The 71502-nt window shown below is 44.7% G+C and overlaps 2 protein-coding genes across 2 annotated transcripts; one reads left to right on the top strand and one right to left on the bottom strand.

Annotated features, from left to right (window-relative positions):
* The first annotated feature begins 9084 nt into the window (after positions 1–9084).
* Positions 9085–19644, top strand: LOC143160315 (uncharacterized). Its single transcript, XM_076338041.1, has 4 exons — positions 9085–9418; positions 14470–14616; positions 17752–19223; positions 19633–19644. Exons 1-4 carry the CDS (start codon positions 9214–9216, stop codon positions 19642–19644), a joined length of 1836 nt encoding a protein of 611 aa, XP_076194156.1. The 5' UTR covers positions 9085–9213.
* A 6089-nt stretch (positions 19645–25733) lies between these two features.
* On the bottom strand, positions 25734–66906 carry LOC143161183 (serine/threonine-protein kinase TNNI3K-like). The gene is made up of 8 exons (XM_076339892.1): positions 66857–66906; positions 65399–65451; positions 64047–64179; positions 60430–60539; positions 45701–45760; positions 43896–44065; positions 36217–36296; positions 25734–26509 (listed from the first exon to the last, which is right to left on the bottom strand). The coding sequence occupies exons 2-8, from the start codon at positions 65414–65416 to the stop codon at positions 26433–26435; spliced, it is 648 nt and encodes a 215-aa protein (XP_076196007.1). The 5' UTR covers positions 65417–65451; positions 66857–66906; the 3' UTR covers positions 25734–26432.
* Positions 66907–71502: the final 4596 nt, after the last annotated feature.

Here is a 71502-nt window from a genome sequence, read left to right as displayed (position 1 = left end):
AAAAATGCAAGCACCAGGAGGGATGATGGGGAGGAAAGTCTTCCAGTGCCTTTGGAAAGCAATATGACAGAAGTGGAAGATAGCAATGAAGAGTCTCCTCAGAGCGATGAAGGAGGTGGTGAGTACAGTCCCTCTGCACAACTGTGAGTGACTAGTGCATGCAAGTGTTACTGTATTTGCCTTTATACTAAGTCGTGGTGCAGCATGGGGAATGCAGTTGCTGGACTGTTTTCAAGCTACTAGAATACTCTTGTACTGCTGTGAGCTAAATAGTCACCCAGAATGTAACCTTGGTTAATTGTTTCTTTTCCAGTGTTTCCGGTGTAAGGCTTTGGCTATTCTTTTTTACTCCAGTAGTTGGGTTTCACACATCATGCAATTATTATAAAATCCAAACATGATTTATTACCTATAGGAGAATCTGTATGCCAGATTAGGGGACTCTGTTTATAATGTCGAAATACTGGATTCAAAAAGAACACCAAAAATTACCATGTGAATCATGGTGCAGCAGATGAAGATCAGAACTACGTCAGTTGATCCATGGTTGTGTTGCTTCACTCTGTCATGGATTTGCTGGCAAAGAGCAAATCAGTTCGCTGTGTGACACCTTGTTTTTACTGTTGATAAAATGGGCATCTTGCAGTTTCAACCTTACCTTTATGGATAACGGGCAATTTATAAAAGGTTGGCCACGTGAGCAAGGCTTTGCATTATTATATCTGGGGAATGTGTTTGTGTTTCAGTATTCAGTACACTAATCCACTTGTAACCTATGAGTGCGGCTATAGCAGAACTAACATGCTGATAGCAATGGGATCTGGATTGTTATGAGTACATGCTGTGGACAGATTTTGTCTCATCTTAGTTCAGTATATCATTACACTTGTTCAAGAGTGTCTGAATTCATTAGGCCTCTTGGGTCAGTTCAGCCAGCATATAGAGTTTGAGAGTAATATCCAGATAACTGAGGTGCCAAAGGTGTTACTTTTGCATACAATATTATGAATCGGACATAAATAAAGAGCATGTAGGAGAGACCTTGGCATTCAAATCCTTGTGGACCATAACCCTGTGAATAAATTGGAGAGAATCACGGGCAATTCCCATAGTACAATATGTAAACTGCACATTTAAGTTGTTCTGTCTCTGAACTTGCTTGTTTATATTCTTATAAGTGTCTTTAGGAGTGATGATGTTTTCTGGGAGTCTAAACGTACCTACCGTTAGAACACAGGTGCAAGTCCAGTGAAGACTGGAAGGAACTGAGAGTCATTACCAGGTGGTGGCTGTCCAGTAATTTGTGCCTGAAATCCGTTGCAGTAGAGATCCTAGAGGGTGGACGCCCACCTCACATTTGGTACCACTCATTATCCTTGCTGCCAGTCTCTGTGAACGTGTCGGAGTTAGAATGAGCGTACGCCTGAATAACTTCCCCAGAGATGCAGGCAGCTTCCTCACACCACCGCTCAAGCATGCTGGGAGGTGGAGTTGCATTCTGTTCCTTTTCCTTGGCTACTTTTAAGGAAAATTGAGGAGTTTTCTTGAATTGATAGTCTGGCATCTATACAAGGCAGTCCATTAATTTAGAATTGCAGTTTCCATTCAAACACACTTTCTTTTGTTCTTGTTTTAAAATTAATGGGAGTAGTTGACGTATTTTAGGGAAGTTTTAGCTTCCATTTTTGAGGTTCTTTTAAAAGCAGTCCTGCAAAGTTTTTGTAATACATTGCAGATGAAAAGGATAATTTAGATATTACAAAAAGATTGCAATGAGCCTTCCTCGGATCCACAGAGGAAGAAGAGGCATAGAGGCTGCTGGAAGACTGTGGCTGCAGGAAGAAATAATGCGTCACAGATTGGCTCCCGTGGCTCTGAGATTAGCTGTTCAGGGACAGACTGTGGGTCCAAATTCTACCTCTGGCCTTTGGCCAGCAGCAAATGCCTAGGAAAAATAGAAGAAAAGGGCAAGAATACTGTGCTGCTTCCCCACCGTTTCTTCCCACAGCTGTAATTAGCTGGTGTCAAGGGTGGTCCCTTTTACTTATTAGGCCTAACTGGATTTTTTTTCCTTGAGTTTGACTAATCTCTTCTTGAACCCATATGAACTTTGGACACCAGCAATGCTGTGTAGCAGTAAGCTCTACTGTTCAGCTAAATGTTAGATGAAGGATTATTGCTTTTTTTTTTTCCCCCCTCAAATTTTCCATTTATGAATTTCATACCATGGTCCCTGTATGTTTTTTTAGAGAGGACAGTGAACTTCATCTCCAGTTCAACTTGAATAGCTTACACATGATTTTGGAGATCTTTATCATACTTACTGAGATAACAGGAGTGCACTAACGGACTGTTGCTATGGTTGAAATCTTTTATCAAATGGAGCTCAAGAAACTATTCTAAAACCTGTCTGAGTCATATGTAGAGGTGTTTTTGGAGGTGTATTTCTGTGTGATTGATGGAGCTAATCTGGTTAATTTCCATTTTCAGAAAAAAAAACGTTAAATGGCTTTGATTTTAACACTGATACCTCTGGGCAATGTTCTTCTATTACACTTACTGGAATTTTGTCATGACATCCTCAGATGGTGTAATTCAGAGATTGATATCAGATGAGCGTCTGTCCCTTTGTGCATAGCAAAGGGAACTCGTGGCCAATGAATGCAGACGTTTTAGTGACAAATACTAAAACAAAATTATGTTTGCTATTTCTAGGTAGGAGGCCTGCACACTCCCTCTCATCCGTCAGTACTCAGTGTAGCAGTGAAGATGACTCTCTTGCTGAAATGATGAAAGACAACGTTAAAGGCAAAGAGGAGTATAATATCAAAAGAGCATCTGATGATGCACCACATGCACAATATGGAAATGAGAACGGGGAGAACAAACTGCTCAGACTGGAGGAAGATCAGGAAACTTTTGCACTGGAAAAGGAAGGAATAGATGAAGCAGAAAAGGCAAAACGAGAAGATCTAACAGCAAGGGAAGATACTGGAATTTTTCATGACAATATAATGGCAATACAGCATCAAAGTCCTGAAGTTAATGGGGAACTCAAACAGGCTGGGTCAGTAGAAAGTAACATAGAGGAAGATGGGGAGAAAAATGCAAGCACCAGGAGGGATGATGGGGAGGAAAGTCTTCCAGTGCCTTTGGAAAGCAATATGACAGAAGTGGAAGATAGCAATGAAGAGTCTCCTCAGAGCGATGAAGGAGGTGGTGAGTACAGTCCCTCTGCACAACTGTGAGTGACTAGTGCATGCAAGTGTTACTGTATTTGCCTTTATACTAAGTCGTGGTGCAGCATGGGGAATGCAGTTGCTGGACTGTTTTCAAGCTACTAGAATACTCTTGTACTGCTGTGAGCTAAATAGTCACCCAGAATGTAACCTTGGTTAATTGTTTCTTTTCCAGTGTTTCCGGTGTAAGGCTTTGGCTATTCTTTTTTACTCCAGTAGTTGGGTTTCACACATCATGCAATTATTATAAAATCCAAACATGATTTATTACCTATAGGAGAATCTGTATGCCAGATTAGGGGACTCTGTTTATAATGTCGAAATACTGGATTCAAAAAGAACACCAAAAATTACCATGTGAATCATGGTGCAGCAGATGAAGATCAGAACTACGTCAGTTGATCCATGGTTGTGTTGCTTCACTCTGTCATGGATTTGCTGGCAAAGAGCAAATCAGTTCGCTGTGTGACACCTTGTTTTTACTGTTGATAAAATGGGCATCTTGCAGTTTCAACCTTACCTTTATGGATAACGGGCAATTTATAAAAGGTTGGCCACGTGAGCAAGGCTTTGCATTATTATATCTGGGGAATGTGTTTGTGTTTCAGTATTCAGTACACTAATCCACTTGTAACCTATGAGTGCGGCTATAGCAGAACTAACATGCTGATAGCAATGGGATCTGGATTGTTATGAGTACATGCTGTGGACAGATTTTGTCTCATCTTAGTTCAGTATATCATTACACTTGTTCAAGAGTGTCTGAATTCATTAGGCCTCTTGGGTCAGTTCAGCCAGCATATAGAGTTTTAGAGTAATATCCAGATAACTGAGGTGCCAAAGGTGTTACTTTTGCATACAATATTATGAATCGGACATAAATAAAGAGCATGTAAGAGAGACCTTGGCATTCAAATCCTTGTGGACCATAACCCTGTGAATAAATTGGAGAGAATCACGGGCAATTCCCATAGTACAATATGTAAACTGCACATTTAAGTTGTTCTGTCTCTGAACTTGCTTGTTTATATTCTTATAAGTGTCTTTAGGAGTGATGATGTTTTCTGGGAGTCTAAACGTACCTACCGTTAGAACACAGGTGCAAGTCCAGTGAAGACTGGAAGGAACTGAGAGTCATTACCAGGTGGTGGCTGTCCAGTAATTTGTGCCTGAAATCCGTTGCAGTAGAGATCCTAGAGGGTGGACGCCCACCTCACATTTGGTACCACTCATTATCCTTGCTGCCAGTCTCTGTGAACGTGTCGGAGTTAGAATGAGCGTACGCCTGAATAACTTCCCCAGAGATGCAGGCAGCTTCCTCACACCACCGCTCAAGCATGCTGGGAGGTGGAGTTGCATTCTGTTCCTTTTCCTTGGCTACTTTTAAGGAAAATTGAGGAGTTTTCTTGAATTGATAGTCTGGCATCTATACAAGGCAGTCCATTAATTTAGAATTGCAGTTTCCATTCAAACACACTTTCTTTTGTTCTTGTTTTAAAATTAATGGGAGTAGTTGACGTATTTTAGGGAAGTTTTAGCTTCCATTTTTGAGGTTCTTTTAAAAGCAGTCCTGCAAAGTTTTTGTAATACATTGCAGATGAAAAGGATAATTTAGATATTACAAAAAGATTGCAATGAGCCTTCCTCAGATCCACAGAGGAAGAAGAGGCATAGAGGCTGCTGGAAGACTGTGGCTGCAGGAAGAAATAATGCGTCACAGATTGGCTCCCGTGGCTCTGAGATTAGCTGTTCAGGGACAGACTGTGGGTCCAAATTCTACCTCTGGCCTTTGGCCAGCAGCAAATGCCTAGGAAAAATAGAAGAAAAGGGCAAGAATACTGTGCTGCTTCCCCACCGTTTCTTCCCACAGCTGTAATTAGCTGGTGTCAAGGGTGGTCCCTTTTACTTATTAGGCCTAACTGGATTTTTTTTCCTTGAGTTTGACTAATCTCTTCTTGAACCCATATGAACTTTGGACACCAGCAATGCTGTGTAGCAGTAAGCTCTACTGTTCAGCTAAATGTTAGATGAAGGATTATTGCTTTTTTTTTTTCCCCCTCAAATTTTCCATTTATGAATTTCATACCATGGTCCCTGTATGTTTTTTTAGAGAGGACAGTGAACTTCATCTCCAGTTCAACTTGAATAGCTTACACATGATTTTGGAGATCTTTATCATACTTACTGAGATAACAGGAGTGCACTAACGGACTGTTGCTATGGTTGAAATCTTTTATCAAATGGAGCTCAAGAAACTATTCTAAAACCTGTCTGAGTCATATGTAGAGGTGTTTTTGGAGGTGTATTTCTGTGTGATTGATGGAGCTAATCTGGTTAATTTCCATTTTCAGAAAAAAAAACGTTAAATGGCTTTGATTTTAACACTGATACCTCTGGGCAATGTTCTTCTATTACACTTACTGGAATTTTGTCATGACATCCTCAGATGGTGTAATTCAGAGATTGATATCAGATGAGCGTCTGTCCCTTTGTGCATAGCAAAGGGAACTCGTGGCCAATGAATGCAGACGTTTTAGTGACAAATACTAAAACAAAATTATGTTTGCTATTTCTAGGTAGGAGGCCTGCACACTCCCTCTCATCCGTCAGTACTCAGTGTAGCAGTGAAGATGACTCTCTTGCTGAAATGATGAAAGACAACGTTAAAGGCAAAGAGGAGTATAATATCAAAAGAGCATCTGATGATGCACCACATGCACAATATGGAAATGAGAACGGGGAGAACAAACTGCTCAGACTGGAGGAAGATCAGGAAACTTTTGCACTGGAAAAGGAAGGAATAGATGAAGCAGAAAAGGCAAAACGAGAAGATCTAACAGCAAGGGAAGATACTGGAATTTTTCATGACAATATAATGGCAATACAGCATCAAAGTCCTGAAGTTAATGGGGAACTCAAACAGGCTGGGTCAGTAGAAAGTAACATAGAGGAAGATGGGGAGAAAAATGCAAGCACCAGGAGGGATGATGGGGAGGAAAGTCTTCCAGTGCCTTTGGAAAGCAATATGACAGAAGTGGAAGATAGCAATGAAGAGTCTCCTCAGAGCGATGAAGGAGGTGGTGAGTACAGTCCCTCTGCACAACTGTGAGTGACTAGTGCATGCAAGTGTTACTGTATTTGCCTTTATACTAAGTCGTGGTGCAGCATGGGGAATGCAGTTGCTGGACTGTTTTCAAGCTACTAGAATACTCTTGTACTGCTGTGAGCTAAATAGTCACCCAGAATGTAACCTTGGTTAATTGTTTCTTTTCCAGTGTTTCCGGTGTAAGGCTTTGGCTATTCTTTTTTACTCCAGTAGTTGGGTTTCACACATCATGCAATTATTATAAAATCCAAACATGATTTATTACCTATAGGAGAATCTGTATGCCAGATTAGGGGACTCTGTTTATAATGTCGAAATACTGGATTCAAAAAGAACACCAAAAATTACCATGTGAATCATGGTGCAGCAGATGAAGATCAGAACTACGTCAGTTGATCCATGGTTGTGTTGCTTCACTCTGTCATGGATTTGCTGGCAAAGAGCAAATCAGTTCGCTGTGTGACACCTTGTTTTTACTGTTGATAAAATGGGCATCTTGCAGTTTCAACCTTACCTTTATGGATAACGGGCAATTTATAAAAGGTTGGCCACGTGAGCAAGGCTTTGCATTATTATATCTGGGGAATGTGTTTGTGTTTCAGTATTCAGTACACTAATCCACTTGTAACCTATGAGTGCGGCTATAGCAGAACTAACATGCTGATAGCAATGGGATCTGGATTGTTATGAGTACATGCTGTGGACAGATTTTGTCTCATCTTAGTTCAGTATATCATTACACTTGTTCAAGAGTGTCTGAATTCATTAGGCCTCTTGGGTCAGTTCAGCCAGCATATAGAGTTTTAGAGTAATATCCAGATAACTGAGGTGCCAAAGGTGTTACTTTTGCATACAATATTATGAATCGGACATAAATAAAGAGCATGTAAGAGAGACCTTGGCATTCAAATCCTTGTGGACCATAACCCTGTGAATAAATTGGAGAGAATCACGGGCAATTCCCATAGTACAATATGTAAACTGCACATTTAAGTTGTTCTGTCTCTGAACTTGCTTGTTTATATTCTTATAAGTGTCTTTAGGAGTGATGATGTTTTCTGGGAGTCTAAACGTACCTACCGTTAGAACACAGGTGCAAGTCCAGTGAAGACTGGAAGGAACTGAGAGTCATTACCAGGTGGTGGCTGTCCAGTAATTTGTGCCTGAAATCCGTTGCAGTAGAGATCCTAGAGGGTGGACGCCCACCTCACATTTGGTACCACTCATTATCCTTGCTGCCAGTCTCTGTGAACGTGTCGGAGTTAGAATGAGCGTACGCCTGAATAACTTCCCCAGAGATGCAGGCAGCTTCCTCACACCACCGCTCAAGCATGCTGGGAGGTGGAGTTGCATTCTGTTCCTTTTCCTTGGCTACTTTTAAGGAAAATTGAGGAGTTTTCTTGAATTGATAGTCTGGCATCTATACAAGGCAGTCCATTAATTTAGAATTGCAGTTTCCATTCAAACACACTTTCTTTGTTCTTGTTTTAAAATTAATGGGAGCAGTTGACGTATTTTAGGGAAGTTTTAGCTTCCATTTTTGAGGTTCTTTTAAAAGCAGTCCTGCAAAGTTTTTGTAATACATTGCAGATGAAAAGGATAATTTAGATATTACAAAAAGATTGCAATGAGCCTTCCTCAGATCCACAGAGGAAGAAGAGGCATAGAGGCTGCTGGAAGACTGTGGCTGCAGGAAGAAATAATGCGTCACAGATTGGCTCCCGTGGCTCTGAGATTAGCTGTTCAGGGACAGACTGTGGGTCCAAATTCTACCTCTGGCCTTTGGCCAGCAGCAAATGCCTAGGAAAAATAGAAGAAAAGGGCAAGAATACTGTGCTGCTTCCCCACCGTTTCTTCCCACAGCTGTAATTAGCTGGTGTCAAGGGTGGTCCCTTTTACTTATTAGGCCTAACTGGATTTTTTTTCCTTGAGTTTGACTAATCTCTTCTTGAACCCATATGAACTTTGGACACCAGCAATGCTGTGTAGCAGTAAGCTCTACTGTTCAGCTAAATGTTAGATGAAGGATTATTGCTTTTTTTTTTTCCCCCTCAAATTTTCCATTTATGAATTTCATACCATGGTCCCTGTATGTTTTTTTAGAGAGGACAGTGAACTTCATCTCCAGTTCAACTTGAATAGCTTACACATGATTTTGGAGATCTTTATCATACTTACTGAGATAACAGGAGTGCACTAACGGACTGTTGCTATGGTTGAAATCTTTTATCAAATGGAGCTCAAGAAACTATTCTAAAACCTGTCTGAGTCATATGTAGAGGTGTTTTTGGAGGTGTATTTCTGTGTGATTGATGGAGCTAATCTGGTTAATTTCCATTTTCAGAAAAAAAAACGTTAAATGGCTTTGATTTTAACACTGATACCTCTGGGCAATGTTCTTCTATTACACTTACTGGAATTTTGTCATGACATCCTCAGATGGTGTAATTCAGAGATTGATATCAGATGAGCGTCTGTCCCTTTGTGCATAGCAAAGGGAACTCGTGGCCAATGAATGCAGACGTTTTAGTGACAAATACTAAAACAAAATTATGTTTGCTATTTCTAGGTAGGAGGCCTGCACACTCCCTCTCATCCGTCAGTACTCAGTGTAGCAGTGAAGATGACTCTCTTGCTGAAATGATGAAAGACAACGTTAAAGGCAAAGAGGAGTATAATATCAAAAGAGCATCTGATGATGCACCACATGCACAATATGGAAATGAGAACGGGGAGAACAAACTGCTCAGACTGGAGGAAGATCAGGAAACTTTTGCACTGGAAAAGGAAGGAATAGATGAAGCAGAAAAGGCAAAACGAGAAGATCTAACAGCAAGGGAAGATACTGGAATTTTTCATGACAATATAATGGCAATACAGCATCAAAGTCCTGAAGTTAATGGGGAACTCAAACAGGCTGGGTCAGTAGAAAGTAACATAGAGGAAGATGGGGAGAAAAATGCAAGCACCAGGAGGGATGATGGGGAGGAAAGTCTTCCAGTGCCTTTGGAAAGCAATATGACAGAAGTGGAAGATAGCAATGAAGAGTCTCCTCAGAGCGATGAAGGAGGTGGTGAGTACAGTCCCTCTGCACAACTGTGAGTGACTAGTGCATGCAAGTGTTACTGTATTTGCCTTTATACTAAGTCGTGGTGCAGCATGGGGAATGCAGTTGCTGGACTGTTTTCAAGCTACTAGAATACTCTTGTACTGCTGTGAGCTAAATAGTCACCCAGAATGTAACCTTGGTTAATTGTTTCAGGCAGTGTAAAAGAATAGTCGTCTGCACTGGTGCTGACATAAAGGAGAGCCGCAAGCCATCGTAGATGAAATTTCCAGTTGTCCTTCTGTATGCTGGATTTGCAGTGGAATGTAGAATGCTTTTCCTTTACCTCAATAGAAATTTTTGGTTCTGTTTCTATTGCTTTCTGTTCACTGTAGTGCATCTATCTAAGATAGCCATGTGTGGAATAAACAATTTGAATGCTGGTGCTTAATGCTTTGCAAGTCTGTTGCTGCTGGGTTACTTTGACTGTGTTGTGCATTGCTTTTGCTTTGTTATGCATTCAGAATTGAGACAGTAAAGACAGTAACATACTATTCATGGAATAGTGCTGAAGTCTTCAAAGATGTTTGCTTCTGAAACCCCTCTCTTCACTTGTGTGAAAGAAACTTCAATTTAAGCACCTTCACCACTAGGTTCAGATGAGTCGAGTAAGAACTACTGAAGAAGACAGGACTTTAAAAACCTAGAGGATAGAATATTACGCTGTAATACAAAACCAAGGAAAGACCAATCAAATGTGTCAAGCCGGTATCAATCTGATACCGAGTTAGCCTAAGACAATAGCATTGTTCTTTATTAGCATAAATTCCTGCGTGCTTACATTCAACACACATGGTTTCATGGCTCTAGGTTTGAACAGAGATGCTCTATCAAATATAGACAGATTGTCCAAATGTTATGTAGGTAACAGCGTTTACATCTTAATCAAGTCCTGCATCATCTCTGCTGCCAGGAGACTACCTGAGATTCAGGGACAGTGCAGATCAAGGAAGGACAAGAAAAATCATCGAATCATAAAAATTACAGATAGGAACGACTTCCTAAATTGCATACAGATTTTTCCCTGTCTACATGGGAGTCGTCTAGGTAAATTTTATAGTAAATGAAGAATTGCCAAGGAACTGCGTGTAGAGCAATGACAGAAAAAGATAATACCCTTTCTGAGATATACTGAGCTGCTAAAGAAATATTGTGGGGTAACAAAGGTCACATGGGAATCTTAGCTTCCTCTAGGCACTTAGCACAGTTGCTGCCATGATAAAAATTCTAATTAAAAAATTTAAGGATGTCTATAGTCTTAAAAGAAATGCCAGATGGTTACAACTCCAGTCCTCCAAAAGGCTGAGGGCTAAAAGCCTCCAGAGACACCCAGGGGGCTGAAAGAGCTCAGTCCTTTACTGCGATTGCAGAATTGGTTCTCAGTCTGTTCTTGGGCCTCCCTGATTTTTTCACATGAACTTCTCTGTAGGGCTGGTCATTCTCATCAGCCGTCCAGCCTGCGTTTAGATGAGACTGATACAGCACTGTTTTGGTTTTGCCCCGATGAGACCCATCGTGCTCTGCTCGTGACAGGATTTCTTCTAACCAGTGCTGTCACTAACAGCGCAGAACTAATTTATCAGAGAAGATTGTATATGCTGAAGAAAGCAAAAGGTGCAAAACACTCCTCTGGGGTTGTTCAGTTGCAGGCTGAGTCTGGGCAAATCACAACTGGTGGTGTGACAGGATCTGTCAGAAGTATGGAAGTACCTGGGATGGGCTCCTGCTGCGCGTTTTCTGATCTTGCTGTGCTCTTTGTGACAAGGACATATTGCTGATCTCAAGAGAGAGGATTATTGTGAGCAGTATTTGTCATCCTTCCCTGGGCTCTTGTTTTGATAGACTGTCAATTCCCTTTTGTCAAATGTTACGCAGGCAGTAAACTGTGAAGAATGGGAACTGCCAGCTAGTCAGACTTCAGGCCTATAACCAGGTCAAAGGAAAATATATGCACCATACGTAGCAAAGCACTTGGTATTTCAGCAAGTCGAAGGAAGTGCTGCCTGTACCTCTGTGTGAGGCAGCCAAGGGATGTCCTGGAGCAGAAAGCTTCTTGTCTTCTCTGCAGAGCTGAAATGTCAGAATGACTCAAGCAGGTTGTGCGCTACTGCGCAGAGACTTTTGTCAGGATCTCCTGGGTCCCAGGAGGAACCTTATAAATGCTCAACTTTCATGGTTCCTTGCAGAGCAGATCTTAGTGCTTCACCCAGGTGAAATGTGAGAGCAAGGAGTGAAGCCATCACTGCCCTTTAGGACCTATGGTATAGGCAAAAAGGCATTCATGCTGAGCAAGTGCCTTTTGTACTGTAGACTGAAATGGTCTTTTAAAAATGTTCTCACATTTCTTTTCAGAGCTGTGTGGGTGCAGGGTACTGACGGGGTAGGAAGGATGGGTGTAAGCATAAAGTAGGAGGAAGAAGAAGAAAAAATAAAAACACAAGTGAAAAAAAGAAGAAAAATAACATATACGAGGGCAAGTAGCAAGACAGAATCAACAGTGTAGAAAAAAACAACCTCATAGGAAAAAGGTGAGCGAGCACAGGGTGTGCATTGGCAAGAGAGAGGGAGGGATTTGGGAAGAGTGCAAGGTTGTGGCGGGGGAAGACAGTGTTAAGTCTTCTCCTCACTGCAAGCTAGTGGCAACAACACCTCTCCCACTCCTGGACTTTTCAGTGCCCTGTCTGACTCTGAAGCAGCAGGCAGATTAAATCCCATACACACAGCTACATGTATAAAGAAATCAGTCTCATAAGAATTGATAGCCATTTTTCTTAATAAATTGCTGGAGGGAACATTCTGCCACATGCAAGTACATGTGATTTCAATACATGACGCCCAGAAGTGACAGCGATCCATAGAAGACCTGTACAAACGTTTTGAGGCAAGACAGTATTTCTGTGGGTTAAGTGGGCAATTTGGGTAAGACTAGTGGCCAGGTCGGTTAGTCTTATTGTGCTTATTTTTATGCAACTGATTTTCTTCTGGCAGAGCTCCTAGTAACTTCAGAAGTGCCCGACAGATCAGCCCAGAGGCACATCTCTCACAGTAGTCTGTGTCTCGCAGTGGCAAGAGAAGATGCTATTCACAAACACGAGAGCCTCTGTTTTCTGAACTTCACTCATTTTGTAGCTCTCCTGCACTCCAATCTGTTGTATAGTAGCTGTTAGAAAAAAATGCCTGCCAATCCTTTGGTATCCATTTATGCATCTGATGTCCATGAGTTTGTCTAGTCTGTTTTGAATCTGCTGATACTGCCAGCCCTTCAGGCTCCTGTCACAGCAGGTTCACTGCTTCTGTCCTGTCCATTCTTTATGAAGCCCAAAATTTTGGGTACCTTTATTACATCCTCTACTGCAGAGTGGCCCAAAGTCAGCCAGTTCCTTAGTGTGGCAGCATTAGCTTTTTACTCATGGCTCCTTATTTTTATTTTCAGAGAAATCGAAATAAGGTGTTGCTTGAAAGTCAAGATATCCTACCATATAACATCTCTTTATCTAGGCTGTGAGTCATGATTTAGCCAGAAGCATGCTGAGTGGTTTGTTGTGGCAATTGGTTTCAGGCTCTGTATTTTTGTAACAGAAGGCCAAGTCAGGATTCAGATCTTTTTTCCTCGCTGGCTGAAACCCTGCTCCTTTACTCTCAAACAAAATACTTTGTCTAAATAAAATGCCATAGGCTGATTCTGGGAAGATCATTGGTGAAGGTATTGAAAAGTGTGCATGTTCTCACTGAGCCTTGACGTAGAACTTGTCTGTAGACATCTAGAAACTGAAACTTGGCACAAGAGTCTCTGCAGCACTTCCACTGCATACGATGAAGCTGACCAGTGTACTGCTTCATGTCACATACAGTAATAAGATCTAGAAATGTTGTGATTGTCTCCTTTATGATCTGAAAGTTATTCTTGACATAAGTATCGAGTACAAGCAATTGACTGAGTTACTCCCTTTCGGTCAAAGACATGATTGTTCCAAACTGCAGAGGAGCAGTCTGAAACATCTGACCACTGGCACCATCCAAGCAGCAACAGGAATTAATCAAGTCTCACACTAACAGTCATAACACAAACAAAAGTGGGCAGCTGTTTCAGAGATGTACCTGAAGGGCTGTGGTTCCTAATGGACACAGTATACTGGCAACAGAGGCCATTTGGCAGTAAAACCAAGTGCGAGATTTGACTTTATGCTGTCAATCCATACCAGTGGCAAACTAGCAAGCTCTTTGTGTAACAGACTAAGCCAATAAGTGTATCAGAAAAGGAAAGATATAGAAAACTGATGGAACTTGAAGGGATAAACCTGGGTCACTGGAGGGAAGAGCTCTCAGAGGAGATGCTGAAGGGATCGGACTGTGTACATGGCTGGAATACTGCTCATAAAGAAGTTGTTTAGTATTACTAGCTTGAAAGCCATTCACGTAATCATCCGGCAAGTCATAAAGCAAAAATGGAACAGATAGCACAATTTTAACAATAATGTCAAATGTATGACTTGACTGTGAAGCATCATAATCATTGCATTTACAAGAGCAGAAAATACTTCCCCACTTATTTATAGATAAGCATATGTCTTCAGTCACTTATGCTACTTTGGGGAATTGCGGAATCATCAGAACTGTAATTGGGAGCTTAACATAGAATTTTTTTTTTTTTAAAGTATTCAAAGAACAGTAACAATTTTATGTCTATAAAACAGTGTTGTTGCTTGTACGTTGAACCCCCCTCAGACTGCCTAACAAAAGCAATCTCACTGTTTTGTGAAAATGTTGTGGAAGATTGCCGCTCTATGTTTCAATAGATGCTCCTGCATGAATTTTCCCTTGGATTTTTAATGGTTGTCTCCATTTGGTTTTAATCTACTTTAAAAAATTATGGCTGGTGAAGATTTACATGACTCCAATCGGGTCTGCCCTAACATTTCAAATTTTAATCCAAGCTGAGATAGCTGGATGACTTCTATTCCCCTTTTGCTTTTTAATGGTTTCTCTTTCTTGCTTCCTCTTTTGTAACTTTGTGATAGTTTTTGAAGATTGGAAACCAGTCCAGGAAGAAATAGCAAAGGCAATTGGAAATGATCATCATGTGAATTCTGAACCTGAAGCTAGTGATTCCTGTGCAGATGAGGAAGAAGAGAACGTAATAAGTACAGAGTGTGATGCCAATGAAGGTGAGGTTGGCCGTTGATCAGGGGCATGGATTAAATCTTATTCATCTGAAGTCTTTTTATAGAAGTGTTTTCCCTTTGCCTTTCCTTTCTAGGCTATCAAGCCCTCCTTGTGCTCTTTTCTTTCCTAACTTGTATAAAATTGGGTGATGACTAGCTGTCTTCTGTAGTCATGTATAAGTAATGCTTTTTTGGCAGTTACAATGGTCCTAGGTAAAGAATCCAGGCCATGAAAAAACTGGCTGCCAGTCAAGAAAATAGCTGTGGAAAGCAGGAATCTAGTGAGTTTCCTTTTGCTTCCAGGTAGTGCAGGGCCTCCTTGGGAAATGCATTGTCAAGACAGGCAGGATGGGACTGACAGACTAGGTATGAAGCTGAACTGCAGACTTGATCTCCGTGCTGTACCGTTCGTCTCCCAAACTCATCTCCCTGTTAGCAGTTGGCATAATTGTCAGTGAAGAAATTTCAGCTTGATCTTGGTTCCCTCCAAGAATGTTTCTGGTCCTTGCAACCCTAGCAGTTTATTGCTGGAGACTTGATCTGCCTGGCAGAAGAGCCTTGCATATTATACAGGGGGTATTAAAGCCAGCCATCCTGCTGCAGCAATGAGCCATAGTGAAAGTAAATGTTGAGTCTACTCCACAGTAGCAATGAGTCTGAAAAAAGGAGAAAACTATAGGTTAAAACTGACCTCAGTCTGCACTGTTGCTCTTACATTTTCTTCTTCTATCCTCTAAGAGTCTAACAGCTGGCAGGAACAGGTCGTATACGTTGTTTTTAAATTGCTAGTTGTGCACTGTCTTGTACTTTGGCACATTAATCCAGGGTGTTCTAAGTTTTTTTTTCTGGTCAGCTGGGAGCCTTTTGATCGTCTTCCTCTATGTAGCCTAAGAACATAGTCTTTTAAGGTTTGTTGTCGTCTTTCATCCAGAAGGTGTATACAGGAGGCTGGAGGTTCCTTCTCATCTCTGGTCTGTCAGTAATTGTCTTTTTCTCGGTAATTCTTTCTCAGATGAGATTGTTTCTGCCTTGGTCTCATCAGCCGACCGCAAACAACTGTCTATAACATTTAATTTCAAAGTCCAATAGTCTTCATGTGTTGATCTTCACAAGGATCTATGTTTCTGATGCATAGACCAGGACAGAAAGTATGTAGTTCCTGGGCAGCCTGACTTCTGTGTCAATTGTCCCTCCAAATTAGGGTTGAAACATGTTTGCTTCCCTGGCAAGTGGTCTTTGGAAAGCCTGGAATCTCCTAGTTGTTAACTTCTGAGGTTTGCACGGTGCCTCATTTTGAATACTTTAATGCTGAAGCAACTTCACAGTTGCCGTTATCATTCCTGCCCAATGCAAGACCTCACTTTACAGAAGGGAATACTTTGTAAGCAGCAGCCAGAGTAAATTAACTCCTCTCTCTGCTAATGAAGCAGGTGAACACGTAGACTATACCACGCACAACACAGCATTTGGTTTCTTTTAGACCAAGTGAACAAAGCATCTATTTTAAAGGGACTGGCAAAATCCATTACATTAGACTCAGTCCAATATTAGCGCCTTGACAGTTCAGACACTATACTTTTGTGGAGACAGTAGTATTTAACTCTGAGTTGGGATGACAGTTTGGGATGTTTTTTTTCATTTTGTACCAAAACTTCCATTAGAAATTTTTTAAATGATTACATGTTACTGATTTTGATAGTGGGCCTGAGCTCTCCTAGATTCAGGAAGTAGGATTTTCAGTGTGAGTGCTGTAAAAATAGGATAGTGATTGATAACTGTATAAAAGAAGAAAAATTTTAGAAATATAAGGGACAGAAAGCTAGTAGTAAACATAAGCAACAAACCTGGTGCAAGATGCGTCTTGGATGAAGGCATGATTTCTCGTATTGCAAAATGTAGAGCTTTTAATTTTAAAGTGTGGTCTAGGGTTCAGGCGATGTGTGGTCTGGTGGGAGGAAACAACCTGCTGGCTCTCTCCTCTCCTTCGCCAACCTCCATTCTCTCTCTGGAAACTCTCTTCTCAGCCTGTCCTTTCTTCTTCTGGTTCCTTGACTGTCTGCAGCTGCTTGAGCTGCCTTGTGCACCTTCTGCTTTCCTCTGCAGCAGACCTGCCCCGTGAGTGAATCAGGTCCAGCTCTGAAGGGCAGGAAGGGCAGAGTGACAGTGGGGAGCAGCAAGGCCAGTGGAAGGGTTGTGGGAAACCGGACACAAGCTCCACTCTGCTGGCAGAGGTGGGCCGGACAAACAGTGTCCTCCAGGCCTGTTTGTCACCTGGTGTCTTCTCTGGCTGCCGTTCCAGAGATGGGGTCTAGTTGCACAGGCGGTTGCCCAAGCAGGCAGCAAAAAGCAGTGATTGTGGAGTGCAGCAGTAGTGCAAGAAGGTAAAATAAGTCAAAAACAGTGGGAGATGATTTGGGGCAAGACAGCCTTTGCCCGGTTTGAGAAAGGGTAGCTTGGGAAAGACATTGCTCTGTGCTCCGTGCAGTGGCACAAAACTTCTCATTTTCTAAAGAATAGGAACCTGCCACGTTTGTACAAAACACCGATGCAGCAGCACAGACTGCTGGGGGTGCCTGCCCAGGGACAGATCCTGGAGCACCAAATTCAATGAGGGCATTGCTGTTAAATTCCCAGGGGGGCAGGAATCAACCGTGTATTATTCCCCTGGTGTAATTACAGAATCCATGGGAAGCAATTACCCGTTTTACATGGACGGCTGAGTACTCTTCTTCCTCTGCGTGTGTATTTTACATGAGCAATTTACCATCTCTTTCTGAATTTTTGAATGTTACTGTCAAGCTTATAGCTATTTCATATACACACCTGAGCTCCCTGCTAGGCAGGTTAGGGAAGGATGGAGAGCAGGCAGGGCAGGCAGAACTGTCAGAGTTGAAAGCTGGTCATGCATCAGCATTTGTGCTTAAAGTAGTTATGCCAGATGCCACAACAGCAGCACTAGAAACGTAGTCAGAGCACAGGTGCGTGATGAGAAGCAGCACAGCAAGTTTTCTTCTTGTCACCATGCTGATGTCCCTTCATTGCTTGGGAGAGATAGCATCTTTAATAATAACCCTGTAAAACAGCCTTAACGCTAACACAGTTCTCCATAAAACTAATGTTTTGATTATTTCTTAATAGCACCAGATAGAGTTTTCTTGGCAGAAGGAACAAGAACACTTCATGTGCAGACGGCAGCAGAACAAGTGGTACGAGAAGGGCAGATGGTAGGGGAGAGACAAGCACTTGAGAAGGAAGATTTTGTTGCTGAGGGAGGTGATGCTTGCACCGAAGAGGCAGGAGAAGAAATGGCATGGGCGGGAGATTTGCTGCCCAAGGAAGACACAGTGGCTGTGCTGCAGGCAGAGGGTCCGCTGGCAGTGGAGGAATCTGCACCTGAGGAGAGCACCATGGCAGAAGAAGATCCCAAAGCAAACGGGACAGGGAAGAGAATGGAGTCTAGTGCAGAGGTGGCACCCGGGGAGCAGGAAGTTCTGATGGAGGGGACGGAGAGCGAGGCAGCACTGGGAGACCAGGCACCTGGGGGAGAGGAGCCGGCAGGGGCAGGAGCACTGCTAGGCAGGGAGGCAGATGGAGCAGTGTCCAAGGGGGAGGAGGCGGCTGGGGAGGTCTCTGAGGGAAGACAGGCTGCGGAGGAGGCCTCCAAGGCAAAGGAGGCTGTGGGAGCGACAGGGCTTCCAGTGAAGGAGGTGGTGGGTGAGACAATGTCTGAGGCAGAGGAGGCCGTGGAGGAGGGAGGTTTCACAGGGAAGGGTGTTGTGGCAGGTGCTGTGTCTGAGGGAGAGGAGGCTGTGGAGGATGCCAACTTGGCAGAAGAAGGGATTGCTGAGGTAGTTGGCCCTGAAGGAGAAGAGTCTGTAGAGGAAGCCATTTCTGAAGGGGAGGAGGCTGTGGAGAAGCCTGGGGCTCTCCTGGAAACATTAGGGGATATGAACATTTGCACAGGAGAAGCAATGCCTGGAGGAGAAGACTTTTTAAAGCCAAATGAGTTTTCCCAGCTGAAAGCATCAGGGGAAGAGCGGATGGAGATAGGGAAAGCTGCCATAGGAGCAGCAACATCTGAGACTGGCAAGGCATCAGAGGTAGAAGGGAGCTCTCTCCTGAGAGCAGAGGGTGCAGTGGAGTCTGTGGAGCCTGGCAAGGATCCCGTGTTGCAAGTAGCACCTGGATTGGAGGCACTGGTGCCTCTAATGGATCCCATAAGTGACGGGTTATCTCAGTTGGAGGAGACCACAACAGCAGAGGAGGAGGAGGGCTCAGCAGAAGCACTTTTGAGTGAAACCCCATATCTAGGCAGCAAAGCAAAGACAGAGACTGCAATGGAAGAAAAACCTGATGGAGGGGTGATAGGAGTATCTGTGGAGATAGCCAGAGCAGAGTCAGGAGGTGGAGAGGAGGTCATGGGTGGAGCAGCAGGTCCAAGGGAGCTGGGAGCTGGGATGGAGGGATCACTGGAGCGTGCTAAAAAGAGAAGGAAGGAGAGGCCTCCTGGTGAGGGGGTGGGGGATGAAGCAGCACTGCCTGCCCCAGGGCTGTGTGTGAGCAGGGTGAGGGAGGCAGGGGTGGTGGCTGGTGCTGTGGTGGGCGGCCAGGTGGGGCGAGGGGCTCTGGCTGAGGGAGCAGCAGGGGAGCCGGTGCTGGTGGGGGAGGCGGCAGGGCAGGAGGTGATGGTGGCTGGGGATGGCAGGGAGGGGGTGACAGGAGCAGTGTGGGGGGAACAGAGTGAGATGGGGGCGGCAGCAGCAGAGGGGGAGTCAGCCGAGGGAAGGGGGGCAGCCGGGCAGTCTGGGAGGGACAGGGAAGGGGCGGCTGATGGAGCTGTGACCTGCGAGCGAGGAGTGAACCAGGAAGCAGCACTGGGGTGCGAGGGAAGGGGGCCAGCACTGGTGGGGGCTGAGGGCCGGGGCGAGGCAGAGTGGGGGTGGGACACAGCATGTCTCGTGTCCCCATGGCATGGAGAACCGTGTGGAGCAACGTCCCTTGGGGAGCAGCTGATTGCAGGAACCTCCCTGAGCACTCCTGCACGTGGGGATGGGGGAGGGGAGCTGAGGGGGAGAGGGTCCGCAGGAGGCGAGGGGCTGTGCCCGGGCACCCAGCTGCAGCTGGCAGCTCCTGGGACAGGGGCAGTGCGGGGCAAGGACAGGCTGCAGGAGGGGACAGAGCAGGCAGGAGTGAAAGCTGAGGGGGAACAGCCAGGCCTCCGTGAAAACATGAGCGAGAGCGAGCTAGCAGGTGTCTTGGAGAGTGCATGGAGCGCTTCTGGGGTCAGGGAGCAGAGGAAGGACAGTCCCGTAGGAGGGAGCCCAGATGCCCTGGGAGCCGATGATACGGGCGAGAGGAGCCGCAGTCCCTGTGAGGTGAGTCCTGCGTGGGTTAGCCGCTGCCCCCCGTGCCCATTCAAGTCCCCAGACTGGTCCCTGTCAGAAGCAGAGGGTGCACCACTTCGTCCCGTTTCCTATACTTTCCTTAAGAATCTGCTGCTGGTAGCTGGGATAAGGGATGATAAATCCTTTTGGGTGGCAGCTTCTGCATTCTTTCCCGTTCCCAAAATCTCATTGCAAATATCTTTGCTCTGGTGCTAATGCTCGCAGCCCCTCAGTCGTCTTGCCCCTCCGGCTGCGCAGAGCAGCTCCTGCCACCCAGCGTGCCGCTCCTCTGCCCGGCACTGGTGGCAGTGGGTGAGCCTCGGCAGCACCCGCTGCTCTGATGCTCCAGGTCAATGGCAGCACTCAGCTTCTCTGGTTACTCTGGCATCTGCTTGTAGGAAATCTGTTACAGCAGTATCTCAGTAGCTCAAAGTTTAGCATGTTTTCTGTAAAGCTAATGTTTTTCTTGTTGTTTTGTAGGATGTTGTAAACCCAGATGCAGTCGTCGTGCACTCGGTACAGCCCCAGGATGGGGAAGAAACTCTCCTCTAAGCTTTTTCTGCAGCTCCTTCAGTGCTGTGTCCTGCAACATTTACACAAATTGCTGTAGATTTGTGCTGGTTGGGATGTTCACTCCTCCTTTATTTTACTCCACAAGTACCACAACCATCTGTCATGTTTTACTAGAACAGCTTCTCAGTGTGCAGCAGACAACTGAAATAAGCCTGTATATGCCAGCCCAGGAAACAGCACTCCTTCGTAATTATGAAGACAATAATGACAAGGATTGCTCCACAGCTGTCATGCTTGTTTTTCCTAAAACACAGAGAAATATTGGACTGGCTGAATCTCCCCTCCTCCCCCAGGCACCGCTTGCTTCTGCTGGCTGGCAGGAGGGAGGGCTGAGGATAGATGTTCTGTATGTGTTTCCGTAGAACAAGAAGTTTGTCTTACAGAGTGCCCATGTTTGACTGTATCTGTGTCTATGTACCGACTGCATTTTTCTGCGTGTCATTTGCTTTTCTGAACTGCAGACTCTTCATTGTGAGTCAGGGCTGTGTCTTCATTGCTGTGCATAGGACACTTGCACGCATTAACGCTTTGGTTCTGAGAAGAGCATCTGGGGGCATTCAGCAGAGATGTGGAACAGCAGGATCATGGGGGGAATAGTGGCCTCACACAGGGGTTTTTAGCTTGGAGGGCTGCCTCCACCCCATGTTACAGGCAAGCGAGCCCTCCAGCGTGCACAGGTGCCCTGTGCTGCCGGGTGGGTGGCATGCAGGGGGGGCTTCTCTCTCCTTGGGGATCCAGGCTTGTTGCTGGCTACGCTTCAGGGCGTTCTTGGGACTTTGAAATGTTGTTGAAAAAAAAAAACAACTTTCAAAACATGGGCATGCCTGTAATCTGAGCAGGTGGAATTTTGGTAAGAAGCAAAACCATCAAAATGGATAATTTTATGGTTTTGGATATGCTACCCGTGGTAATTTCTGCTCTCCTATCCATTGTTAGTTAGTAATTAACTTCAGAGTGAAAAAATGTAGGTGGCACTTAGGGAAAAACAAGATGCGCACCAAATAAAAGAAAAAAAGGAGACATTGTTAAACTGAACATATGTGAGAAAAGCAAACGATCTAATAGCGTTGCCACTGGCAAAACTCATTTTTGGCTCATCACAAAGGCTTTTTTTAACTCCCCAAACTGTCAGGTATTCTCAGTGGCTTGTCACTGGATGCTGATGATTGTGCCTCGGATGTATCATTACTGGCTTACACAGCTGAAATCATACCTTGTGACATTACACAGGCTAAATAGATGCATTTCACCAGCTGAAAAAGAATGCCAGCTGTGTACTATGGACACGGTATGAGAAAGTTTGTTCCGAGTCCAGCTCCTGGAACCAGGTACCAAGCCTCTGGCATCCCTAGCAGGGATGCAAGGTGGTGATCTTCACAGCCATCGCCTGGAAAGTTTGCAGTGGGGAGCGCCTTGCAGGTGGTGCGTGCATCTGTCTTAAACAAGCGCTCGTGCTACAAGGTGGGTTTCTCTGGCTGGGAATTTTCTGTAGTGTTTTGTGGGCTCAGCCGTACAAATCAAGTGCGACCGACCCCTCTGCCTGCCTGGCGGGGCTGTGCCAGCCGAGCCTCCCAGGTGGCCCCGCCGTGCCTTGGGCTCTCTGAAGCCGCCCGGGAAGCTGGCAGGGGCCACCCCGCAGGAAAACACCTCCAGCCCCGTGGGCTGCCCCCAGGCCAGGCCTCTGCTGGCACAGCCCTGCCGTGCGGCCAGGGCAGCACAGCCTCTGCTGCGGCGACGCCAGACTCGCTCCTGGTTGCGGTGCATGCACTTGTTTGGTTGGACACCAGTTTATTTTAATCTAGATCATCTATTACTGATACGTTAAACAATTCAAAATATTGCCATAGCTACCAGGCACTGGCGGGTCTTAAAAGCAGGGTAAGAATCCTTGGAGTGTCTCATTCTTTATAAATATTTCAGTGTGCTGGGCTCCTTGGGCTTCTCTGGGAACGGCACAAACTAGTTTCATTCCTGCAAACAACTTTAGAGCATGTTCTGTTCAGTAATTTACATTTTTCAGAGTTTTCATTTGTATTAATAACTGATCACTCCTATGACGCGCGCTTTCCCCCTAAGCCTGATGTTTCTCCTAGAGACCAATTAACTAATACATTGTTTTCTTCAAGGAGCCAGTAATTTAAATTACTGGGAAATTTATTTGCAAGCAGTTGGCCTTGTAAAGAGCTTTCTAAACTACAAAAGTTTTGCCTTCAAAAGCTTTCTGATTTTTTTTTTTGTTGTTTCCGTGTGTCCACTTCTGACACTTTCCAAGGAAGTGCTCAGAGGTCATACCAAGCAGCTCAGGTATAAGTGAGTACATAGAGGCATTAATGCAAATGAGCTCTACTTTCCTTGCTCTATTTTCTCTTCTCTAATCCAGTTTAGGTTCTGGTTTTCAGGTACAGCTGCTGTATTAATGAAGAGTCATTGTGTGATTGTTTTAAGCAAGGGAAAAAGACATAGAGCAGAGGTATTTGTAAGAAAAAATTCCTGTTGAAAAGGAAGCTTAATGCTGGAACTGATTTTTCAGATATGACAATGGATCCTTTCTGCCCTGTTAGCGTGTCATACACTGGCCAGTGCAAAAACCAAGGAATGAGATCTAAGCTCTGTCCACCCCTCCCTTCTTCAGCTTATTCCCTACCTGTGCTTCAGTAGCTTTACCGTATGAAACATCTGGTCAGTTAGCTAGTCAGGTAGGGAATTTTCATCAGCATCCCAAATGCACCTTCTCCCGTCCGCTCTGCACGTATTCCTCAAAGCATGCCAATTTCCAGTGTCACTTTTACTTCTAGAAAGAATACAACATATTTCCTCCAGTTGCAAAGAAATCTGGATGTTGTTTTGTTGGGTTTGCAGTGTGGACAGTGGATTGTTACAGTGGAAACACAACAGAATGGCTGAGTTCAGTGTGTGTTGGTTATGTCGTGTTTGACCTGGAGGGTGTTAGCACCAAGGTCAGAACTGTTTGTTAGCAAAGAACTGGAATTTGTTCAGGGGACACCTCCTTCCCTCCCCCCCCCAGTGATTTATCCGAGAGGGCAGAATACTAATTTGTGTTTTACGCTCTTTTTCTGCTTTCAGGAACCAAAAATGGGAAATGATCAAGGAGGGTGTTTTTAACCTGAACAAATTCTGGCTGTTTGCATTTTGTCATGCAGATGTGCCTGCCCCTCAGCTCGGATGCTGCAGGGTTAGTGGAGTCCTTGTGCAGGGGTATCTCCTGTCTCATTGGCTAATCCTGTTTCAAGCCATAAGCTCCGTAAATTCTATAGCCATAGTGGGAAATATTCCTGCCAGACAAGGCATTTGCAAAATAACAAAGCTAATCATTGGTTTGAAAAGTTACGATGATGGTTGATGATCTCCTTTGATCCATGGGAAAGACTGAAGCTTCCTTTTGCTCCTTTTTATTAAAGCTCTTGGTGATTTGACATAGCATTGCCCATGTTGTGACACTGACTTATTGCTAAAGCTTTGCAAAGATGGAGTGGAGAGTTCTCTGTGGATTTTTCCAGAGGCATGCTCAGAGCAAATGCTCATCGTCTCTGAAAGTTGTGACGGTATCCAGGGAAGTACAACAGGCTGTCAGCAGCTCCTTTCCAGTGGTAAGCAGTGTTTAGTCCCCTGAAACGCTGGTCTGCAGCCAGGACGCTGCACTGATGCTTTCTTTTTTTTGCTGCACTGAATTCCTCAGTTTCACGACATTTAGGCGTTAAACTGAGAGGGCTAGCTGGTCACAAAAACTGGCTCAGCCTCAATGAGGAAGAGGCTGCCATGATGTCTGTTGGTGCGATTCAGAGGTAATGACAATATTTTGTGAATGTGAGTGTCAGAGCTTTCTGAGTTCTGCCACAAAAAGGAAGAAGTGTGAGTCAGAGAGAAAGAGCTGAAAGCAAGAGCAGTGCCTTGCAAGGCCTCCTCACATGAAACTCAATGTAAAAATGTGTTTCTCTCAGTAGGTTGGAAGAGGTGGCACTGCGTTAGCCCACAGACTGCAGCGAAGGCACAGAGGCTGGCGCTGGACCAGAGGAGCTGGTGCTGACAGTCATCAGTCCTTCCTGGCCAGGCGCTGAGGCAGCCCGCTCTTCTGCTCCTGCCGGGGCAGAGTGGGACAGGATGCTCACTGAGCAGCCGCTCGTGGCGATGGGATGGTTTTCCCAGCTGTACTTCATACAGGGGTTGGAGGGTTTCATATAGGGTCTGACAAGTCCTGTAGTGAGCTGCATCCAAGACCTTTCTGTGTATTTCTTCTAACGTTGACATTAGCCCAGCAGACTGTTGGTGTGAATGAGACTGCAACTGAAACATGAACCAAACAGAACAGAAAGTAACCACTGAGTGGTACCAGGGGCTGACAGCGGATCTGCAACACTTGATGTTCAGCTTTATTTCCCTTTCTTCCCCATTGAATTTTTCAGAAAGTGAAACAAAACAATGACAAAACACCTGTAAACCTTGCTAAGTGAAATCTTCCCCATTTTTATTGCTTCAGGACTGTGAAATTAATGACGTGCATGGAAGATGTGAGTCGGTAGAGCCTACTATACATTTACAGTTCATGTGTGTTGCACTGCACGATACCTCATCACAGACCTTGGTGCAGGGATCATAGTCAGAAGAAACCAACATCCTGAATAATATCCACAAAGCAACACACAGCAATTGTGAACACTGATTTCTACTCAGCCGATAAGAGAGTTGTGTCTTTGAATCCAGTTAAGGAATAATATTACAGCAGGATCGCTTGCAGCTAAATTTTGCTAATTTGAAAAAAGACCCCAGAAAATAGCAGCATAATTAACTCTGTAATTGCTTCTAGAAGAAGAGTTCAAGTTCTCCTGCCCTACCTCTTTTTTTTTTTTTTTTTTTTTTAATTTCCAGTGATCAGAGTTGCTGTTGCAAAGCCCAGCCATGGCACTCATTCAGCTCATCTAGCTCAGCAGGCGCTAGATGGCACTCTGCTGCAGTTTTGCTTCAAGTCAAAAATGCGACTTTGCACTGTGTTAAGATGACGCAATTTTGCATATTTTCCTTCTGGTTTAAAGTTTGTTTTGGAGTGTCTGTGTTGCTTTTTGTAAGCAAATGTCTGAACAAAAGCTTACACTCTTTGGGAAAAACAATCACTCAAACGAAAGTGGATAAGAAAACACAAATGTCTGGAAGAGTACAATTAAGATGGCCACAGAAATACCTCTTTATTCTCAGCGAGCAGGAAAGCATCCAAAGATCAGGGCTCTGAAGAGCTGCAGACATGGGGCTGCTCTGCTGGAGACCTGCGTGAGCCCATGGTGATGAAAATGAGACACGGGACGTGACTAGGACTGCGGGGAACTCAAAAAAGAAACGACCTGGTTCAGAAGCTGGGAGCAGGAACAACTTTGCCTCCACGGTGGCCTGGATGGTGGTGGGGAGTAACAGGCTGCTCTTTTTCTTGATGGGGACTGGGCTGGCAGCTCCCTGGCACCTACCGGTCAGGGAGGGCTGATAGCCCCATGCCTTAGTGCAGTCCAAGGTAACAACAACTTGCCTTGGAGCTCTGAAACTGTAACAGATGCATTTTTACTTTCATCTCCTCAAATTGTTAATGCTCAAGATGAAAGCGCAGCGTTCCTTGTGGACATTCACTTCGTTAAAGAATAGATGCACACCACCAAAAAAACCTAACCCTCGAGCGGGTCAGCAGAGAAAGATGCTAGAGCAGAACTTATGACAGGGACATTTGCCATCAACAAATAAAGCTGTTCAGTTTAGGGATCTTCAGTGTAACACACGATGCCTGGGAGTTAGTTAGGCTGATGTGGTGAGAACTGTTGTTGCCGGTTGATGGCGTGTCTCTCTGCAGGCGGACGGTTCATGTTGTCAGCTGCTTTCTTCAAAGCTGCCACTGCTGCTGCAGGAATGAAACCTCATGGTACTCATGGGATCCGACACGTAGCCTGCAAGATGCAGAGAGAAGTTCGTGTGTGGCTCAACATAGCAGCAGTTCTCCCCGACCTTTCCCTGCAGTGACAATGTCAACAAAATAATGTGCATATCATTTTGAGATAAATAGGCACAGACCATGCTGATACCTTTTTGCTGTCTCCAAATCTCCATTCAGTATCATCTGCTGAGGAAAAATTTAAATAGGAAGTAAACAGACCCTGTCATTCATGCAATGAATTCACAGTAATCAAGCACAAAGAATCTTTGGTGACTGACATAAAAACATGAATCTCGATGTTCTAATAGCACAGTGGAAGTTTGCCATTAAAAAAAATACCCTTTTCCCTTTCAACTAGATCTTCGGAGGGCTCAAAATAAGCATTCTGATAAGTGTTTTTAAAATACTTTAATTCTTGACACTGCAAAACAGAAAGCAACTGCTCTTGCCAGCACTGTATTTCCAATGAGGTGCTCCAACAATGCCAGAGAAACTGTGGCATTGTTTCTTTACACGGTGTCAGGGGTCAGCTGCTCCCACGCTTCTTATTTTACTGTACTAACATTAAAAATCCAGTGGAGCCAACTCAAATTTCTTGATAACTAGGCATTGTATAGAGATACTCAGATGCCTGGGAAACAGGAGAGCGGAGAAACTAGAACATGAAAACTTTCTGGGGCGCAGGGGTGGGAGAAGGGTTAGAAAACATTGCTAAGGCTCCTGTGTGCCAAATTCCTGTTGCCACGCATAAAAGACACACAGCTGCACAAGATTAAGACTCTGGTAATTACAACAGTACTGACCATGGCATCCCTAAGCTGTAATCCATAAGCAACCTTGGTTTATCTCCTAATCATGACACACTATGCTTTGAAAGCTGGCAGCAAAGCTTTCCTTAAGGGAATCTCACTCATATCCTAAATATGCTGGGCCTTAATGCTGCGACTGTTCTTGTGCGTGCTGAATGTGTCCTGTGAGGTGAAGGTAGCATGTGTCCTCGCTGAAGCCAAAGCCACGGTGCGTCGCTGTGTATGTGAGGAACGACGGTCTGCAATGGGGCACATTACAAGAGCAGGACGTACTTTTGAGGACCTCTCCAGCCGTGGTGGCAATACTTTGCACTGTTCACGCTGGGTGGGAGACTGTCCACATGCTCCACCATCACTTCCATTTGCCTTACTGCTGCCTCACAGTGGGGAACCTTCACTTTAATAAATGCTTTCATGTTTCCAACACCCTCGACCACATCCTACGTTTTTTCCTTTTCCTTGTAGTGCCTGTGAGTTTCATACCAGCCAGGATTAAGACCATGAGGATGCTTGGCTTGCCTCACTCCCAGGGGTCCTTTCTTGCCTGCCACTGGTGCATCTCTTCTCAGATGGATGGTGCCCTTTCCAAGTGCCAAGAGGGATGACGCTATGCTACGCCACAGCCTGGGCTTGCACTGTCGTGTAACTACTCAGTGGGTGCATGCACTTCCTTGTGCTTCAAGCCTTGCCAGGGCCTTTGCAGTTGGGAAACTTTGGTGACTGTTGCAGCAGCATCATGAGCTTGTCTGCCAGTGTCTGAGAGCTGTAGTGAGCAAGGAGAAGCCAAAGGCAAAGTTAAACTCCATGTTTACACCTATCTTAAATTTTAGAGGATATACAGTTTTCTTTGGGCATTGTATATCTGCCTTGTGTGATTTCACTGCTTTCAATGTACTGTTTAACTCACAATTTGTGAAACTTCCCGTGAAGAGCTGGCCCTTTGCTTTCACTGAAGAAGACAGGGCTGTGTTTATTTGCAGAATTCCTATTTTCAAATACACTCAATGAAGAAAATTGTTCACTATCAGAAAGGCTCTTGCAGGAATGGGAGCAGGGTGCTTTTGGGGCTTTTACTGAGAAAGAAAAACAGTGAATGTATTCTTTATTGTTTATAGACTGCAAGTGCAAATGAGGATAATGGAAACATTAGGCAAAAAGCAAACAGAAAAAAGATCAAAATGGACATGAATGGGGAGAGACAGCAGTGAAATTGGTTTATGTGGCATAAATAAAGAGTGCAAATATTTGCAGTCATTAGACCAAGCACTCTAATAAAAAAGGGCTCAGGGCTTTCTGTCTTCTGGTGTGCCGCTATGCATTGCAATGGCTTGATCACTCTACCAGGATCTCAAAGCATGGGATGCAGTCAGAGCAAGGGGTGGCTGGGCTGCAGAGTGCTATGGTGGGCTTCCAGAGCAGCTGGGGTGCTTTGCAACAAGGGACAGTGATTCTGCTGTTCCTCGAGATACATATCCTGGTGACACTGCAGGACTGAACTTCGAGCTGCCTAAGCCTGCTGAAATGAAGTATGTGGCAAGAAGTAGCTTTTCCAGTCCTGTTGTGTCTAGCAGCCAGGATCTTCACTTTCCTCTGTGCCACCCTGGCTTTTTCCATTGTTACCTGAGTTAGCGCAAGGCTCAGCTTGGCCAGCTCTTGGCTGTGATCAAGCTGTGCTGCACCATGGTCCTGGTATCCTGACCAGCAATGTGGAGGTCTGGCTGGGGCCACCTCCTTTCCCACTCGCATGCTTTGGTTCCCTGCTGTGGAAACTAATTCAAGGAACAGGTATATTTGAAAATAAATCTTGAGGTCTCATGAGTGGAGTCTGAAATCACTCCTTAATCCCACAGCTTAAATGCAGCCATGGAGAGTCTCTTCTCCACCAGCCCTTCATTCCCTTGTGTCCCTTTTTAATACAGGCTTGAGAAACCCTCTCCAGTCTTGCCTGGATGGTCTCACTCTAGGAGTTCACTAAACGTTCTTTTTCATTCTTGTTTTCTTCCTCCTCAAGTTTTCCAGTTGCCAGGTACCTGATGAAAGCTGTGCCCCGAGGAACTGCTCTCTGCAGCTGTGGAATCCGCATAGAGCAAGTAATAACGAAGTTTTTGTTCTTTTTTCAGTTTCGAAGGTCATTACCTCACTACTCGTTATGACAGCAACGCTGCTGTTAGGCTTGTACTCAGTAAATATTTATATGACCAGGTTTTCTCTTTTTCTCACCCAATGTGCTCAGTTCAGAGGAGAGGAAGGAGTGCAAGAGGAAGGAGTGCTGAGGCCAGTGAAAAACAGCAAAGACGATGAGTTGATGAGCTTCTGATATATGCTTTGGGCAGAACAGAACACTGAATTCTCCTGGTGACAAAACAGGTTGGGAAGTGGCAGGAAAGGGAGCAGATGCCAGGAGAGGAGTGAGAAGGCCCCAGGGCAGGGGACAGCAGCAAACTCTGAATGAAGATGGCAACACTGTAAAGTCAATGGGTCCACTCAACACGGTTGTCATTTGAACATACAGAAAAACACATGTAAACATAAAGCATAGAGGAAAACATGTTTTCCTTGTACGTACTCAGCAGCTGTGCCTCAGAGAAACAGAGACTACACAGCACAAAACAACTCTGCTCACAGCAAACACAGAGACACCTTCCCGCTGGGCACTCCTGGGTGGCAGCGACTGTGGTGTACACGTGTATTCTGTACACTGTACCCGCCATTTCAGCGAAGCCACCGAGGCGAAGGGCTCCGGAGCGGAGGATCGCGACGGGGGACCCTTCCTGAAGCGGCAAAACCGCGGCCAAACCCGCGAAAAGCAAAAGCGCAGGGAGCGAGAGGGAACCCCAGCCCCGCCATTCCCCGAGCCGGAGGAGGGCGTTCCTGACGAGCGGCAGCTCTGACTCAGCGTGGGCGGGGACAAGAGGGGCGGCGGCCAAACCCCCTCACTTAGAAGAGCAGCCCCAGGGAGCGCGAGCGACCCGGAGCGCGGCGAACAGGGCGGGCAAACAGGACGTGGCGCGGCAGAAGGACGTGGCGCGGCAGTTTGCGCGGGCAGGGCGTGCAGGGAAGGCGAGCGGGCAAGGCACAGCCCCGCTCCCGGCTCCAGAGGCCAACTCAACTGGTTATCGTAGGCTTCCGAGAAGAGGACCGGCTATGGTTTCCACTCGGCCGAAAGCCGTCGCCAGAAGGAATGTGGCGACCCAGACGGAGCTCACACGCAAGCATACAGCTGTCCAGGTCTCTGGCTGCAGGGAGTGCCTGAGCCTGTCAGCTCTACCGGAGGGCGGCAGAGACACCACCTGTGTGCGGTGTGACCAGGTGGATGATCTGCTCGGCCTGGTGGCAGAGCTGAAGGAGGAGGTGGAAAGGTTGAGGAGTATCCGGGAGTGTGAGAGGGAGATAGATTGGTGGAGCTGCACCCTATCGTCCCTGAGGCAGAGGCAGCAGAAGGAGGCTCCGCGAGAAGCAGAGGATCCCCTGCCTTCTTGCCACCAGGTAGAAAGAGGGGACCTAAGCGACGGGGGGGGATGGAAACGGGTCCCTGCTCGGCGTGCCAGGCAAACCCCCGCCCGGCCTCCCTCACCTTCCCGGTTGCCTTTACACAACAGATATGGAGCCCTGGAACTTGAGGGCCAGGCAAGCGAGGATGTAGACGAAGGTCCATCCGGGGGGTCGCCTAGGGTGAGGCAGTCAGCCCCACGCATTATGACTGCCGCTGCTAAGAAAAAAAGGAGGGTAATTGTCATAGGCGATTCCCTTCTGAGGGGAACAGAGGGCCCGATATGCCGACCGGACCCGTCCCACAGGGAAGTCTGCTGCCTCCCTGGGGCCCGGGTCAGAGACATCACTAGGAAGCTCCCTGGGCTGGTACGGCCTTCTGATTACTACCCGCTGCTGGTTATACAGGCTGGCAGTGATGAGGTTGCAGAGAGAAGTCCTGCAGCGATCAAAAGGGACTTCAGGGCACTGGGGCGACTGGTTCAAGGATCGGGAGCACAGGTAGTGTTTTCCTCTATCCCTACAGTGGCAGGGAAGGATACTGAAAGGAGCAGGAAAACACACCTGATCAACGCGTGGCTCAGGGGCTGGTGCCATCGGAGGAATTTTGGCTTTTTTGATCATGGGGAGGTTTACATGGCACCGGGCCTGCTGGTGACAGACGGAGTCCAGCTGTCTCACAAGGGAAAAAGGATCATGGCTCATGAATTGGCAGGGCTCATTGAGAGGGCTTTAAACTAGGTTCGAAGGGGGAAGGGGATAAAACCAGGCTCGCTAGAGATGAGCCGAGGGGTGGCGTGCCGATGCCGGGGGCGAAATCGATAGCCCAGCTCAAGTGCATCTACACCAATGCACGCAGCATGGGCGGCAAGCAGGAGGAGCTGGAAGCCATTGTGCAGCGGGAGAGATATGACTTAGTCGCCATCACAGAAACATGGTGGGGTGACTCTCATGACTGGAGTGCTGCAATGGATGGCTATAGACTCTTCAGAAGGGACAGGCGAGGAAGGAGAGGCGGTGGGGTGGCCCTGTATGTTAGGGAGTGTTTTGATTGTATAGAGCTCAACGATTGTGATGATGGTACGGTTGAGTGTCTATGGGTAAGGATGAGGGGGAAGGCCAACGAGGCAGATATCCTGCTGGGAGTCTGTTATAGACCACCCAACCAGGATGAAGGGGCGGATGAAGCGTTCTATAAGCGGCTGGCAGAAGTCTCTCAATCGCTAGCCCTTGTTCTCGTGGGGGACTTCAACTTCCCGGACATCTGCTGGAAATACAACACGGCAGAGAGGAAGCAGTCTAGGAGGTTCCTGGAGTGTGTGGAAGACAACTTCCTGACACAGCTCGTAAGTGAGCCTACCAGGGGAGGTGCCTCGCTCGACCTGCTGTTTACAAACAGAGAAGGACTGGTGGGAGATGTGGTGGTCGGAGGCCGTCTTGGGCTTAGCGACCATGAAATGATAGAATTCTCGCTTCTTGGTGAAGTAAGGAGGGGGGGCAGCAAAACCACAACCATGGACTTCCGGAGGGCGGACTTTGGCCTGTTCAGGACGTTGGTTGAGAGAGTCCCATGGGAGACGGTCCTGAAGGGCAAACGGGTCCAGGAAGGCTGGACAATCTTCAAGAAGGAAGTCTTAAAGGCGCAGGAGCAGGCTGTCCCTGTACGCCGTAAGAAGAACAGGCGGGGAAGACGACCGGCCTGGCTGAACGGGGAGCTCTTGCTGGGACTCAGGAAAAAAAGGAGAGTTTACCGCTTGTGGAAGAAGGGGCAGGCGACTCAGGAAGAGTACAGGGATCTCGTTAGGTCGTGCAGAGAGGAAATGAGAAAGGCAAAAGCCCAGCTAGAACGCAATCTGGCCGCTGTCGTTAAAGACAACAAAAAAAGTTTTTACAAATAGATTAATGACAAGAAGAGAGCTAAGGAGAATCTCCATCCCTTATTGGATGCGGGGGGGAACGTTGCCACCGAGGATGAGGAAAAGGCTGAGGTACTCAATGCCTTCTTTGCCTCAGTCTTTAACAGGCAGACCAGTTATCCTCAGGGTACTCGGCCCCCCGAGCTGGAAGACGGGGACGGCGAGCAGGATGAACCCCCCATAATCCAAGAGGAAGCAGTCAATGACCTGCTATGCCACCTGGACACTCACAAGTCTATGGGGCCGGATGGGATCCACCCGAGAGTGCTGAGGGAGCTGGCGGAGGTGCTCGCCAAGCCGCTCTCCATCATTTATCAGCAGTCCTGGTTAACGGGGGAGGTCCCGGAAGACTGGAGGCTTGCCAATGTGACGCCCATCCACAAGAAGGGCCGGAAGGAGGATCCGGGGAACTACAGGCCTGTCAGCCTGACCTCGGTGCCGGGGAAGATTATGGAGCGGTTCATCTTGAGGGCGCTCACAAGGCATGAGCGGGACAACCAGGGGATCCGGCCTAGCCAGCACGGATTCATGAAAGGCAGGTCCTGCCTGACCAACCTGATCTCCTTCTATGACCAGGTGACCCGCCTAGTGGACGAGGGAAAGGCTGTGGATGTGGTCTACCTGGACTTCAGCAAGGCCTTTGACACTGTCTCCCACAGCATTCTCCTAGAGAAGCTGGCGGCTCACGGCTTAGACAGGTGGACTCTGCGCTGGGTCAAAAACTGGCTGGACGGCCGGGCCCAGAGAGTTGTGGTGAATGGAGTTACATCCAGTTGGCGGCCTGTCACGAGCGGTGTTCCCCAGGGCTCAGTACTGGGGCTGGTCTTGTTTAATATCTTTATTGATGATCTGGATGAGGGGATTGAGTGCACCCTCACTAAGTTTGCAGACGACACCAAGTTGGGCGGGAGCGTTGATCTGCTCGAGGGTAGGAAGGCTCTGCAGAGGGACCTGGACAGGCTGGATCGATGGGCCCAGGCCAACCGTATGAGATTCAACAAGGCCAAGTGCCGGGTCCTGCACTTTGGCCACAACAACCCCATGCAGCGCTACAGGCTTGGGGAAGAGTGGCTGGAAAGCTGCCCAGCAGAGAAGGACCTGGGGGTGCTGGTCGACAGCCGGCTGAACATGAGCCGGCAGTGTGCCCAGGCGGCCAAGAAGGCCAATGGCATCCTGGCCTGTATCAGAACTAGTGTGGCCAGCAGGAGTAGGGAAGTGATCGTGCCCCTGTACTCGGCACTGGTGAGGCCGCACCTCGAATACTGTGTTCAGTTTTGGGCCCCTCACTACAAGAAGGACGTCGAGGTGCTGGAGCGTGTCCAGAGAAGGGCAACGAGGCTGGTGAGGGGTCTGGAGAACAAGTCTTATGAGGAGCGGCTGAGGGAACTGGGACTGTTTAGCCTGGAGAAAAGGAGGCTGAGGGGAGACCTCATCGCTCTCTACAACTACCTGAAAGGAGGTTGTAGCGAGGTGGGTGTTGGTCTTTTCTCTGAAGTAACAAGCGATAGGACGAGAGGAAATGGCCTCAAGTTGCGGCAGGGGAGGTTTAGATTGGATGTAAGGAAAAATTTCTTTACTGAAAGAGTGGTGAAACATTGGAACAGGCTGCCCCGGGAAGTGGTGGAGTCCCCATCCCTGGAGGTATTTAAAAGACGTGTAGATGAGGCGCTTAGGGACATGGTTTAGTGGGCATGGTGGTGTTGGGTTGACGGTTGGACTCGATGATCTTGGAGGTCTTTTCCAACCTCAATGATTCTATGATTCTATGATTCCTTAGAAGTCTGTGTTGTCCATCAAAGCCCAGCCCCACTCCTTGGTACTGAGGATGTCACTGTCATTCTCTGCCATGTCAGCCTCACGGCTCCTGCCATTTTTGTTTGCCTCCTTTGTCCATCACATGCTAAAGTCTGATACGAGTACTGATGAAAAAAACCTCTACCCAGCTTTCAGAACAGACGTGGCTGGCACGGGCAGTGCTAAAGCCTTGTTCTCTGCCGGGTCTGTCGTGCTGTTGTAAGAGTGTATCAGAGCCTGGTTTTGCATTTGGTGTCGCCGGGTGTACTGCCGTGCTCTGGTATGGTGATCCCTCTAGTAATGGTTTCAGAAGACACCTTCTTGCTTTGCTCTGTCTCCAGGGCTCCCTGGACAGGACACCTGTCCTGGGGGTGACAAGATCCAGAATATCTGCATGGCTCCGGGCAGATGATGGAAGCACGGTCTGTGGTGGTGTTGTCAGGCAAAGGTAACTGCGGATGCTGTGCTGACATTTGCTCAGCAAACACAGCAGCCGCAGTGGACGGGCCCTGGCTGTGTGTCAGCACTGAAATGGGGCGGGGCTGTCCTATTGACATGGCCCTGGAGCAGCTTAGGATGTTCAGGTAAACAGATCAGCTGGCGCTGGTGGAAGGAGCAGCACCGTTGGACAGCAGCTGGAGGTTTTCCAAAATCATGCACTCAGTAGGTATAGTCCCTCTTCAGTATTGCTGCACAGAAAGTTACTGAGCTGGGAGGTGCTGTTGTTTCACACCTGAGCATAAAACACGTACGACCCCGACAGCATGTACTGAAAGCGGTTTCACACCAGTGGCAGGTCTTTCTAGGACGCAGCAGCTGAGCCTAGTGTGAACGAAGATTGGCACGAAGGTGATTAAGAGTCTGACCTTCAGATCCACACCAAGAGAGAAAGATTTACCCACGATGTCTGAATCCAGTCTGCTTGATACCACCCTAATGCCAACTACATTTTCATATGCTCTTTATTTTAAGGATTTATTTATACATTATGCTGCTGGGCTAAAAACTGCTCTAAGCTGATAACCATTCTATTCTTGGGAAACTGTAAAGAACCAGGCAATGAGTTTATGAGCCGTTTAGAAAGGGTGGGCGAGAAACAGACTCCCAAGGAGCTGCCTGCAAGACAAGACCAGAGCAAAGGCTGTTTAGCGAGAGAGGTTTACTGGGGATGATTGCAAACGCAGGGGCTAGGAAATGCTGGACAGCTGTTTGTGTGGCAATGCATGAACACACACTCGAATGTGGTAGGACAGAAAGCCAGGAAGGCAAGAGGAAGAAGCAGTCAGGGCATCTCTGTTCTGGAGGGGAGCAGAACGACGGGATGCCCTCTGAGAGAGGAGTGCGAATAGTGAAAAGAATATGTTGTGTCATTTTATGCTCCCGTGGTACTCCAGAAATAGGACTGTCTTGCCCACTTTTTGCAGAAGCAGCCTTGAGGATATAATGCCACATCTTCTCCTTATTCACAGATCCATGCATGTAGACAGAAAGGACCATCCCAGCTCTGAAGTGCTTGGGGCGCGCATGCAGTGAAAACAGCCACGAGCTGCAAGCAGCACAGGGTGAGGCCTCGCCAGCTCTGGCTGACTGTAACCAGCAGCCTCCACTGTACGTTAGTTTTCTCATGAGACTTTCTGGTACCTCAGGAGACTGTAGCTCTGCCCTGGTTAACCACACCAAGATGCTCAGAGGAGTATTCTACATTAACTCACCATTTTTGTCGATTGGTGGATACTGGAAGTTTCTTCTCATGTCATCCAAAGACAGACCCTGAGAAGGGTGTTGCCCAGTGCTGCAAATTAGATAGGTGTCAGTTTACGTAAGACCGATAAAGTCACATCTCCAGACCATGAGATCTTTTTCTACAGAGTTGGAAGTAAAAGACAGTAACATGAAATACATCAGCCTGATGCCCAGCCACTGTCATTTGCAGTAAACAAAAAGCAAGAAAAACGTTATGAAGCAAGAACATGAATCACACGCACGCTCACATTTCATTCGTTCTCAGAGTAACTTCCCTCAAATACACTGTCTGGGGTGTCACAACTGTTTGTATGTTGCTACTTTGGAAGCAATTCTAGGCATCAGTCCAGGATCATTGTAATGTATTTTATGCATCACTGCTAACAGATTCCTGCAAATAAGTTTCTCTGGCAAGGAAGATCACTGAATTATCTTCCAGTCATTGACCAAAACTGCTGTTCTGCCAACAGGTTGTTTATCCCTGACCCTAAGGAGGTATCACGTACAGCACCGTCCCCTGCCAGCTCTTCTCAGATTACAGGCAGACAGAAACCAAGCGCACACAAAAACAAGAAGCCCAACCCGTTCTCATTTAGCCCAAGGAGCTGCCAAAAGAATAAAGAAGGGATAATGGTTACAGTGACACAGTCGATGGCACGGGGGAGCAGAGTAATGCATGGAGGTGCTTCAGAACAGTTTAGGTATGATGGAGAGCCCCCGTCTATCTGACCATATCTGATGCTTGATTAGGGGACTAAAGAAGACCTACTGGATTTAAGAGCTCCATGAAAATAACACCTGAGTGTTATACTTTAGAAAGAGGCTCTTTCATTTGGCCTGCCTTCACTGAGTATGCTTATGTAAACCTTGAGAAGCCTTTTAATTGAAAATACCATCATCAGCCACAGTTCTCGGGCTTTGACACTTCACGGTGCAGGCAGAAGGCACAGTACTAAACAGAACTTCATATCAACTTAATTAGACGCTGTGGTTATTATTTATCTCACAATATATAAAAAAAGCAAAGGTCTGTCACCACTAGACTATCTAAACTTAACAGTGTATTCGTGGCTTCTGGCTTCTATCGAGGAGTCATTAAGATACTCTTTCTGGTGATCTCTTTGGGCAGTTTTGACAGGATAATAGGATTAGGTTTGCCGACTTCCACTAACTGCAAAGTAACGTCACATCAGCTTAACTTACTCTTCAAATATTTTCGCTGGCAAAACTGATCAATCTAGCTTTTCAACCTCTAAATCGTGAGGTCATGAAACGGAAAGGGCGACTCAGTGAATCGTCCAAGTGGCAGAACGTGAAACGTTGACACCAGCTGGCAACGGCAGGACGCAGGCTGGTTGTTTCAGGTTTCCTTGGGGCTTGTCTGCTTTTCTACCCTGTAGACAACTATTACTCTACAATTGATGCAAGTGCTGGGAGGCTCAGGGCAGGTCCTGCAGCTCTGGCTTTCCCAGCTTCTTTAAGACACATCTTTAAGAAGGATGGACGGATGCGGGTTCCCTATAGTGACACTGGTTGTCGATGCCTGGAGAGGCACCGTGCCCCACGGGAGGAGGCGAGGCAGCTGCCTGGCAGGCTGTAGGTAGAGTTTAATGAGGACCAGGTGTAACCTGAAGGAGCAGGGAAAGCTCACCCCAGTTCAGCCGGTACCTCAGGAATATTGTTTCTACCCACCTTTTCACCATCCCATCCTTCTCTGTGCTGCTTCTGACTTCCCTCTTGCTGGACCATTCACCTCTTTCCCCACTCTGCTCCCTGCCATCCCAAAGAGCTGTTCCTCCTCTGCGCCGCACAGCTCCTGCACCACCCACCCACCCACCCGCCCAGCTGCTCGGCCTGCTGTCAGCACAGCCGCCTTCTCCTCCAATCCCTTGCTTGCTTGCCTGGGAATGGAAAGCACTTTGAAGGCTGACCCGCAACGGTATGGAATGTATATACATATACTATATCACTTGCATTATTGAAGCTCATTCATAATTAAGGACAAGAAGCTGGGCAGAGGAAAACAATAAGGAGGTCTATTTTGGGAAAACACTGCCCAGTCAGAGGCTGAAGCAAAAAGCCCGTGAATGACTGGCTGGCAAATCTGCATCTGAAAGGACTGCAGAAAGCTAGTGCAGCATCTGCAGGCTGTGGGAAGAACCAGGAGGTCTCCAGGGGAAGAAATAAAACATACACTTTGCTTGATTTCTTAACGCAGCATTCACAGAGTAACTCCTGACTGTTAGCCAAGACAGATGGGCCTGAGGCCAGCCGTGCTGCCGAACAGGAGGCTGGCAGTGCCAGCTGTGCCAGGGATGCCTGCCTGGCGCTACAGAGGAACCACAGCCATGGTCTGTCCTACGCAAGGATTTCCGCAGAAAGGAGAAACTTTTAAGTGAGTTATTTGGCCTCTTTGCCTTTGGAGCAGCTCAGAGCAAAAACAGCAGACAGGAATCCTCTGTTTTTGTAAACATAAAAAGAAAAAAAAAAAGGAGAGAATTGCTGCTAACGAACAGCTGTCGGGAGGAGAACTACAATACAAATCTGTGATAAATAACACACTCACTCTGCCGTGACCCTGACTTCAGGAGAGGGCAGAAAATCTTGAAATCTGATTATTCGCAGAACAGCTAACTGAACCCCATTCAGTCAGTCACTTTGCTATATGTTTTTTCTTTAAATTTCTTGTCAGTTGGGTAACGGTTTATGTTAACTAACCAGAAGAGCTGAAACCATCTGCAGTAAATTGTTCAGCAGCCTCTCTAGGCATTAAGTCTGGAAGGGGAAGAAATAGCTGCTTGGAAAGAACCTGAAAAAAGCTTGGAAAGAGTAAACTTTCCCTTGACAACAAATTTAAAACTTTTGTGTAAGGGATAACTTGGCTTTTCTCTTCTTGTCCTCTGTTCTGTGAGAAAAGGTGGTTTGTAAGGGACCAGGCACTTGTCATCGATCCAAAAGGACGGCTGCCCAGCAGAAAGTACACTAGCGTGAAAGGTGGAGAGAAACCACACAGGTGATAGTGTCTGCTGCGAGTGTCTGCAGGACTATTGCTTAGCCTGGAGAAAGAGAGCTGTTAGCAGGGGAGAAGAACAGGATGTCTTTCAGCTAGACGAAATAAGCCCATCAAAATGCCTAGATTTTCCGCAGCTGCTTCCTGAACAGACCAAGTTTCCCTTGCAAATCTGTGCTAAGGCAAGATTTAAGCAAAGCAGGATGCTGCATCCCGTGATCCCACCCATGCATGTATGCACATCAGTGAGAGCTGATCCACACGTGACACAAAAGCTTCTCGGTTCAGCAATGGCAGTGCTGCTTACATAGGCTTTGCACCTAAGCCCCAGAGCCAGAGCACAGCAGAGCTCTGCAATCCTGCCTGTTGCTAATTACAGACCAGCACCTAGTGACAGAGGTCTGAGCGTGTCAGTCTCCGCAGGATGAGACCCGACATGGGAGCGATCCAAGGCAGGAACCATCTCTTCTGCTGGCCTGGAGGGATGGTGCCCAGCTCAGGACGGTGCCTTTCCAGTGCAGACCTGTGGCACTGCTTGTGGTTCCAGGCTGAGCTGTGAAATCTCACCCACCTGGCTGCAGCTTCAAAGCCCCTGCCTCAGCCCCAGCCGCCTCTGCAGTGCTGCCCCAGGGCCCTCTCCTGCCTGCAGGTGCTGCTGCCTCAGTCTGCAACCTGCTCGTGGAGAGCGGGAGAAGATGCTGGGTGGCACTGCCGCTGGGGACCGTCCCCTTGAGGGCCTGCCTGTGAAGAGCCGCGGACTTACGGGCTGCCAGCCAGCAGGATGGACGGGTGATCTCCCTGCTCCTCCCTCTGCCGCTCACCCGGGACAGGAGCTGGCACGCACTGGAGGAAGGGGACCTGAGCTGTCGGCGTGGTGGAGGTCTGTGCAATGCAGCCAAGCCAGGGCACCTACAGCAAGTGCTGCTCAGCAAGACGTTACTTCTGTGTGCAGGACAGGTGTGCACAGAGCTCCTGACAGCGGCATGCAGAGGTATGTCCAGCTGGTGAGCGAGGCTCTGCCTGCACGCACCCAACAACTGTTTCACGGCAGACAGAGCAACATGTTTGCTGCGTGATTACTCTATTCGGCACAGGCAGGGAATTCTTTCAGAATATTACGACATACCACACCATGCAGTCATGTATTTGCTATTTGAGGCAGCCTGTAGTATAGGCTAAAGAGCAGCCCCTGCCAAGCCCGTCAGACACGTTAATATCATGGTGCACAGATACAAAGAAAGGACACCCCAGATGTTTCTGACTTGGGTTAACTGAGAGCTACTTAAACAAGAACAGACTATTCTTTTGCAGATGTTGTCCTTGGACTCTGTGGGAAATGCTAAAGGTGTACCAAAGTAGAAAATCAATAGTTAAAGCTTCTATAAGGTGATGAGTTGACATGTTAAGCTGTCCTGTCAGACAGACAATTAAAATGCACTGCTATTGCATCCAATTCATTACGAGACTCCTGCATCCCGTCATGCCGGAGAGCGATCTGCTAAACAGATGCTAAAGTTACAGGGCAACAAACAAACAAATAACTTCAGTGCCACGGCTGTTTAACTCCATGCATGGTACACGGAGATTTCATCAGACGAACCGTTTCTGCCGTGGTATGTAGTTGCACGCTGCGGTGTTTCGTAGGACATGAAGTCGTCGGAGCAGATGGAAACAGGAGGCAGTGTAGGAAATATATTCCAGCTGGGGAAAAAAACAGTGTGACCCCTTCCCTCTAAAAATGCCTACGCTTACAAAAATGAAACCCTAAGAAACAATTGTCGTTAGGAAGTGAAGTCATTAATCATCTCAATGTGTAGTATAATTGAAAAAGTACTGAAACTGTGGAAACCATTCCCTTTTCATCGAGTGTTGTGCCTCTGGGTGAATCTTTCTGGGTGCTATTTATAGATTTGAATGTTGTTAATTTGTACGGCAGAGCATTTGATAAAAGAATCCACCTTTAAATAACCACTGGGGTTACAGAGGAGCCCATTTTGGTGTGCTAACGAGCCTCAGCACTGCACTGGGAACACTGAATGACAGGACAAGAGAGGCACTTGCAAGTGCCCCCCCCCTCTCTCTCTCTCTCGTGTCTACACTAACCTAGATATGTCACTTTCTTATTCCTTTCATGCAAATCTATTACACTCAACAGCAAAATCTGGTCCTTTATGGAAAATAAAAGTCTAGCAGACATTGCCTTCAGCCTGACCTCAGTGCCCACCTCCATGTCCTGCTCCAGCAGCGTATGACAAAAGCAATGCAATTTATAGGATGTCACATTTTGCCAGATGAACATTTCAGGTCTGATCTACATATTCCTGTAAAAGATTTCCGTGTCTGTCTGCAGCGGTTTGCCTTCTGCCTCTCCATACGAGCCCCCGAACAGGCAAAGGATTGATTCATTTTGCTCCTCTATTCCCGCTCCCCATTTTAGCTGATTGTATTTCTGACTCTCCACACCCCGGTTAACAGGAATGTACCACGAAGGCAGGGCTTGCTCTGCTATTACTGTTTCTGACTGCTAAGTGGTGCTAAAGGGTAAAGTTTAAACTACGTGCACCGCTCTTCTGGCAGAGATTAAGCGGACCATTTCATTTTCACAGTACTCTCACTCCCCGTGGGATAGAGACGGAAGATTGCTAAATTTGCCCTCAAAACCAGGTCTCCCAAGTAGACTGCCTCAGATATTAACTTAATGGTACAATAATATAGAGAACCCACATGTGACTTTGTCTTAAAAAAATTGGGAGTTCTTATCCTTCTATGGTCATAAATTGAATGATACGCAATTTTTAGGATGTACTTTGGTAGGAACAGCCCCAGCAATGCTGACTCCCACAAATCTCTGTAAGGCTGAGATCCTTTTCCTCTTCCTTAAGGAAAAGGGACTTGGCATTTGTATCTCCTGCCTCTGTACCTGCTGGGACAGTCTGGTTTCTGTCTGTCTGTCCCTGCCCTGTCACGTGGTCACCTTCACCTGCTGCTCTCCCCAGACAGCATCCTGGGGTTTGTAATAAGCGCAGGTGACAGCACCAGTCTGGTGGTGCTCTCTCCTGGTACTGCAACACCATCTTCCAGTAGCACAGCCCACTTCATTCATTTAATCATATCACAATTTGAGATCGAGATGAAAAAACCAAAAGCTAAAATCCAGACCTGAGAAACACAACATCAAAAAATGGCACCTCTTCAATTACTTTCATTTTCTACCGCAGCTGCTCTCTGGGATCACTAGTCTCTCCCCATGTTTTATCTTCATCGCAGGCTCTTATGGTCAGGGAACTGGGTGTTCTTCCTGCCCATAAAACTCCCTCTCGTTAAATAAACTCCACTAATACTAAGAATCTAATAGAGGTGAAGGCATGTTAGAAAATAATTTTCAGACACCTGGTCAGACACAAGCTATGCACTCCATAAAGGGGACATATGCGTATAAATGTAACAGGAAACAAACTTTCTCATACATTATAATCATAATGGCATTTCAGTGTGACCCTTCTTCCCAAATTTCCTTATTTCTAGGATTTTCAGCTGGGTTTTCCTAAGTGTGCCCTATTCCTCCTAATCAGAAGGACGTGTCTGCCTTGTATTTTGGCAGAGATAACAAGCCATGCTTGTGATATGAGTCAGCAAATATCACATTTCTACAGGGCTTAGATTTCTGCTGCGAGAGGTGAGCTCACCGGATAACTCTGGCCCCTTACGAGGAGTAGCAAAGCAAATCCTGCCCTCCTGTTTTGATGTGACATACTAACACAGCCTTCTCTATTTTTCAGACAATACATAGAGTTTATACTGCCTCCAGTATAACAAACTGGTCTGTCAACCACAAAAAAGCTCCTGCAGGAGTCGGCTCCCCTAAATGGCACTACTTCACAGAAGAAACTATATGAGCAGTTCTCTGAAATGTGAACAGTGCCCACACTGTGAAGGAGGCTTTGTAAGGCTCTGTGCCACAGGGCCACCTGATGCCTCCAGCCACGTCATTTGGTAATGAAATGCTGCCCGATGTCTAACCTGGGTTTTCCATCTTGCCACTGATGCCGCACACTGGAATACTTTTTTCTTTATTTTTTTCCAAAGAAAAATGTGTCTTTTAGCTGTTCTTTGGTGAAATTTTTCAAATTGAAAACATGTTGTGATATAGACACTGGCCTTCCCAGACCTGCTGGCAGGTAGTGAAGGTACATCCATCTAATGACCACTCGTCTCCATCCCCTTGGATGGGCAGTCATTGGTCTTTTGTTTCATGTGATAAAGCAGTGGTACTGTGTGTAGAGCCCATACACGGCAGGACTTCATTTTCTACTATTTTTATGTTACTCATAGTGAAAAATGCAAATGCTTAGCTGTTGTCTTGGCAGCAGGGTGGCTTCCACAGCATTCAGGTAACCCAAACACCCTGTGCTGTAGCAGTTACAGGAGAAGACAAGACTGCAGAAGTGCTTTCCCCACCTGGCCCCGGCAGTGAATCAGCCCCAGGGTGTGTTTCTACCGCTGGCTTCCCAGGCAGCCACATCCCCTGCTGCAGGGAACTCCCGTTTTAGGCACGTGAGCCATGCAGTCTTGGGGAGGAATCTTTCTATCCCTTTCAGAGTAAGCGCTCTCCTTGGCCCTGCGACGACTGGTACGTACCTCTGTGACCAGACAGCATAAGCTCGTGCATTCAAGGCATATTCCAATTCAAACCGACTACGTAGCGCTGCAACGTGACTACGGCCAGGACCTCCTCGTGCAACGAGACAGTCCGAAGATGAGGAGGGAGACAGAGAACCGCTGCTGTTGCTGGAGGCTGGAGACATTAACTGGATTAAAAAAAAAAAAAGAAGGCACTGTTATTACATATTTACAAGTCTTTCCTCAGCTCTTTCTCTTAAGTTGTGTCCCCCACATTTCCTTTGTAGTTTGGCTGTGCCAAAAGCAGTGCCTCCTGACTTTGATCAGCTGAGGAGAACTGGATGCTGCCTGCCAAATAAAGCGGTCAATTCATCATCGCCTGGGGTTTTCAAGCTGGGGTTGGATGGCTTTCCAGAAGATACGCTTTAGTTCAGCCATGAGTTATTTGGCTTGTGAGCATCCGCTCTGCAGCTGGGAGATATCGCTGCCTTCCTGGTGGGAGCCGCCAGCTGAGACTTTCCCATCTGTACTAGAAAGACGGTGGTGCTGCCTAATCACAGCGGTCCTGTCTGAGTGTCCCAGAACAGGCATTCAGACTGACGGGGCAATGTAAATACAGGGCTAGCATATCAATATATGTGTTTATAGATATGGACCAACCATACAACACAGGTACCTGCAGCAGCAGGGACCTAGACTTGCTGGCACAAAAGGTCCCTGCCACTCCTGGCTTCAGAGATACTTAAAAGGAGCAGAAATGATTTGCTGAGAGAGGAGAAGAAAAAAGAGAGGAAACAGAGGGAGGTGGAGGGAGAAAAGTCTCCACCTTCATCCTTCATCGGCTGCAGTACTTAACTTGCTAGAGATCTTGTTCCTTAGAACTCCTCTCAAACAAGGTTTTGCCCTAGACACAGTGGAGCTTAGGTCTAACTCCTCAGCTAAATAATGCTTTCTTTTTTTCTTTTTGTACGTAAGCTCTTGCCCCAGATTTATTCCTGCATGCACTGCTGCCTATGTACCATAGAAGTCAGGTCTCCCATGAGATGACACAGTTTCTTGTGATATAGTGCTTCACTTTTATTTTTACACTTAAAAGCTTCCACCTACGCATAGAGCAACCAGCTGCAGTCAGAGCATGAAGAAATGTAATAGATTATGGGTCTGTCCTTATCTCAAGAACAGCGATCCCTTTTAAAAAGGAGGTTGATTTTTTCTTTTTTTTTTTTTTAAACTCTTACATGCATACACACACAAACACACAGAGAAAATATAATTTCAGGAGTTGCAGCCCTGAATCGTTTACTTTCTGTTTGGCCACTTATCTTACACCAGGCTGAAGGCTGATACATCCACCTGTGTTATAGCCACAGTCCAAAGCAGGAATTGCCTTTGCATTTATCCTTCTTACGTTTTCTCTTTTTACCTTTCTCCCAAGGGTCTTGGCCACTTTGTCTTTTCTTCTTTTTTAAACCAAGCAGTCTTGAATGGGGTGAATGGGAGTAAAAAATTCTGCCCAGGACTGCTGCGAAGTGCATCCCCACAGCAGTGGTCACGCTCTCTCTTCAGCGTACCTCTCTGAGTAAGCTCCTGACACTCACAGCAGTATCTGGTCCCTGCCTCCTCCTCCTGGCACCCGTATAACCACTATTGACAATGTGCCTTAAAAATACAGTGTGTTGGCTAGCAACAGGACAAAGCAGCTCAAGCAGCCTGCAGGCTCCAAAGCCACCACTTTCCTCAGCTGCTGCTGCTGCTCTCCCCACTTGTACTCCTGACCACGCAGCACACGCACAGACGCTCCGCAGTGGAAATAAGATCCTCACCTCAATATTGCACAGACATTCTTCTAATTTTGTGACTACTTCTGAGAACTCTGGTCTCCCCTGTGAACACAACAGAAAAAGCAGAGCTGTGTTAAAAATACAAGGGCGGCATATCTTCTGCGATTAAACTGACTCATAGATATATGATGAATCACAGCTCCCCTCCATTTCCCTTTCTCTGAATTTCGTGGCATTGCTTTCAGTCTGCTTGGGAATCTGATGGGAACTGCAAGTTCAGTACTAAGCTACGAAACTAAGAGGTGTGTGTATAACAACTTTGACTGCATTATTCTTCTCTTTTTCCATAACAATTAGATTTGAGCTAATAATGACTAGATCGTAAGATTACAAAAATACTAACAATAAATTCTTGGCTCTGCTTATATGTTAGGTATGCTTCCTCTTTGCCCATAAACAAGACTTTGAACACAGCAACAGCTGTGAAGAGCAGCGGACAAGCTCCTGACCAATACTGCTCCTACAGCCACCCTCTTCTTTCCCTTGCTGGCGTACTTGCATCACTCCACGTGCACTGTCTCCGCGGCTGCTCCCCGCTGCCTGCCTGCCCCATTCCCAGACACGTGTCTCCATCTCTGTGTGCTTTATGTGGCACAAGAGTTTGTGGAGGCCATGCTAGGGACAGGATCAGGCAACAGAGGGGAATGACAAATATACCTTCTTCTTGTTAATGCTGATCAATACCCTGTTCCAGTTTACAGCACAGTCTTCCCAGGGAAGTTCAGGCTTAACTAAAGCATGGCATACAATGGTGTTTGACAGAGGAGGACTGGGAATACCTCAATTAAGTAACTGTTAAACAAGCTCCTCATTCCCATCACCACATCTTCCTCAACAAAATTGCCTGCAAGAGGTAGGCATAATTTAAGAGCTTTAGGACAAAGTCCTGCAGCCCTCACATCCGTGAGCGATAGCAGAGGGATAATACAGACAAATAAGACTTCAGTGAGAAGTGACTTTGTGAGAAAGTGTAGTAACAAAATGGGTGTTAAATGCTTTTCTTTCTCGAAAGGGTAAGAAAGAAAATGACCAGTCCATTTTAAGTTCCATAGACTCGTCCTTGTCTGCAGTTACATAGGAAAGGGAGGGAGAAAAGTGTGTTTATTGGTGTCCACAGCAGTGTCCTGGTATGTGCTCCTTGCGGTAGTGGCTTAAGGCAGTGAGACAGTCCACATCCTTCTCCTGCCTCTGGCCACCAGCCCTTCCCCGGAGCAGCAGGATTGCTCCCCCTGCATGTCCCTCCAGGCCAGCTGCAGCGCACTGGCTGATGAAGAGGAGCTGTGGTGGTCTGGTCTGCGGAGAGCTGGGGTGCGGACCTTGGCCGATTTCTCCTGACTTCTCCTACCAGCCTTTCTACGAGGGTGACAAGCTGTGGCAGAGAGACAGGATTTCTCCACTGACATTTGACAGTCCCATGGGTGCTTCCTTCCTCAGCCAGTCTTTAAAGCCTTCTGCTCTTCTGGCTACTTCAATCGGTCTGCCACACGAGGTCAGTCACCGCACTGAGATACTCCACTTGAAAAAACACTTTGGAAAAACACTGTTCCCACAAGAATCTCAGGCTCCAGTAAGCACTGCTATGAGTAACTTATGCCTAGGAAAGTGTTGGGGAAAACTACCCTGGCAAAAACTACCCTCTGAACACGGAGTCCTTCACAGGGACAAGGAGTCCTCAGAGTTGGCTCTTCTTCAGCTGGGTGAAGGCTGGTGGGAAGAAGGGAGGTGCCATGCGATGATGGGACAGAAACTTGATTGGGAGGTGATTTCAGTGGTTCCTTTTATAAAGGATTCTGTTATAAAGCAGTATATAACTACATTAGAGTATCCCTGAGCTCTAGACTACACAGTGTTCAAGAAATACTGCATTTTTTGCATGTGATAAGCTCTATCACCTTCAATGGAACTCGATCGGAGCCCATCGAAGCCCGTCGGATTAGACCATCGGAGACCGTGGAAGAACTGACTGTAACGTTAGAGTTGTACTTAATAAAACTAAAACAATGTTTATTTTCTTTACAGAATTAAGCCCCAGGTACTATGGCAAATACTTTGACTCTAATTAAAGCTTACAAATTAAAATAGCTAATGAAAAATGCTGCTTAAGAGACACTGTCTAATTTTCTAGTCATCAGTTTGCCTTTGGAAAAAACTACTGTCAGAAGTTTCTGGAAAACAGCTGTTCAAGTACCTGATAAATAGTAACAGTGACATGACACATGGGAACTAGCTTTCAGTTGGGATGAACCTTGAATGAAATTAAAGACAAATAAAAGGATAAGTTTTCAAATTTGGAGGAATTTCATAGACATCCAGCAAAATCCGTACAGATATACTCCATTTTCTGCCTCTTTTTTTTTTTTTTTTTAAACTGAACAAACCTCTTGGAGAATTCTGACCTGTGAACACTTGTTGAGCCCCAAAATTCACCATTTTTCCCTAGCAAATAACCTCTTTTTTAAGTAAATGTATTTGTTTATGCATCTACAGTGAAATGCTGTAAAATGAATATCGATATGGTAATGCTTTTTATCTTTTAGATGTTTTGCTCATTCTGCTTCTTTTGGTGTTTCACTAATAGCATTCAGTCCCTCCTCTTGAGTGGTATGCTCAGGAGACATCACTGAGTCAAGGATTATTATACATACTAGATAACTAAGTGAGACACTTTTAAAGAATTGCTTGTTGATCTCTGCAGTGAATTTACAGCAGTACTGTAGATTTGTATTAACAGTTTTAGGATAGGCTGTTGACTGCACAGCAAACCTTGCAAATGCTGACAAGAGGGTGATAACACTGCTTTACCTTTCTCTGGCCAGTGGCCCTCCTGAAACTATTCCGAGGCCCTCAGAAGCAACTCAAAACCTTTGTTACTGAGAATGATAGCAAAACACCTTTAATAAAGCTCATTTTAATAAGTTTTTGCCCATATCTTGTGCAAGGTTCAAGCCATCCACTGGCTGATTTGGCTATCAATTGCCTTATAATTCTATCGTGCACCTCTAAAACATTAGCAAGATTAAGTGATGTTGGAGTGATACTGATGAGTAACAAAGTGCATTAGGATTCTGAAAAGATGGTTTCTTTTTACTGGGGCTAAATGAGCTGTGGAAATGCTAACAAGATACGGTGACTATATCCATTACATAGTGCTTGCTTAAGTCAACAATTTAATATGACATCTTATTAATAAATTTAAACAGAATGTGAGTTACATGCTGCTGATTATTAGAAGCTACTTTATAGTTACATGGAAACCAAAACTCCTCCCCCCCCCTCCCGGCCCTAACATTAGCTCATAAAGTGCAAAGACAAGAGCATATTCAAGAATCCAGGAGACACTAATAACAATAAATAAACTAGCGATGAAATAAACTAGCTACACCCTGCACTGCAAATACATTTCATCCACAGTTCTCACACTGATATATTATGTACACAACCAGTAAGGAATACAGTAAGGGGGCAAAGCTCACTGCAGTCAATCGGTTGCCCAAAGTCACACAAACCTCCCTCTTCCCCTGTCTTGGTAGAGAACTTAAGAATGTGCTTTAGTTCACTAAACCAGGTAAGAAAGCTCTCAAGTATCCAGGACAAGGACAGGTTTAGGCACGTGATAAAACCCATCTTTCTAAGCTAGGCTAACTAGAAAAGGGACTCCAGGGCACAAATCCAGGACTCTGTTTCCAGTAGGAAATTCAAAGTCAGAGTATCTGGTTCAGTAATATGAAGCTGTAATATGAAACAAGGCCTCCTGTAACACCAGAGAATTACACAGGTTCCAAAATCCGCTCCCATTCATCAGAAATGGAACTTCCGTGTTGTTCAATGGAGACCTCAAATGCCAGAATAGCACCAGAAAACCAACCAACCAAAGTTTCCAAACCCAAAACCTACCCCTGCAATGTGTTTCCTAAAGCAGCTAACCCGCTTTGTGGAACATTTTCTAAGCAAGCTGAATTTCCAGTCTCTGGAGTATATTTCTTGACTTTTCAGACAGTTTAGAGCCATGTGCAAAAATACCCATGCAATTGCTGCAGCGGCATATGCAAAGATAGCACTGTAGAGCACAAAGGGTCCCTTGCCTGGCTGACACACAGAAGCATATAAAGGACCTACCCATCTCCATAGTCCTCTCTGTGGGAAATGCTTCATAGAGATGACATTCATCTGGCTGCTTTCTATTTTCCGTCACCAAGGAACACTGTCAAAGCCCAGAAGTTATGAACAAACCCATCATTCTTATGCTCTACAAATGCCAGAACAGTAACACTGTCAGTAAGAGAGCCCTGACTCATCTGAGCCAGCACAGGTGCCCACACACTCCAGTATCTGCATCACAGATCTGTGCATAATCCATCCAGTCAGGAGATACAGCTGGGACGTGTCATCAGAAAAGTGCTGGTTATCAACCCTACTTTGGAAGATTTGGCCCTCAATATAAGGACAGAGATATAAAGACTAGTTAGGGGAAGGTCACTGTTGTCCCTCTACCATGGATGGTCTCAGCACCATTAAATCCTGCTGTGGCCCTAAAGGCTACCAGTTTGAGGATGACGGTGTTTTCGCATCTTGCTTTAGTTAGTTCATGTTCCCTTTAGTGCAGAAATAGCAACAGACTGCAAAAGCCAACATAAAACAATCTTTCTTTAACCACCATTTTATCATCTCAGAAGGGAACACTTGTGTATTTTATTTTCTTTAATGCTGTTGCTGAGTTAATTGGGATAATCAGACGGACTTAATTAAAAGCCAGTCACAATTGCAGCATGTGAGAAAGGTGCCGTAGCAACAGCCTTACTGCAATAACTCCTTGTTAAATCAGACTCCTATCTTGCAGACATTGCTGGACTCCAAAAGACAGTAATTACAGCAGATGCAACACATGGTTTTGAAATTCACAGTACAGTCACTTTCTATCCCTAAGAAGAGTTTATTAATTGTAACACTTATCTGAGGTTTGTCTTTATCAGCGTTAATCCGAGTCCCACATGAAAATTCCCAGGCTATCAGCTGGGGAAAAAATATTCATCGTGTTTACTATTTTAAGCCTCTGAAAATTAAATTCCACATCATATAGGGGGGAAATTGAAATAATAGGAAGACCCATAAAGAGTTTAGACAGCTGGAATAGGAGAGGCCCATTTTAGGATTAGCAGTGATGTAGCTGATGAGAATGAGCCACTCTGGGCGAGCTGCGCGTGTGAAATGCATACATCATTGGCTTGTACCCTGCCTGGCTCTAAGTGTTGTTGCTTTCTCACTTCCCTAAGCAATGAAAAATGCATCCCAAAACAACAGCAATGATAATAATAAGCAATGTAGTCATTTTGAAATATAATAGAACAGATGGCTTTCAGTTTTTCAAACAAATATGTCATGTCATGGTGTAGCAAAAAAAATAATCTAATAGTTAGATGCACAGGAGAACTACATGATGCTTCTGATAAATGATCGAGTGCCTGAATGAAGCGGGAGGCTGGAGGAGGGCTGGGTCCCTACAATTCAATCCGGGCAAGACAGAGATTATGGCAGTGAGCTGGGCGATGCAGCTGGACAGACTGACAGAACCGGGCACTGACGGAGAGATTGCAGCTCAGCACGAAGAGAGGGACCCACTGGGGAACAGCATTAACTTCTGCACTGCTCCCTCAGGGACTGTGGCAAACAGCATTTTCGCCACCTGAGGCTGGCAAAGAAGCGTGTGTGTGAACTTTGTCACCGCTACCCCTTCTCACCTTCTCACATTGCAGTATCCTCTCCATGGGACTGCCCTTATGATTGCTTGGAGTCTTGCCATGTATTCCTGAAGTCTCATCGTGGGAGCAGGCTACACCATTATCAATCACAGCTATTGGTAGGTTTCGGGGGGAAATGCAAGGACTTGGTGTAACCTCTGGAGCTGTTAATGCTTTGACACGTGGTTGTCCGAGAGACCCTCGTGTCACACAGCTCGTGTGCTGATGTTCCCCATTCTCCAGGCCACAGCTGGAATGGCCCTGCTATAGAGAAGGGTCCTGTAAGTAACCCCTCACCTGTCCCAGCAGACACTGAACCAGAGCGCACCAGACTGTGACTTCTGCAAAGCACAGATGTCCCCAGGCCTTTGGGAAAGATTTACAGCTGACTGTATTTGTTCTGTTTTAGTACCCAAAATACATTTGCCATTGGATATTTAGAGAACTGTCAACATAGTATGAGTTCTCCTTGAATAAAGCAATATTAATTAAAGGAACAGACACCTTCCTGGGATTTCAGAAATTAAAAAGCAATTTTTTCCCCCCCAATAATCCAAAAGAACCACTTTCTTTGCATTGGAACAAGTGAAAAACATGGTTTGCCAGATTCAAAGATCAAAAATATGATCTTTTTAGGATTAAAGCTGCAATAGGAAACGGAGATCAAGAGCCAGAATATTTCTACAACTTGTAAATCATGTTCCTGCTTCTCTTTTACAGCTGCTCCTGTAAAAACAAAGACCTTAAGCATCCCTTATGGGACGCTTACAACAAGTCAGAGGTGTTCCAAGGATGTTCTGTGCCCCAGACAAAGGAGCAATTCCAGGAAATGGGAAGACCCCACGGGATGAAGAAAAAGGGCTGAATTCCTGGCAGAGGCGGTTTCCCTGCTTGGAGCTCAGTGTGGCTGCCCGGTCAGTGCACTGGCCATCTGAGCCACTGGTGAATATTCAGCGCTGGTTTTGAATGTGACACCCGAGGCAGCGTGCACAGCTGTCACTGTCACATCTTTTAGCTTCTTGAGGTGGCTGTAGTGTTTTCTCTCCTCAAATCCCATATAACACTTCACACTTGACACCTACATTGCCCTCTCCTGCTGAAGTGCAGGTACGCTTGTTCCTGTGTGCTGACCCTCATTTCTGTACAGCTGCCAAAAGCCATCCTTGAACATACTCTCTTTCATCTTACAGCTTAAAATTTTGCCTGCAGCCATACCACTGCCTGCAGTCAAATCACCTAAGGCTGAGATCTCATGTGAGCTCTCAGGCTCAGAAAGGTTAGGCATAGTCCGTGCTTGGACAAAGGCTGCTGGGAAGTGAAACCAAACATGACAGCCCATCTTGGAGCTTAATGGTTGTTTTCTTAGCTTCTTTTAAGTCTTCTTATTGCCTGGGTTAACCATGGCAATTTGTTTTTGTTTTTGCATTTGTTTTTGCTGCTCATGCAGCCTTTGACCCCTGAAGCTTGTTCCCTCTCTCCCTACAGACTGCAGGACCTGTCCTGAGTTTTCAAAAGGCACGGTATTTTATCTTTTATCTTCTACACTGCCATCATGTTGTTTCCAGGGAGCTCCATCTTCTGTGGATGTGGCTTCCCTGTCTTTGGCTAGACCAGTTCTACTAAGCCATGCATCAGTAATCAAAACTATCATCTTTACAAGATAATGAAGACATTTTCTGGTGGAGCGATTCTTCAAAACAGCAGGGAAATTCTGGTCCGCTGTTATGGTATCTGCAATGCTAACAGCCCTGCCGGGAGGCAGAGATGCATAAGTGATAAACTCAGCTCAGCAGAAGTGTGAAGCTTGGTAAAGTCTACATGGCCTGAATTACATGTGAATAAAGTTGTTCTCACATGCAGTTACTCAGAATGCATCATCATCTGGAGAAAGTCTGAGGGGTCATCATCGGGTGATTAACTGTAGGGACTAAGGGGATCTCTGCACTGCTGGAGAATATACCTGCAGAGCTGCCGCTACTCTGCATCTAACAGGCTGCTCTGCCAAATCTTATCCGGTGTTGCGAGATGATATGTGCGCATTGTACTACCTGTGAGATGATATGGCAGAAGGCTTTAATTGATCTTATTATCCTCTCTCAATTTCCAACCACTGTAGAGTACAAGAAAACTACCACGGTATTTTCAAATTTATATTTTCCTAACAATATGCTTATGCAATATGCAATTTTGTCTTTTAAACTTGTTATTTGTTAGAGGAGTTGTTGGTCTCTCTTGTCTAGTCTTGGCCTTCTTTACCTGGAAACTTGAACAAGGTAGAGCAAATGAACACGCATCAGAAAACTCCAGATGCAGGAGCCAAGAAATTGTCTCACTATGGGATCTTGTAGCCACTGCTTACCTCAGGAAAATGAGTTAATAGGCATGTCTATTGTTGGGTCTGACAAAGAAATGTGCCACTTTCTGAAGGAAAATAGGCCTCCTGTGATGCTAAAGGCAAATAGAATGTCCATATGCCTACAGACATCACTTGGGAGCATTCAGAGAGACACTGATCACAAGAGGAGTGGCTCATTCTCATGTCTCGAGCACAGGTTGATAGACTTGTGCTCTCAAGAGCTTTATAGAAACGTGCCTGTGAATGATGAAGCAGAGGCCCTGAAGGAGGATTTCTACGGAGCTGTTACTAACCCAAGCAGTCTGGGCCAGTGGGAAGACTTACAGACTGCAGCACTACATGACCTTTCAGAGATTGATGAAGGTGGATTTTCTTTTAGAAGAGAACAGAGAGGACTGTAAGGTGAGAATCAGAATGAGATTCAAAATCCAGAAGGAAAAATAGATAGTTTGATTTTCCATCATCATGCATTTGATGAGGACATATCTGAGTAAATCAGTGGCCATAAGCAAAATTCAGGAACATGTTATACAGCCTGTACGCTGGTATACGTGGCTATAAAAAAACCAAAGTAGTAATGACCAGGTCCATGTAGGAGATGATTGTCATGGTTTCCTAACCTTGCAGTCAGGTTAAAAGTAAAACCTATAGGGGATAATATTGGACTAGTTTGAGGTAGGGACAGGAAAGCAGTATATTTGGTTTGACTGACAGGTCGAAGAACAGTACAAAACTCAAGATTTTCCTACTCTATCCTTCAGAAAGCTGAGGGATATTTTTAATCAGCAACAAAGTTAGCTTTAAAAAACTCCTCACACTCACTCAAATTACTCACACAGTACTCCGAAGTAACAGTATGCCATTGAGGACAGTGGCATTTGAATAACTTTAACACTAGAAGTGTTACCTTCAGAATAATACAATACTATCACAACATTCTGCAATACTCTTTGTGGAAGGGATCATGAAGGGGATCCTCTACCTTCTTAAGAACGAAAGCAAGAAAGGTGCCCTGGTTTTGTAACTGGGATGAAGGAGTAGATCGGAAACTTCTGCCAGAGAGATGCAATTTTTTTTTTAAGTGTTTTTAAAAGGAACCCAGATAATACACTGAACCACATTACTTTGAATTTGAAGGCAGTTTAGAAATCAAGGTTTTATGTTAGTGAAAACAATTTCTGCTAGAGAAAAGAATCTGGTTTGCATCACCATCTTGGAGGCAAGACCTTCTTCCATTCCACATCCCTCTTCCTGTGGTCCTCCTTAGTTCTCTCCTGCTCCCCAGACAGGGTCTGCCTTCTCTAAGCAAATCCCCCCTGAAAGTTCCCTTCTCAAGAAAATCATACCAATGTGAAACCATTCTTAAAAGTTTGTATCTTTCTACCACATAAAAAGAAGACAGCTAGACAGACTGTTCTTTCAGCCTTTTCACTGCATTGCACATTTTTTCTGAGTGCCATATAAAGCTGACTGTCATCTGTTATCCTTCAGCATTCCCAAATTATCCATTCTGGGTTCCCAGAGCAGCACAACAGCATCCAGCCCACGACCGTGACTTCCTTGGCACCACCACCACCACCACCACCACCAGCTCTTTCCTCTCGGCATTCCAGTCCGCGCGCAGGCCAGAGGAGGGGGACAGGGCATCCCCCCCTCCTGGAGCTACGTCAGCAGAGGGAGAGGGGAAATGCACCCAGTGCTACATCCTGCCTGAATCACCAGTGGCCACTCATCTGCCATGACAGCTGCACTTCCAAAAGCACTTACGTGGCAGTATCTTGTCGAAAACATCCTTAACATTTACAGTGACATTTTTAAAAAAGAATGTCAATGCCTTGCTCCATCCAGCTGCAGACTAGAGGTCTTTTACAAATCTGGTGCTTATGAGTCCGAGTCCTTTCAATCAGATTATGCTCCCAAATCTTTTTTTTTGTGGTGAGACACAGCCCTTCCTGAAAATGTTGCCCTTGACGTCATTCCCTTTCTTTCCAAAGACCATACCAGGTTGGTCCAATCCATCACCCCAAGACTGCGGGCTGGTGCAAGTAGGAAAAAGTTACAGAGAAAAAAACCACAACCCAACCCCCCCAAAACCCCCAAATACAGATGCCAAAGGAGCTATATGGAAGACAGAACAGTACCTGCTCTGACGTAGTTTATCTGTCCTCCATTCAGTCCATCTCACGGATCAAATTTTATTATTTGCTTTAAATAACTACATAAAGCAAAGATTTAGCCAAAGCTTTCTCATGAGCTTGAATCTTCATAGGTTTCCCTGTGCCTTACCTTTGTCCAGGACCGTTGGAGAACACCTAATATTCTCACAGTCCTAGTGAGAGCCATTATGAGCCAGCAGAATCATGATGCATCCTTATGCAGTCCTCTACACATTGGGCAGCGATGGGATTAAAATGCTGCATTCCTGTACCCACCTCACTCCCAAGCCTGGCTCCTGGTGATGTTGATGTCTCTGTATTGCAGGAAAGGCTTTAAAATTCAATCCGTTAATTTTATTGGGCATTATAAAATGTGGCCGAAACATGAGAGTGTTGTCTCCATAGTGCTCTAAGGTGATAGCGTCTTATCCTTCCTGGGTTAAGATGTTGGCTAAATGGTTGATGCTATGCTGCAACTAGAAAGGCTTTTTTGTACTACCTAGATAAGCATCTCAAAGAGCTATTTAATCGGTATAATAATACTCCTCCTCCTCCTCCTTGTGCTAAATTCCATGTTATTGTTTAGCAGACATTGGGAATGACACATTTAGCAGGATATGTGAAATTCTTGCAAAGGAGATACTTCAAAAGTGTTTAACAATTGAAGCATGGCAGTCTCCATCAAAACCAGAAGACAGCTTAAAACTTCACCGGCAAAAGCATTTCATTGCAAGCCACCACCAGTATCTCTGGTGCAACGAAATCAAAGGAATGTGGTGTGCAAAAGATGTTACCAGTTTGCAGATCACAATGCGGCGATCAATGTGGACTGCCAGAAGAAGGCAAAAATGTTTCTTTGCTACTAGGAAGCAGTCTTACCTGCAAACACAGGAACCATGATAAGTTCCAGAATTATTCTACAGGAGAAAAACCCATAAAGGCGGAGAAAGACAAGAACAAAAATCAGTAGCAGAATAACAGAAGAGTACTTAATAACAAAGAGCTACCCTTACCAGCTGGAGTCAAGAGAAGATGAATGCCAAAAAATGGTACCTAAGCTAGCAAAGGGGATGGGTGTTACAACTGGCTCCTATGAGACAGAATCACAGGAAAAGGAACGCAAAACGTTGGCATCAAACCCAAAATGATCACTTGTGAAACTAGAAGACACAGGAGTTCAGAAACAATAAATAGGAAAGGTAAATGGTCTCCATTCAGGTTCTTCCTGGAAATCAAAACTGGGTGAGCAAAGATGAAGCCAAATGGAAAAGTAAAATGAAAATAAGGGGACATGACTTGTTGACTATAAAATTTAATTTACATCCAGGATTAGAATCCAACCAGGTGGACTGTCATGTAGTGAACAGCTGGAATAGAAAATCAGCCACCAGTGCAAGGAATTGCTGAATGAAATCCTGAAAAAACTGACAGTGGCTTTGAAAATACAACTGTTGAAAGCAGAAAGAAAAAAAAAATCTGGTATCTTGTGCAATCACCAATAAGCGCACTAAGGCTCATGAAGAAAAAGAGATTTACTCCAAAAGCTTTGCTCTGCATGTTGTGACAAGCAGCCATCACCTGGGAGCAAAACCACAGGAAGTGCAGTTATTATAACAAATAGTGCTAGATGCTAGAAAATTGTCAGAAGTCTGCAGTGTCTCCATAGTGGATGTTTATCATCCTTCCCACAATATCTCTGACATAAGAAGGATGAAGGGCCCGAAGGCAGAAGTCCTAAAGAACAAAAGCACCTTACCTTTGTCCTCATCCCCTAGGACTGTAAGAAGTCTCTCTCCTATTTTCAATCCTGAATTGCAGAATTTATTTCCCACAGAGGGAAATGAAGGTGATGTGATGGAGGCCACAGGATTACATGTGCAGAGACATTTAAAAAAGGGAGGAAATGCCAAAATGTAACTATAGTAGAAATGTCAAGGGTTTGGGAAGCACATGAAAACATACACAAGGAGGCCTGCCTGTTCTAAAACCTGTAATTCAGCTGCTGTGGCCCAGGTTTCTGCAAAGAATCGTACAATTTCAACACAAATGAACACTGTTCCCTGTTAGAGTTGCCAAGTTTATACTTGAGTATTCTGGTTAACTGGCAGTTAACTGGAAGTAAAAAGAAGAAATCGATATTGTAGACAACCTGAACAGGACTGATAACACTGGAGAAGACGGAACAATGGAGGAGGATGGAACAAAGAAAAGAGGAAATACAGTGCCACTTAATGAAAATGAATTGAAGTTGAAAACATTATTTTTCAGACATGCAAATAATCTCAGATGCCAAAACAGAAAATATGCTACAAGTTTTGGATAATGTGAAGAGCAAAACATACCAACACTATAAAAAAAGTGCCAAGTTACACCTAGCACAGCCAGTATCCTCAGTCCTACAGAAAATGGAAATATATTACTGAGCAGTGATGCCAGTCTCTAAATTAATAGTGCTGTGCATACAGAAGACATGCAGGACTTGCAAGACTTTAAAAACAATCAACCTTATCAAGGCAACAATGAACTCGAAGAGGCTGAAATGCCACTGGAAGAACATGAAGAGGCTTTGTTACCAGAATTCGGAGACGGTAGTTTTGAGGCAGAAAATGAGGTGCCTTTAATTCCTTGCAGAATAAATGAAGCTGAAAACTCCACTGCAAAAGCTATATTGTACCCACCATCTGTGGAATACCTAATGCAGCACCTTTGGAGGCAAAAGAAAGTGAGGAAAAAACCCATCATGATAGTGCTCTTTTTCTTTCTTCAAATCTACAGACAAACTGCCCCAGCTTTCCTGAAAGTTATTAGCATCATTGTGGTGGGAAATTTCAAGTAGTCCAAAAACATAAAATATTTTTTGCTTAAAGCATCAGAAAAAATTAAAGGTAATTCAGCTCAAGTAATTTTACTCAATTAACTGAATAGTGGTTTTGGTAATGGGAAGAATCAGGCAGGAACCACATCTGGTTGTGTCAGAGCCAAACAGAACAACATAGAATATAAGTGAGAGGAAGATAAACCAGGAAAAGTTCACTGACCGGAGCAGTCTGTGGTGTTTATGAATTGGAACGTATAGCGTGAATTTAATTTAATGTAAAAATTTACATTTACAGCTCTCAAAACCATGCCTGCTCTCTGTGATGTACAAGTTGCAGTACGTAAAACATTTCTGTGCTTGGCTTATTACTGTTTGCTTGATGGAAAGTACAACATCTTTTTTTATACCTGCATCTATTAAATTCTATCTTAAATTCACATCGCTCGCTAAGTTTTCTGGTCTTCTTTCCCTTATAAAGCACAGGTACCCGCTAAGTTCCTGGTGGTAGGGACTGACGTTTGGCTCTCGCCAGGCCAGGTGCCCTTCCATTCACAGCCTGGTAGACTGCTTTTAAGATTCCTGGGTGGCAAGCCCATAACCAGTCACTGCGTGCTCTCCAAACAGTTAGTTAGAGCTGCTGCTAGGAAACTAAATTTTAACACAGAAGGAGTTCTGAGCAGATCCAAAATATTCTTAACTCTTTATTTCCTTAACTACCAAACCTGTGGGTCTCAAAATTTATCACTAAAAGATCACCTTATGAGGACTGGTCTCTTGGACCAGGCAACGTGTCCTCATTGGTCTTATCTACTCTGCGTTTGAGCGGAGAAAAATATATTGCTTTAAAGGCAAGAAACACAGTGATAAGTAAGTATATATAAGTGATTTTTCATGGAACACAAATACACAAGATCAGCATGCAGAGTTTATCTTATAGCAGCTTAAGAAAAAAACCACAAAACAGTGAGACGTTTTGGGCATTATGAACTGAGAGCAGCTGCCGTGAAGAAGCAAGAGGCCCCAGATTGATTCCTATTTCTCTCAGAACAGGATTTCTCATAACTTCTGACTGTGTGTCCTATCCCCAACTGTTCACAGAACAGGGACTGCAGCAATGTGCCAGAAATGCCAGGGAGAGGACTTCCGATTGTCTTCAGGTCATTCTGTCTCCTACACACCTCCTGTGCTTGTATCCTATTAGCGTATCAGGGAGTAGCCTCAGGACGTGGTATAAAAGTAGCCAGAATTTTATACACTTCCAGGGTAACTTGGCTCCTCTTTGTGATGGTACGGATTTTAATTTTCACATGGAAAAAATCAAGAATTTGTAGAAAATACCTGCAAAAGTCTGAGAGCAGCAAGTATTTTTCTACTCACTCAATAATAACTCAAGTCATAATCAAAGTTACATAATCACTTAAAGTGTCATTGAATGGCTAAATGTTAATTTACTTTCCTCCTCAATTCACCAACTCTTCTGCATTTCTTGACGTACACCATTATCTGTCTCAGGGCTTTCTGCAATGGCACTTGCCTCGGAAACTGGGGCTTCGGGGAAGCCATGTGAGGTCAGAGAGATGGTTGGCCAAAGCAGAAATACCCGTTTCCCTGCTGCCTTTCCGGCTGTGTGAGGCGGGGGCACTCACCTCGGGGCAGGCGTTCCAGCCCCTCATCAGCAGGGTGGAGATGGGCTTGGGGATGGAGTATCCGATGGGTGGGCGGATGTGGTGGTACGCCATGTCCGCCGCCGCCGCCGCTGCAAGCGAACAGCCCGGCAGAAACCAGTTAGCACCCAGCAATCACACATGTTCCCAGGAAAACACAACCTATTTACTACTGAAATGCACCCCAGCAGGTACAGAAATGCCAAACCATCAAACCTGTAGGTAAAGACTTGCAGCTTAAAAGAGGCTTTCCAATCCATAGCGTTTGTAAAGATAGCTAAGGCAGTCCATAACCGTGAATGGAAACACATTGCTGTTAAGACTGAGCATGGGTGAAGACAACCTAATTTAGCTTAAACCCTAAAAAAAAAAGGCCTTTGGGAGAAAAAATGAGTTAACCTTCAACTCACTTTTTAAGAAAATTATCATCTCCATTATTAAGACAGGGTGACAGGTATACTCCAGTTGCAGGTAAACTGGTAACAGACTCAGATCTCTTAAAATAACCCATAGCTAGTTCTGTTACAGTCTAAGACAAAAATTAATTCTAAGTATTGCTTTCATAAAAATCTAGTGAGTGCCTTTTTATAAGCGCAAACCACTACTGACTGAGACAAAATTGCCAAAATGTTTTCCTAACTGGGTTTGCATGTCTAGTGAGTCCAAATACATTGTTAATCCTTCTCATTCCTTTTGAGCAAGGTTTTTTCAAGTAAAAAAAAATGTATTTTGAACTCATATCAAAAGCTAAGTAAAATCCTTTCTTTGCCTGACACTTTAAAATGATGTGATCATAGTATGTGGGATATGCAGGGAACTGTAAGATTGCAACCATGAGATTGTAACAAGAACGGTCTAATTTTTTTTAACCATACCCCACTCTCATCACAGTATTCATCATAAGAACAGATTAATTTCAGCCATTGTCTGTCCTCATTGCAGCTTTTGCCTGCATAATGATGTTTTAGAATGTTAATATCAGATAAATCCTGTGATATTGTAACTATATGTAGACAGAAGGGGCAAACACAGTTTGCCTAATTTTGATTCCACTCTAACAACATTTTGAAGGCATGACTCTCATACTACCGGATTCATCTTTTGCCTAGCAGAGACCATGAAAAGAGGGCAAATGCAGATCAGATTAAGATAGCAATGAAAAATGCTCCATTTTTTTCTGCCAAAGGTAATGGAAGTGATATATTACCTATTGGCAAAATTTCATCTTACCAAAGTTAATAAGATTTGTTCCATCAGTTTAATGGGGTCAGGATTAGAAAAAGAAAGGGAGAAACACACTGTGTGCCTCTGTGTACTTCTATGATACTTTACAAAGTTTGTTTGTGCCACTATTATTTGGGCTCTCCTTTCACTGTCAGTAGGCTTTTTCTTCAGCTAAAGAAACATATTTGTTAAAAAGTACTTTAGAATGGATGAATTAAATGACAAGAATCCATTCTTCTCAAAAATGAGTAAACCAAAAAAGAGTTTGGGTGGTCCCCAAAACTCTGAACTTAGTGATACTTTCCAGCTCTACTGTGTGATATCCTTGAACCTCTGAGCATTTTCTGGTTTGACTGGTTGGTCAGATCCTGCTTTTCTTCTGGGTCAGAGCAACTATAAGCCATGAGAGGAATCAATGACAACCGACCTACAAAAATGTTATTTCAATTTGTTCTTGTTTGTGGATCAGGGGAACAACTGTAGTAACTGCAGAATGTTAATCAACATCTCCTATACTGGATACCTGTATGTTTATAATCATAACATGCCATTTCCTCGTGCAAGTGTCATCTTTGCATTATTTTTGCTATGTGGGATGCAAGAGTTCAGTTTCTGAATCTAATTTCACATCTATAATTTCCTGACGTCTATATCCCTGTGTTTCCCCACAAAATGCTACTCAAAGCTTACATGCTGACAGTTTTACAGGTGTGAATTGAATGCCACCTGTGGAAAACAGCCAAGGAAGAGGATCTTCAGATATCAGAGGGTGTCCTCTTGCCCCCAGGCCTTCCAAAACGTCTTTTAAATGGAAGATTGTACACCAGGTAACTGCCAACTTCTACTTCCACATGCAGACTGTGCCTAGAGCACAGAAGGATGCCTTTGCAGTCATGCCTTGTGCAAGCATACATGAGAGATACACAATGCACGAATAGAGAACTGAGCCACAGTTCTCAGGCAAACAGGGTGGGATCAGCCTGGGAACCGTTCATGGGTTTCTAACTCGATGACAGACCCAGTCATCTCAACTACAGCTCAAGCAAGTGGGCAACAAACACATCAGTGCATCTGCTGAAGAACCTGCATCCCAGCCACGCAATCCCCAAAGGAAAACAGTGACAACAAAGACAAAGATCAAACACATCATCCACCTGCACTGATCCGCAAAACGACTCTCTTTGCTTACGTAAGCACAACCCTGCTGAGATGATGCAGTGTTTGTGAAATATTTCAAAGTCATTTTTGATACATGCAAAGTTTTACTTATTGATTCCTTCCTTGGTTTGGTGGTTTTTTTTTTGTTTCTCTTGGGGGAATCATTAAATTAAGGTTCACTTTTCTGCTGTTTTGGGATTATACCTCCATTAAACTCCTTTGGATGCCTCTGTGATGTTCAGAAGGTCAGCCTCTCACGCGCAAAAGGTAGCTGTCACGAATATCATTGGCAATTAGTGCGCCAGCTTTGTATATGACCTTCTATGCTGTATTAGCTGGTTTTCATATCTCTTTATTTCTAACTACTAAAGTGATGCAGAAGCCAAACATCTGACTCAATTCCACTTCAGGTTCTAGAAATAAAATACCATTAGCCGTGAACCTGAGTTTCAGTTCTGAATCATTTTTGTGTTTGTGTTCCTTTTCCACTGGTCCTTGTTCCATGGCCATTTAACTGAAGATCAAACTGTACATTCCTGGGTGCAATTCTAGTACACCATCATCCATATTATCAAAGCCTTCTACAAGGTTACCATTTCTAACATTAATCTCAGTTACTTCTGAATTAACCATTTTACTCTGTTCAAATTATGGTCTAGATAGGACTAGAAGACTCCAGAGGAGTTAAAGCTCACTGGAGCATCACAAATGAAATAAAAGGCATAAAAAAAGGTATAGGAGTACTGTTTCTCCCCCCTCCTTTTTTTTTTTTTTTTTAATTTATTACATTAACTGAATGATAAGGTCCCTTTATCCTGACTTCCATGGGCTTGCTGGCTTTTTGTTTCTGCAGCTTTAAAGAGAAGCATTTTCTTGTCCCTTCTTTGATGATCTTAAAGGTCTTTTCCAATCTAAACGATTCTGTGATTCCATGATTCTAAGGAATGGCTTTACAATCCCAACACCAATGTGAGAGGCAAAAGGCCTACAATTAGAGTCACTTGTTCATAATCCTAGAACCAGACAAGGAATTTTAAGTTATGCAGATCTGTAGTGAGTAATATATGCGATTATAGTGGGATAGTTCTATGCTTTTCACTGAATGCATAATCTTAGCACTTAATAACAAACTTCAGTAAAATATTGGTTAATATTACGCAGTGGAGCTATTTCTCTAGTTCAGAGAAATTTAAATATTAATTCATTGAGCATCTTACCTGGTTTCAGGTGAGCAAATGGAATTTCACCTGTTAACAGCTCCCAGAGGCACAAAGCATAGCTGAAAACATCGGCTTTTATGGTGTACCTTGTACACTGGGTGAACACCTCAGGGGCCATCCAGCGTAGGTTCTGTGCATCAGGAAACATCGATAATACATTAACAGTGTTTACTTCCTCATATACGCATCTTTTCCTGTATTTGTATGTTTCTTTTCCTTTCTTTTCTTATTTCCTTGCCTCCATTGCTTCATAAAATAACTGGTAAATTTGCCAGGAAAAATTCTCACCTAGCTTGCAAAATCTAGGCAGCATATTATTGCACATTATACGTAACAGCATTAGTATAGTAGCTGTCTCAACCCCATAAAGCCAGACTGATCAGGCTTTAAACATGAGAGTAGTGCTAGAATAAAAGCAGAACACCCAGCCTCAAAGTCTGGAGACCACATCATAAGGTCAGAGCATGCCATATAATACCAGTTAACTACTACTCCTGGTAGCTGGTAGATGGAAAAACTGACAACTGCGTTGGGTTGGTGCCTTCTCTTTTGGGCTCTCACTGCTTTCTGCAGAAGCCCAATTCTGAGACTGCTTCACAAGCAACCAGCCTCTCACGGGAGTGATGAGTTCAGGGTGTTTTTGCAGATTCCTTGCACCTCAGTAACTTAATCTACATTCTTTACAAGACGGCCCTTCTCAGTGAGACGTCACCAAACCCCGGCAGGATCCAGGTCTGCAGCAGCAGTACTCACTCCTCAGACAGCGAGTGCATATTACAACTTGTTAAAAAGATGATTGCCAAACCCTGGTTTTAGCATCACCTATCCTATTCCACATTTAGTCATTATGATGATGCAAACGTTCATGACCATGGAGTGACACACAGAATGCATCTGGACTAAAACTTATGAAGACAACAATACTGTCTTGTAAAGCTAACTCTCTGTGAGCAATAGGCTTGTAATGGAGAAAAGAACTCTGAAAGAAAATCAGTGTCAAATAACTAATTCCCTATTAGAAATAGGAACCACCTGCCAGCAACACGTGTATGTGAGCCGGGAAGGGTGGATTAAAAAAATGACACTTTACTAAGGATTTGGGGGGCAATAGAGCTCCAAAGACAACCTTATAATGCATTATTTTCTGTTGCAGATATTATATATTCACTCATCTCTGCTATTAAAGAGGCTTAAAGGAAAAAAAAAAACCCACAAAGAAATATTAAGACAGATAAAATACTATACCAGTTTATCTTTTCCAACAAAAATATTTCCAATGTCATTTTCTCCTAAACTGAGTTTGCCTCTATGTTTTATACTAATTATGTGGAACAAAACAAGAAACAAACCCCAGGCTGTTTTGTCATATTGTCTTCATCCAGGGACTGCAAAAATCTAGATTCTGAAACATACAGAACAAAAAAAAAATTACTGTCAAGCCAATACAGACACCCACCTCATTATACAAAAGTCTTGGTAAAAAGTGGTGGTTTGTTTGGCTTTTTTTAAATAACCATAATAATGGTTTTGAGAGTCCAGGAGAACTGTGAAAGCTGGTTTTCAACAAGGATGTGTACAGACAATGAGGCTTCTGAAACCTGCATGCTAAATTCAGCACTGGCATAAATCTACAAAGCTCCATCGACATTAATAGCGGTTTACAGCAGCTGAGGATCCAGCTCAGAATTTGTGACCTCATGGTTATTTGCACTGGTTAATATAACTGTATCTAGATTTACAACAGTCACTGAGCCCTGCATTAAAATGCAATCCCACAGAAGCCTGTCAGTCTTATTTAACGTCAGAAAAGCAGCCCGCCTAAAAATGACAAGATCTTGCATGAATATAGTGAACATGGTATATGCTACATTTTGTGATACATAAATAAGTCCCCAAGCAGGACTTAGATGCCTTTGACATATCAGAAAAAGACACGTAAGCGTGCATCTGTATGAATAAGAGTACTGTCAGCAATGCCCCAGACAAGCAGCTGCTCCCATGTGGTCCAAGCCTTGTGCTATCTCCTTGCTTCAGCAGGCTGGGTAACAACAGGTCTGGGTCAGCACTGGGTCCCTCACAGATATGGTCGTGCTGCCACCACCCTCCTCCTATATTAAGCTGATGTTCATGCATCTCTACTGATCACATCTGTGGTGATATTGCACAGTGACAATGGGCATGTCTCAAATCAAGTAGTTCCTGAGGAGTTAGGTCAAACCCAGCTCCCTAAACTCCACCTTTGCACCAACAAGAATGCATTCTGATGGAGCTTGACTGATAAACACCAAGACAATGCACGAAATACAGATTCATAAGGTATAGCCTGGTCTAATTTTGAACACAAAGTTACTAAGGTCCATAACTGAAATAACAAGCTACATTCTGCTCTTTTAACTAAAATGAAAGAAACCTGTCCTATTGCCATGGGGCTTGGCTGCCAACAGTCAGACTTGCACAATAACATCATCCTCAGATCCTGAGCACTTGCCATGAAAGAGGAGGGCACATCTTCTATGACAGGAATTTTCACTCAATTTCTTCCTCTAACCTACTGCTAGAACTTAAACTGAGATGCATCCATCTCACTATCATCTGGGCTTCCTTCTCAGATAAACAGTGGGGTACTCCACAGCACCTGCTAACTTAGATGAGACAAAAAATAGGGGCATTCTCATCCCTAAAAGCCTTTTGTGTCCTCTCATAATAACAAAATGAAGAGCAATCTCCTCAGCGTTTTCTTAGTCAGCACATGTTTAGTTTTAGGGAATTTGAGGTTAATTTATAAATGTTTCATAAAAACTCCTTACCTCCAAAATCAGCAACAACTGCATGACCATCCTCATACAGGAGAATATTGTGACTGGGGGGGGGGGGAAATGTTATTATAGGCAACTGTTTAATAGTGTCTTAAAGGTGGTGAAAATTTTACAGTTTTTGGTTCATAGCTAAACTCTTGAGGAGTTCAAATCATCTGCTTAAGTAGATAAATGTCTATAGATAAACGACTTTTATCTACATCTCATATTTGTTGTTGTAAAGTACACATTAACTCTGAGAGGGCAAACCCAATAGCTTCAGAAATAAGAATGTCAGTTTCTAATCAATACTAGAGCAAAACAATCTCTGTAATTAGTTATGGATCAAGTATAGCAGCTTTGTTCATTATGTGCACTGAATCGCAGTGATGAAGTGAAAAAAAAGATGATATTTGAATATAAACACAGTGATGGCCTTTAAATAAAATTACATCAACTGATTCTTTTCTCTTTTAGGGGTTACATAAGTGTAAATTCATAGTGGCAATTTCTAATTTATGCCTATGTATAGAAGGGAAGGAACAGATCTGAAGAGTCCGTATAGAATGGATCACTAGAAGCCATAAGAAATCCATTAAGCTGGGGAAAAAAAAAAGATGACACAATGGTAAGTCCTATTTAATTTAATAACCACACTTAATAATGCAAATGTTACTTTCATGAGACAAAGGTACTTTATTTCTTAAAATATCTCCATTTGTTTATGAAAAGAAGACGTCATTCATCCTGTAGCTTATCTCAGCGTCTAGGATGAAAGCTTCTCCCTGCTCGCACTAATGGAGATTTGCCAGTCGCTAGAGGTAAGATTTCAGTCCTGCCCTCCATTCGTGTTCCAGTTCTACAGTGTCCCTTTTTATAACGCCTTTGAGAGCTAGCAGAGTACAACTGATAATGTGTGCTAAGTTACTTTGGACCTGAACTGAGCCTCGGGTAAAGTGCCAGATTTCCATTTGCTTAATAAGTCAGGAGCACTTAGTGATTTTTTACTGTTTCACCTTATTGTCTGTGAAATGTATATTCCTTGTCATTGTTTGATGGGCATAATCGCAAGCATAAAGTATTGTTCATTATTGGACATCAAAAGAACCACATTTTGCATTTGTCCTTAAAAATTATACTTGCAAAAATTACAGTGCATTTTGACTGTGGTAGTGGATCCTCTTTGTTGCATCTCTTTCCGAAGCTCTCTAGGCAAACTGGTCCATACGATGAAATTAGCATCCCGGGAGACTGGTGGTTGCAACTATGAACGGCAGCAGGGAAGGATTTGGGGAGATGGGTGGTGCCCTGTGGAGAGCGGAGCCCACGCTTCTCAGGACTGTGGCTGGAGCTGTGGTTTAACCAAGCAGGATTTCGCAGACAGGAACGCTTCCGAGAAATGCTGGAGTTACCGTGTGAGGGCTGCAGAGCTGACCTGTGTCTGTTCCCTGCCCCTGCTCACCCTGCCTCCAGGTGCTACAGCTAGAACTGCCTGTGCACCGTGGAAAATGCCCCGGATTTCAGGTGTACTGCAGCCGGGGTGAGGCTCACGTTCACGTCTTCTAACTGAACTGCAGACAGCAAGAAATCCCAGGAAAATGTGATATTCATGTTAGACATATATGTTAGATTTTTATTTCAATATAAAGTCTTCATCTTTGCCCCAGGTAGTTTCTGGAGTTAGGAAGAAAGGAATAAATGCAGAAAAATTCTTGTTTGGTCAGCACATGTATGGGGCAATCTCTGTCAGGACATCTAGAGATCAGAGAAATCATTTATCAAAGACAATTACTTGTACTGACACCTATCAAAGTGTTTTGATTTCTGTGAAATCTTTGAAACCATAGCAACTGCAGGGCTCAGTGAATGTAAAGGATTGGATAACCAGGACTTTACCTTAGATTGTCAGCAGAGATATTTGGAGGCTTAAAGTTAAATCTACTGGATTTGTCCTAAAACTACTAGAACCAAAGAGGTGAATTGTGGGATTTGTGTGGTGGTTTAAACCCATTTATTGAAGGTAATGTGAAGAAAATTCAGCTTTATTTACATATTATTTGTTCAAAGACAGTGAGGGATATGGATAACATCTGGGAGGAAATCTAACCCTATGCATGTATCCTTTCTATTAATTAGAGGATTTAAAAAAATAAGCTTCCAAGTATGAACAAAACAACTACACAAAGATTTCAACGTAAGACTATAAATATTTCTTATCCATTTTATAAAGGTGTCATCTTGTGAGCAGGTCGGCAGGAGAGCTGCAAACCAAACCAAACCAAATCAAAATAGAGTATTTCTAACACTGAAACTGTAAAAAGGAAGATAGTCAGATTAGGTAAGAAGCAAATGGGCATTTGTTGCACATTTTCACATTGATAGCTTCAAATAAGAGAAAAAAGTAACATTACCCTTGGAAAACAATGAATTCTCATTTGGGGGCACTTTATCCTTGAACTTGGACTGAACAGATAAAAGACTAGATGAAACAAGTGAGAAAAGTATCAACTCCTGAATTCTGGAGATTTCGAGTAGATCAAATGTAAGTGAACAAGAGAGGAGTTCTCAGCCTTGCAAGCAAAATATAATAATAATAATAATAATAACCTGAACTAATTAGCCCTCCTTAGGGGCAGGAGTAAGTCTTCTGGGCAGACTGCCATGACAGCATACCAATGTTTTTAGCTCAGGATTGGTATTCTCATGCAGGAGTATGGATATGTGTTTGGGATAGCTGTACCAGCTCACCTGCAACTAGCTCAGGAATCTTTCACATGGGGTTGGCATTTGGAAATGCCTTCTGTTGACTTGAAAATTAATGTTTGAAACAATATGTGCTGCTAGGGAATAAAATATTGAGGGTGAGTCTCCATAAACTTTACTGCTTAAGCAGAATGGAAATAAGAAGAAATTCTGGCTGCGTAGGAACTTATGGTGGGAAAACCCCATCCCTATGTATTTGGCATTTCCAGGGAGACTTCAATTCAACTAATATATCAGGGGACTTGGAACCAGTCCCAGGATGAACGGGTCTCTGTCTATACATACATCGACAGTTGGAGAATATCAGCATATAAAGCTGTGGTGCTATTCCAACCCATGCGGTGGGGAAGCGGATACACGAGCTGTGCTCCAAGGTGGCTGGCATTTACAATGAGTACCCAGCTTATGTTTTCAATGAGGAGGAAAGAATTTCTTTCTCAGAGCAATATATAGAGCTTAAAACAAGGGCTCCTCTAAAGTCGCTGCAATTATGGCACCTTGATTGAAACTCATGGCTCAAAAGCCTCACTTCTCCAGCATCACCTGGCAGTTGGATGGCCATTGCCTATAGAAAGGTAGTCTGGATTTCTGAGGTTGAGACCCCTGTCGAGAGGAAGGGCTTTGGAGGAAGTGAGTGTGCCAGCACGTGTAGCACAAACATCAGCTCCATCGAAGGAGGAGAAACAGAGCTGGGCTGAATTTTATCCACATTTAAGAGCAGAGCTTCTGAGACTCTGCAGACTGCATTCAAGTTAGAAACAGTGTTGTAAAGATGCCCGTATGTACAGTCCATAGCACACATCGGGGACACTTTGGATTCTCTGCCTGTCCAGGCACTGCTGAACTCTCTCTTCTCTGAGAATTTAATTTTCTTTTCATTTATTAATGATGATGTCTAACCCTAAAAGAAGACGACACTGTATTCTCCCTGAAGCTATCAACGTACTACCGATACGTAACCAAGTGACTTCCAAGCTCTTGGCTCTGTCTCCCTGATGAACGTTGTACAGGAAAAGATTCAGAGCTATAGGACAGCTGGAACTTACTTCCCTCCAAAAAGGGTAAGGTAAAACTCTTGTTCAGAGATATCTCATTCCTTAATAGTTACTAAAAGGATATTGCCAAGAACCCAAATAGCTGTAATCTCTTGTCTCTGCCATACCCCATAGTTTGAGAGTAAACAAATAGCCATCAAATTAAGCACACATCAGTTTATAACAAACTAAACTTAACCTTTCCAGCTCTGCCTCAGCTCTTAGTCATAATTTTTCAATTTCATTAAGAAAAAAACCCCAAACTGAAAAAAATAGAAATGAGATTTCATTTCTTAAGTAAATAGCAATTGATAGCAACTGAAATTTACAGAAGAGTTTCAAAGTGAATGTCTAATTACTGACAGGTTTTTATGTCATCTTTATCTCTATAGTATACCTCTTCTGTCACTATTTCTGTTTCTAAGAGAAACGTGTGAGAATTGCACAAATGATTTTCTATAACCATGTGACAGAACGGACAGCACTCTGCTGCATCATTTTTAAGATCACATTTACAGGAGAGAGTAGACCCAGTTCTCCACTGCTTTTCACAGGAGGAGCAACAAAGACTGACCTTCACATGCCTCTGACCAGCTGCAGGGCTCACCCTCGGCCATAACCCCCCTGCAGCGAGCAGCAGAGGCGCGATCGCCCCCTCCTCTTCCCTGCCGCAGCCTTGGGGCTGCCCCAGGCTTGTGGGGCAGAAGCGCTGGGCAGGGCAGCCCCCAGCTGTGCTGGAGTGCTGCTGCTGGCTTTCTAGAGCTAGCCAAGTGGCTTAAAGGCATTTGGCTCACAAGCAAACTCCTTTCAAAAGCTCTGTAAGGTCATGAAGAAAGCCAGTCGCAAACATAGATACATACA

The sequence above is a fragment of the Aptenodytes patagonicus genome, chromosome 5, assembly GCF_965638725.1.
Source record: "Aptenodytes patagonicus chromosome 5, bAptPat1.pri.cur, whole genome shotgun sequence".
Classification (NCBI taxonomy): domain Eukaryota; kingdom Metazoa; phylum Chordata; class Aves; order Sphenisciformes; family Spheniscidae; genus Aptenodytes; species Aptenodytes patagonicus.
This window is presented reverse-complemented; position numbering and strand designations above follow the sequence as displayed.

Bases quoted from the DNA above. Each gene is read 5' to 3' on its own strand.
- LOC143160315 (XM_076338041.1), top strand. From the start codon at position 9,214: ATGGCAATACAGCATCAAAGTCCTGAAGTTAATGGGGAACTCAAACAG. The intron at 9,419-14,469 runs GTGAGTACAGTC...ACTTTGTGATAG, and splicing joins TCAGAGCGATGAAGGAGGTG to TTTTTGAAGATTGGAAACCA. The intron at 14,617-17,751 runs GTGAGGTTGGCC...ATTTCTTAATAG, and splicing joins AGAGTGTGATGCCAATGAAG to CACCAGATAGAGTTTTCTTG.
- LOC143161183 (XM_076339892.1), bottom strand. The intron at 60,540-64,046 runs GTAAGATGCTCA...GTTCGCTTGCAG, and splicing joins ATTTGCTCACCTGAAACCAG to CGGCGGCGGCGGCGGACATG. The intron at 45,761-60,429 runs GTGAGTGCCCCC...TTGTGTTCACAG, and splicing joins GCTGGAACGCCTGCCCCGAG to GGGAGACCAGAGTTCTCAGA.